This window comes from Brachycentrus maculatus, unplaced genomic scaffold, assembly GCF_059751285.1.
Source record: "Brachycentrus maculatus isolate JH-2025_06_01 unplaced genomic scaffold, ASM5975128v1 h1tg000026l, whole genome shotgun sequence".
Classification (NCBI taxonomy): Eukaryota; Metazoa; Arthropoda; class Insecta; order Trichoptera; family Brachycentridae; genus Brachycentrus; species Brachycentrus maculatus.
Window position 1 is genome coordinate 3,798 of NW_028280780.1, and position 72,089 is coordinate 75,886.

The 72,089-nt window shown below is 30.0% G+C and overlaps 1 protein-coding gene across 1 annotated transcript; it reads left to right on the forward strand.

The window, feature by feature from the left end:
• Positions 1 to 6,859: 6,859 nt before the first annotated feature.
• On the forward strand, positions 6,860 to 30,738 carry LOC148312988 (glutamine synthetase 2, cytoplasmic-like). The gene is made up of 6 exons (XM_088269617.1): positions 6,860 to 7,016; positions 13,434 to 13,629; positions 21,711 to 21,872; positions 25,790 to 26,261; positions 28,536 to 28,675; positions 30,180 to 30,738. The coding sequence occupies exons 2-6, from the start codon at positions 13,443 to 13,445 to the stop codon at positions 30,329 to 30,331; spliced, it is 1,113 nt and encodes a 370-aa protein (XP_088125743.1). The 5' UTR covers positions 6,860 to 7,016; positions 13,434 to 13,442; the 3' UTR covers positions 30,332 to 30,738.
• Positions 30,739 to 72,089: the final 41,351 nt, after the last annotated feature.

A 72,089-nucleotide genomic window follows, 5' to 3' on the forward strand; every position in this document is an offset into this window, starting at 1 on the left:
CCGAACGATTCAAATCTTTCGGATTTCCTTTTACTACAACTATTATTATTTGTTTGTTAAAATTATTAAAATATTTCGATTATTTTCGTAGCAATCCATAATAGAAGTTTTTTATTGATATCCCAATATATGTATGTGAAGAAAGGTATAAAAATCAATTACAGTGACCATACGACCTGTCGAAGTCTGGTTTATGTGATCACTATATACTTGTGCAACATTTACCATATACCCATGATAGAGAGCCAAACTGCTCACCCAATTTTCGTTAGTTATATTTATGCTTTAGTTGAAGAAATCTGCCACATGTTACTTCATAGGCCACATATATGGTTTAAATTTGTCAGTTTTTATAAGCAGAAACCATCATGAAATGTATGTTAATGTATGTACATATTCTTCTTAATTTATACTGAGACAAAAAAACGAAATCATTCAAATTGTAAGTCGATATAATGTCATATTATTAACACATCCATTTATTATTTAAAACAAAATCCAGAATTTGTGTGCATAAATTTGGACACAGTCAAAATATTTTCAAAAGCCGAATTCAAGTAATATTAATTGAACAACACGTGATGATATTTTGAGCATAGTCTTTTTTTCAATATTCATAGAACTTCGAATATTTTAAATGTTTTATTATTATTTAATGTATGTATATATTTACTTATCCATGCACTTTATATGTAAGGACTACTCTTTATTAGCACAATAAAAATTACTATTTGTTGTTAAATAATGTATTCGTTTTATTTTCAACATCAAATCCCTTTTTTTAATTTCTAGTTTATTAATTATTTTGATTCCTTTCTACACTCAGTGGAGCATAGGACAAAAAATTGAATCGATGACGTAACATGATCATTGATTATGCAAGCAAGGAATGGAATATTCACGAAGATACACCGATGACGTTAATAAAAGAGATTTAAATGTTTAAAAAAATATTTGTTTGGGACTACTTGTAAACACAACTTGTTTTGAGAACTACAGATGTTTTCATTAATGGGTAAAAATACAAACTGTTTGTATTTATACCTGTTAATAGTCCGAATTTCAAAAAATTGTTGCTTTGAATATATTTTGTCAATAATTGTTTTTATTAAAAAAAGCTAGTCAGGTTTTCATTAAAAAACTCAGAAGTGTTTTTGTTCGAAGATTTTAATACATATTTTTTAAAACCAAAAATCTTTAACATATATGTTTTTAAAAAGTGAGATTCTGCTAAAACAGGAATTCATAAGTATTTTTAATTCGATCCGATATATGAAAACAAGTAAAACCAGTTTAATTGTAGTCATGACATTATGATAAAAATAATTGTTCAAATATGTGAAAGTTTATGTCAGTGATTTTTTGGGCAAAAAATTCTTTAATAAATAATATTTATGCATATGATTCAAATCAAATAAATTATAATAAAACATAACACTTACTATACATATGTTACAGTTTAAACCCAAATTCATCAAATGCTAATGTACATAAGTCAATTTTTTTTAACAATTGTGTAACAACTAATTTTTTTTAAGTAAAAACTATATTGAAGTTTATTTTTTTTTTAAATGGTTAAGGTTTAAACATTAGCTAACTGAGTCGGTTTGTGATCCTTGGTTAAACTCAACTCCCATTTTTTATAAAATGACGCACAGAACTAAAAAAAAGTAGTATTTCATTGGAAATATATGTAACAATCGTACACATATTTATCTTATTTTAACAAAAATACGTAAAAAGGCAAATATTAAATACATATTTCAAAAAAGTGTTACAATTTAATTCAATATGAAAGGCATTATTACATCGTACAAAAACAACGTACTTTTACAAGAAAATCAGTTCGACACACTCAAATCAACAAATTATAAATGATGCAGATATATATTGAGTAACTCGAGTCACGGCTTATTCTTGACTGGGAGTATAGAAGCAGTTTCTTGTGATATAAAAACATGAACTTGAAATTTAAATAGAGGTGACTTACAAGAGTTTAGTCTCAATAAAATGACAAATACAAGATTCAATAAAAAATTACTTATAAAAAGTTTATTTTGGTACAAAGTAGGTATTGAATTTGATTTCATTAATCACAATATTAATTAATTAAATATATGCAATCATGTATCACAATCTAAAATTAAATTAACACCAGTTTTTATTGAGAATCGAACAAGTACTATTTACATACAATAAATATAAAATTATTGCTTTAAGTGACTAACTTATAGTCATAAAACATTTGTATTAGACCACTTTTGTGTTTATTAATGTAAACACGACTAGTTTAACAATGACAGATGTTCTCGAAACTAGTCTTGTTTACATTAATAAACTCAATGGTGGTATAAAACTTGTGTTTTTTTTAAATATTTGAATCAACACGTTGTTTCTCAAAGTCAATACCAGTCATGCACATCAAGTACTTTATGTGTATGATGTGAATAATAAATTCGGTGAGTAAGAGATAAATATTACTTCAACTTACCTCATACTTCAACAACCACAAAGTTAACGATGCTTTCAATATATAGTCTTCAGACTCCATTCTCCACGTGGGGACCAAAGAACAAGCAGGTAAGTACTAATATCGAAATTACTTCAAAAAATAAAGAAAATGAAGCTTCCCAGCCCACTCGACCATGAACTCACCTCTTAAACAAGTAAAAAATATATATTGTTATGTATTATGAATATAAATGAATTTTAAGTGGATAATATGGTTTTTAAGTTACATCAGCTGATAAAATTGGCGGTTACATTTTTTTCAGTAATTACAGGCTTCTGTACGCTTGTAAAGTCATCAATAACCTTGTTCTCTTTTAATGTGTTAACCCTTTGAGATATGCAGTCTCCTCACTCATTAAACGATTATAAATAAAATAACCATAATCCTTTTTTTAAAATTGTTTTTGAGAAAAAGAAAATAAATATTAAACAAAAATCGTTTTGACCCACATTCGTCTGAGAGATTGCTGCATTTCGACTGCAATCATTGACTGTATTTAGACTGCAATTAGTCTACTATATCCTTCTTTTGCTAACTTCATGTTTCACTTCTAAACATTAGGAAAATATGGTGAGATATTTTTATTGACAACTTTAACAAAATTATGTATTTGAATATTTATGTATTTTTACGGTTTTTCGACACAGTTCGACAATGCCTCAGGCAAAACAGCTAACACAAAAATAATAATATTGTACAATCATTTATTTTTGTCTAGAATCAAAATATTTTGATTTATTGTAATAATTTTATCTATATAAAGACCTCATATGTTTTAAAATTGAGCACATGTATCATATAATAGGTAGCAGAACTTTGAATTTATGCAAAAAATATATATTTATCAGGACTTAAGTATTAAGTCATATTAAGACAAGAAAATTATTAAATGTCATATGTTCTCTATTACATTTTAATTATTTTCATTTTCATCAACATTTTCTACAAATACGGTAAGTTGGGATGAAGCCAGGAAAGAAAAGGTCACTGATCAAATTGAGCAATGGTGGAAAAAAACTATACTGTTGGTAGTTTACTACGTAAAACGCAGTTCCACCAAGAAATGTCAGCACAAAACGTAAATAATATTTTCAATACTTTTTCTTTTATCAATTGTTTGACGATATAATAATTATTCTTTTTTTTTACAAACTAAATTTTTGTGCAACCTGAGGACTAGGAGAGCTGATCCCAACAGTCTACAAAGCCGATAAGTTGGGATGAAGCAGTAAGAAAATCAATTAATTTCGAACTTGATTTTAGATGGGACAACATAAAAAAAACTGTCGTAAAATAGCAAGTTAATATATGGTATGCAAAGATTTTCAAATTTCAAAACCCCAAAGGTTTTGTAACATGGAATATTATATTTTTGATCTTCCGGTATTTTAAATGAACAGTAATAATCCATAGTATGTTTTTTTATTCACATGCATATTATACGTGCAAATTATTCTGAAAATCGATTATATCTACATAGTTACGCCCATTTATAAAACAGTAGAAAAAGTACTAGTTTAGGACCAAGTAAGGTCATCTTTGTTCATAAAAATCCAATAATAAATTGTATTATTTTAAATATATTTAAACACTGATATTTAAATTTTCAAATAATAATACTTTTTCCCACGATTAATTTGTCAGGGTCTTCGTATAGATGTACAAAAAATATTTTTATGCTTTGTAATATGTGATGAAATGAGATCAGTTACATACATACAAATATTTTACAGATGTTCGACAAATGTGTTGTTATATCACAGCTTTAAAAACTTAATGTGGCCATTAAAATTAAAAGTTATTTACTTATTTAGGAACCTGCATTAATATTTACCTCTTCATTATAAATACCCATATATTTATGTCGTAAATAAAATGTTAAATTTACTTGCATTTGCGGAATACAGTATTTTCTTTTTAATGTTGCAAAAATAGTAACAAATAAAATTTGTGTTTTTTTTTCTAACCTCGTTTACATCATATGGTGCAAAAGGCGTCCATCGAATCAATGGGTAACAATGAAAAAAAAATCTGTATTTAAAAGTTTTTGTTTTTTAGTAGATATTTTTTAATGTTTGTAGTTAAAATTACAAATAACATAAAAATATTAGATACGAATATGTCGAATACTATTTTTTTCGAATAATATCTTTGTGTTTATATGCTAACATTACCAACATTTTGTAAAAATGACTGACCACAAGGTAAATGTATTAAACATTGAAAATATCAATAATTTTGTTAAAAGTAAGATAAATAATGGAAAAAGCCATATAAAGTAGTAGTAGAATGTACATTATTTACAAATTATAAATGTATTGAACACGGATATGATGCATGTTTAACTTTAAATTTTCGATTAAACACAATCAAACTCGACGCAATTTTGACTCCATCTTGTCCCTGTTATTGAGAAGCAACCAATATTTTTTGAAAGGTTCAATGGTTGTCGGTAGTGATTTGACCATTTTTGGTGAAAAGAAAGTATAAACTGCTTTCGCAAAACACGTGTGACGACTCATTAGGTACCCATGTTGCCCCATCCGCATGGCCCAGTATAGTTTATTCATACGATCTGTATCCAAATTTTAATTTAAATCATCAACACATATGTTTCATTAAATTCATTGATTTCTTTGAATGAGTAAAAAACCGTACTGAAAAGATTACATAGTATTTGGGTTTATCATATGTTTTCAAAACATTTACCAACAGGATGATCTGTATATTTTTAACACTTCGCATCATTGTATTATTGTAACGCATACAACACACGCGTGGTCCGTTTTTATCTCTCCGAGTACAAGCGCTGGGGAACGTTTTGTACTTTGAATGCCAACCTTAATTTTACTTCGAATATTACTTTAGGTATTGTATATTTATGAACATATATTTGGTATTGTCTGCATTAGTTGTGACGCACCGAGGAACAAGTTTAATCACGCGATACTAGTAAGAAATCCTTTAACCCTAGAATAAAACCGTATATTTACAAATCACACATTTAGTACGAGTTTCTAAATGAGAATAGCTTCCTAAATAAATTAAAGTGTGACTTATTTAGGCTTCCTTATTATTTACAGTATTTTGGGTGTGTCAAAATTCTGGTTTAAAATCTGGGATTCTATACAAAGAAGATATCTTTACATTGAAAATGAAAAATAACTCTTTATTGGAGAAGCCCATATTTTTAACAAAGGATTTGGGCACATCCAAAATGTTTTGAATAAAATAACTGATCAAATAATAAGTTCATATAAATTTCAAATCGTGTTTTAAGGCGTCAGGATCTTGCAAGCATTTTAAAATAAAAGGGTCCCTACTCAATAAAAGATTACTTAAGTCAACCACAAATACTGCCACGAACTCACACGTGAATCGACGTGTGAGTTCCAAATTTCGAGTAGTGTGGTTGTCGATCATGATAAGAATTATGAATGTTACACGTGTTTAATGTAATCACTTAAATCACCAATGTAAAACCTAGACGTTCGTATTTTTCTTCATCTGTATTAGATAACAATATGCATGTGTTATTTATTCAAAAATACAATTTAACCTCTTATAACGAGCATTATTCGTTCCAGCATCTTACTTTTTAAGAGAAAAACTCGTTAAGCGAAACATTTTTACCCATTTAAATCAATGTAAAATACGATAATACGTCCCATGCCATAATAATTTTATTTAACGTTTATTTAAATAAAATTACTTAGAAATTGTTTAGGAATATAACAACTTGGAATACAATATAGATTGGACTAAAAACGCAAATAAAAGATGAATTTACTGCAAAACTGTTTACTGTGAAAAATAAACACACATATCGCCCACACCTTTCAAGAACGTCAGAAAAAAAACTTGATTTTTCAGGAGTACGTTTTTAAAGTTTAAAAATATAAAACAATGTATTAAAAATAAATATCAAGCCACTCATTGAACTTTTTACTGTGCAACAGATTTTATTAGGTAATACCTGAAGGTTATTCCTCCATTTGAAAATATTTAGTATATTAAAAAAATAATTAGACAATACCTTTTCTACAAAATGCAAAAATAACACTTTTATGCCCTGTAGCGGGTAAATATTTAGTTGAAAATATACTTCGTTTTCTGGGATGTAGTACATTTCCTGGAAATTCCAAAAACATGCACAACTGAAAATTGTCGATTTTTGGTTTATGACGTTCTTGAAAGGAGTGAGCGATATGTGTTCAACCTGTCAATTTTTCATCCATACAATAATTGAAGAAATTGGCACATGCCGAAATGTATTGAGGCGCAACGTATTCCCCTATAGTTGTGACACGGTATCGGATAAATACGCCGCCGATACTTGCAACCGTCAGTGTAGTGTTATGAGTACGGCGGAGAGGTGCTTTGTTGTTACATGTATTTGTAAAAATAGATAAGTGAGTAAAGCACCCAAGATTACACTTCTATTTACGATCGGAGGTTGCCGACCCAACGCGACGAATTTCCGCGAAGATTTGATCTAAAACAAGTAAGTACATAAAGGTTATTTAAAAAAAACATCAAAATTAACGACACAAGCAAAAAAAACCAGTTGAGTTTTGATGTATTTACGAAATTTGAAAATATTTTTTTATTGTATGGTAAATGGTATATTAATTTTAGTTTTGTACTGACTTTTCTTTGTGAAACTGCATTTTACATAATAAAATAACAAATCTTTAGTTTTTTTTCACATTAATTCCTTTTATTACGTACATATGATGTACTAGTGTATTTTGATTCAATGTAGGGCCAAACCCTGTAATTTAATTATTAAGTCTGTTACGAAATCATGTTATAAAAGACCCATTTAAAAACGTGCATATCTTGCAAAATAATTTGTTTTCTTAAATTTTAAATATTTTATTTTTAATAACAAATTTACTTGGTACATACCTCTATTTATTAAAATAGTGACACGTGTTTTGATGCGTACACAGTGTTTTAAAACAATGCAAAATGCATCGAAAAATGTCACAACAGATTAAAAAAAAGGTGTTTACCAAGTAAAACGTAAATTGAAAATTGATATATATTACCACAAAGAAGCTGCCGAATCAATTAATAAAATTGTAAATATTTCTTAAAAAAATATATTCGGCACTCACTTTGTTACATTTTCTATAATTTTTTATTTAAATTTCAGTCGGTAAATGCGACTATTTCTTAAAACCCATTATGACACGTGTTTCGATGCATTCTGATCCATTTTCAAACAAGTATATATGAATATATCTCTGATGCATATCTTAAATTATGTTACAGTTATACAATCGAAGTATTTGCACATAAAATCACGTTGGTGATAAATTATTATTTTTTTCTTGTGAAATTATCAGAATCATTTCTTGCAATCAATTTAATGTACCTACCTTTGATATGGATTTAAATGATGAAATGATATTTTTTGGTAACAATGAAACAGGCAAATAAATGGTAAAATAATATTTTTTTAAAGTTTGTGTTTTATTATTTTAAAAATTTGGTATATTTGAAAATAAGATATTTGAGATAGTCGTAGTAAAATAAATCAAAACGACTACTGTTTGTCGTTTTGAGATTGAAAAAATACACAAAAACTTAAAGAAAATACAATTAAAAGTTTAATAAAACTGAACATACTAACGACATACTACATACTATATAACAAATAACAAACACAATTTCAAAAACATAATTATAACTTCGACTGAAAATGACAAATATTCATTAATACTTTTGTTGTTTAGTTTCATTTTTACATAATGGGTCGACGACCTGTTTAAAAACGCCAAAGTTATTGGAAATAACAGTCCAGAGTAATGATAAAGTTATCTGCACTGCATAGTTGACGCGTTATTTTTTCACTGTATATCTAGTATAGGAGTAGTTTTGCGATTTACTTATCTAGTTTATGGCATAATACAGGGGTCACCAATATGCGGCTCGCGGGCCGGAAAAGATTTTCATCTGGCCCCCCGAAAATTCCCTATTTGTCCAAATATTGACATCTCATCAAATATGAAAAAGAATGTGGAAGTCTGTATCACGCGGTTTTTGTTTACATTTATTAAAACTTTGAATTTTAGGGTTTTTGAGTTGGAAATTTTCATGAAATTATTAACTTAGGTAAAATGATAATATTTGTTTTATTATTTAACGGATGAAGCTATAAATTGGCCTTAAAGTAAAGTAAAAAAAACCTTTTCAAAAAATAATTGTGAGATTCTAGACTGAAAATATATGAATGAACGGAGGGGGTATTTGCGATGATCTTTAGAACAGGTAATTCAATTATTTTTTAGGACTACATAACCTAAATTCGTAACCTGTCCGCCTCCGTAGTGTAATGGTCAGCATGCTTGCCTACCGTTCTGGAGGTCCCGGGTTCGATTCCCAGGGGGGTCCAATAAATAAAAGTGATTTTTTCACTCTAATATTTATTCAATATTACACTGGACTGGTACCTGAAGTGGAGGGCTGATCACCTTTCCTTCATGTGTAATCGATCGAGATAACACTGCGTTTATATGAAGCAGTGCCCTATGCACCATTGGGGTGCGGTAAGGGATTTATTACTAACCTAAATTACAGATTTATGAAATTCAATTTTCGCTTAGAATTCTTATAAATTTGTATGTTGAAACATGGTACAAAAATGAATATTATAGGTAATCTGACAAGAATTAATTGAAAATGACGTCGCATTATTAGAATTCGAAAAAATAGACTTCTTACGGTTTATTATTATTATTTATTTTATTATTATGCTTGTGTTTATTATTTTCCCTGTTTTATTTTTTTTTAATTAAATTTTTATAAAGTACAAGTAGTGGTGGCAATACTATAATTATTAAGATAGATAGAGTGAATCACTAATGTGTGCAAATCTAGAATTATTTCTGTATGTAACAACAGTACATACTTGTTTACGTAATGAATTTCTCACAGCTCTACCGCACATCTGTCAACAAAATAATGGCAGTGACGTTTGTAAAAAAAACGTCGGAAGCTTTTGTAAAACGGTGACACATTCTCACCATTCTGAGTATTTAAATTAATGTGCTTCTCAAAGCAAAATACAAGTAAAAATGCTGAAAAAAAAATGCTTCACTGAGTGTATGCTAGCATTTGGCAACACATTATTCTTAGAACGATACATTTGTGACCTACTTACGATGAACATTTCGTATTTCGATACTTTGTTTTGTTTTGGATGTGTTTATGAACTATAATTCAGCGTTTAAAAAAATAATAAATAAAACAAATAAATTAACTTGTTAAAATTATATTTTCTAGCGTTTCTCACGTATGTCATTATAATCCAGGGTTCAGATCTCACAAAGAAATGAAAGAGTTTCTCCTCAATAAAAAGCTTTTTTCATCTCGCCATAGATCTCTCTAGTGAATTCAAGCACTTAGTTTCGAATTTGTACAATATATAAATAAGTTCCAAGAATGTGAGTAGTGTACATAGTGGTAATTGTCAATAATCGGTAGAATTGGTGAATGTTACGCGTGTGTAAAGTGATCACTTAAACCAGCCTATTACATCGTAAGCCCCGTAAATATCCAGAATTCCATATTCCTCTTCATCCTTATTGAGATGTCAAAAAAACACAACTACAAAAATTTAAAAAAATATATTAAAAAAAAAATCATGGCCTGAACATTAGCTGTGTGACCAAAATGGCTTAAGGTCGAATCTCGATGAAATTCTAAAGTTGTTGTTCGATTTCAGGAATCAGATGATCGTAAATCTAGACAATGAAAATAACCATATGGCAGTTATCTATTTACATATTGAAATTTATGTATTTTTATGTGAGCCATTAGCGTATTAGTGATTTTCTTGCTATAAAGATATTTCTCACAAACAATAAAAACTGTTACCCATTTGTTATTTTAATTATCGTACATTTTGGCATAGAAAAAGAATTCAAACTTAATGTTGTTTTATCTTTTGATTTTTTTAAATGTTAAAATACCCATGAAATCGATAAAACGATACGGCTGTTTTTTTTTTAACTTCTTCGGCTACCATCACGCCGTTTATCTGCAGAGTTAAGAAGAGAGCACAGAACGCCACCCTTGTCTATCCTTATATGCTTTTCTAGCTTCATTCACATCCATACATCTAGTCATACATCTGGTGGTCCCAAGTATTTTTTGGCCGTCCTCGTTCTGTTTTTCCGTCCACATTTGCCAAATATACTTGTCATTCTCTTATCATCCATTCCCTTCATGTTTCCATACCACCTAAAATAATGTTTCTTTATATTTTCACCTTTTACTAGTTTAGCCTGATTTTTCTTTTATAATATCTTAAGTTATAATTCTGTCAACAATTTTTCACACATTCGTCTGAAGGAACGCATTTCAACAGCGTTCGTTCTGTTAATTAAAATAACGCCTATGTTAAGTCAAAAGTGTTAAAAAATGTATGTTTAAATCGATGTAAGTTATTATGATAAAAAATAGTATTTAAATAATTATTTAGATTAATTTCTCTAGCTATCAATAATTATATCTTAGTTTTGATGAAAACAATTTCTAATGAATCGATAAATCAAATACGTATTCACAATATTTTCACATCATCTTTTTGATAACAGCCTGAAAGAGTGACCTTATCTCTCTCATAATACAAAATCTACATTAATTTGGAACATTAAAACAAGATAAAACAGTTCTCGTTTATCTATACCGTCATGTGCTTTGTGTCAACAGATCTTTATCGGGGCGATATTTTTAGCAAACAAAACTTCGGGCGACTCTCAGCTGGCAACTAGCAACACTACAGTGAGAGGAATATAGTCCTAATATTGAAGTGAGAAAAATAATACAGTCAGATTATAGTTGTGAGTGGATTATAGTCAGATTATTCAAGTGAAAATTTTACCATAGGCAAGTCAGTCGAGTGAAGAGTTTTTTTCTCAAGTTTTAACTAACTAACTAACTAACCATCACGCCGCACAGAGAGAATAGAACGCCACACAAATTATTCGCCTCTTCCACGTTCATGCATCTCCTCATACACACCCGCCGATTGTTACGACTCCTAACCTGACCACTTTCAAGTATTTGGCATACCCGATCGTGCCATGTTTTTCTCGGTCTTCTTCGGCTCCTTTTTCCACTTACATTCGCCTCATAAATTTGTTTTACCGTTCTTTCCTCACCCATTCGTTCTACGTGCCCAAACCACCACAACACACCTTTATTAATTTTATCGATAGTGCTTACCTCAGCTTTACATTCCTTCCCTATTTCACTATTCGCACATCTATCATACATCGTTTTGTCGCACATTCTTCTGAGAGATCGCATTTCGACTGCATCAGTCTACTTTCATCCTTCTTTTGCCAACTCCATGTTTTTTTACATCAAAATTATATCTGTTATGTACGAGAATTTAAGGTAATAGCGCCAATTAACGACACGCTTTATTAAAATTTGTATTTGAGCAGAAAATTAGATTTGTGTTTAATTTAAACGATTTGAATATGCAATACTTAAAAAATGAAGACCTCATTTTTATGAATTAAAACCGAGAATGAGGGTTCTTTAATCGAAGTTAGTGATTAAATTTTAATATTAATTATTTTAATTATTTTTTCACATATCTGCGTTCAGCAGTTCAACGCAGAAGAATTGACAACACACATGTCAATAAAAATAAAATATTTTAGTTTTTTCCTCCTCAACTGTTTACCTTATCCTGTTTCTATGCTTCTCGTATACTGTCATATAATTATGTCCAACAAAATTATTTATACCGTAATTTATTTTGTCCGTGTTGAATTCGTACAAGAAAAATGTGCCCACTAATTCTTTATAATTGTTTTTGTGTATTTACTTATTGTTTTTGTCTAAGATGGAAGATTTTACTTTTTAGCAAAAAGCCCACTAATGTGCATTTATTTTGCGCAAGGAGTTTTTTAATCAATATTTAAACAACTAAAAAAAATAACCCTTCATACAAGTCAGTTTTTGATTAGTTAAAGATATTGTTTCTTAGCATTCGTAGTTTAAAAACTGTGAATATATTGCACATCATTTAAATATAACAAAACACTCGTATAACACCACTTTAAAGTTGAATAATGTAAGCCCGACTAGTTTCGAAAACATAATTTCAAACTATATTTTCACCTGTTCATGAGAACATCTGTAGTTCTCGAAACTTGTCATGCTTACATTAACAAACTTGAAATTGGTCTTAAACAATTGTTTTATTTTTATATTAAAATAATCATGCTATTCAAAAAAGTTTAAAATAAGATATTGAAACAATGTGTAGGAAGGTCTTATGCCATGGACGCAAATTAAAAAGCTTATTTTTTATGATTGTTGTGTACATCACAGTTGTTCATTCCAAATTTGTATATTTTTTAAAAGAATTTGTGTATTCAAATTGTATTCATGTTTGTATTGTATTCATGTTTGTGTTGTATTAATGTAAAATGTTTTCGAGAACAACAAAGAGATGCAGTTCATTAACTTTTAAATTTTTAAAATATTGACCCCATCACATGCAACTCCTTTAAAATCGTATATAAAGGGTGGAAGGCAAATTTGTGTGTGCTCATATAAGATTAAAAATCAAACGTATACCTTTACGTCGCGCTCGCTTTTTGTCCTTTGAGTTTCAGTACTGAGTATTATTTGATCGGTTTGGTGACGTGTTTTCTTTGTGTTTATACTCCGTACTGTTAAGAAGCAAAACGTCGTGCTTATATATATATTTTTTTCGATAAATAAATAATTGTCTTCATTTGCGCGTGTCCGTCTTCTTCACCACAAGTGTTCCAGTACCATTAGACCTAATAACAGTAATAAAATGTGTGTTTTGTTATTAGATGATAAGATATGTATAAAAACATAATAAAATCGTCAGTTTGTAATGTAAAACTTTCGTTTTCAGGGCCGCAAGATGTCTGGTAAAAGTTTTTTATCAGACTCGCCAAACACTTCCTTTGATAAGACAATAGTGACGAAGTATTCGGATCTACCGAAACCAACCGGAAAGATCCAAGTGACCTACATCTGGATTGATGGGACGGGCGAGAATGTGAGAAGTAAAGATAGAACTCTGGACTTCTTCCCAAAGGACCCGAAAGGTAGGAAATATAATGTAACCTTCAAGTAATGTATTGACGTGTATTGATGGTGTACCATTTCAAAACGATGTTACACGATACATCGAGGTTATTTCTTAACACTAGAAAAAACAAAATCTTTTTTTTTTAAACTTATTTATTTTTTTACAAAAATTGTAATAATATTAGTATATAACCACTCACCGAGATTTTTATGTCTACCGGTTTCGAGACGTACACGTCTCTTCGTCAGGACAATCACAACCATAGCGTTCAAACAATACTACCCTTCACCACCATAGCACCATTTACACACTTAAAACTAAACAAACACGTGCGATTTTTGGTCGACAAATATAAATACGTATAAATATATATATTTATGTATATATATATATATATATATATATATATATATATATATATATATATATATATATATATATATATATATATATATATATATATATACATACACACACACACACGTACCCACACATACATACACACATACACACACGAAGCGAAACGGTTTTATAGCGTGTTATTTCAAATGTCATCTAAATAACATTTTCCAGTTATGTAAAATAAACTCACCATTCTACAACATTTATTTTCTGGCTCAAAGATGTTTTTCCAATACCTTATCAATATTATTTATAAAATACTGAATAGGTTGACACAATTTGTTGAAATTAATTTCAGATTTCCATAGTCATGTGATTTTGTTGAATGTTTTTCTTATCTTTATTAAATTCAAAAATTCCTTTGATTTATTATTTAAAATATTTGACATTTTGAACAAAATAATTCCTTAAATTGTATTTGAATTATTTATGTTGTTTTATTATTCATTCTTACTTCAAAGTCGCAAAACATTTATTAACTTATTATTTATTCCATCAAACACCCTACGGTTTCACACTACAAGCATAAACATATCACCATGTCAACATATCAAAATATATTTTTTAAATAAGAAAAAAAAATAAGGATGTTCAAAAATCGGTACAATGGTGAATATTACACAAGTGATCACTTAAGCCAGCCAAATGATAGCTCATAAACCCCAAAATGCTCAGTCTTCAATCTTCTTCCATATAAAAACTATAGATAATCCGTTTTAGTTAAGAGACTTTAATATACCTCAAAATATTTCATTTGCATATAAATCTAATTATTGTCACATTTAGTAGATTTGTTGTGTCAATAGGAATTTATATTCAAACAATTTATTAAATTTATTGTTATTGACACTTTGTATATTTTGAAGCATATCAGTTGATGGACAAGAATATAAACATTTTTATACCTCACGACTTATAATATACCTGTTTTGAACAAAAAAAAATATAAAACGAAGAAAAAAGGAAAAATATTATAAGATGAAAATATCGGAAAATTTGACTACTGAATTTAACAAGCAGTTCAAATTAAATTATCATAGCTAATATATGCAGCAATAAAAAAAACTAACTATCACACCGCTTCACCGCAGGGGTAGGCAGAGAGAATAGAACGTAACACCAATATGTTTTGCAAAGAAACTTCGCCTCATTTACGTTCATGCATCTCCTCATACATACCAACCGATTATACTGACTGCTGACCAAACCACTTTTAAGTATTTAAAATTAATCCTTAAAAGTGGTCAGGTCAGGTTGGTAATAGAAGCAGAGGAAGACCGAAGAAAACTTGACATGGTCGTGAATTAAAAAAAAACTAATACTCAGGAGTTAAAACAATCGGCTGGTTTGTATGAGGAGACGCATGAATGCGGATGAGGCGAAGAATGTTTGCAAAGACAGATTGGTGTGGCGTTCCATTCTCTCTGCCTACCTCTGCGTGAAAGCGGCGTGATAGTTAGAATTAAATGAGTAAAGAATAGATCGTTAAACAAATTTATGGGTTGAATGTGGTTGGAAATATAAGCAGAGGAAGACCAAAGGTAACTTGGCATAATCCAGTATTTCAAATACTTAAAAGTGGTCAGGTTTTTTTTTAATTTTAAAAGGAATAACCCGCAAAGCGTCTATTTTAGATGATTATCTGCAGGTAAGACAATAAGTATAGGGAAGGTAAATGTGAAAAATACATCACAAACACCCAGACCAATTGAAAATAAATCTTACTTGAATTAATTTTGTAATTGGCGACAATCGAACCCGCGACGCCAGTTTCGCAGTCGAACGTCTACCCAACTACACCACAGCGTCTGTTAGGAGTCTTAATAATCGGCGGGTTTGTATGATTAGTCGCATGAATGTCTAAGAGGCGATGAATGTTTGCAAAGACAGATTGGTGTATTCTCTCAGCCTACCCCTGCAAGTGACGTTATGGTTAGTTACTTATTTTGTAATGATAGTACATCTATTCTCAATATTATTAATATTTAAAGCATTTACTTTGTGGTTAGTCATTTTTACTTATTTATTTTTTTACAAAAATGTTAATAAAATTAGTATATAACCACTCACCGAGATTTTTACGTCTACCGGTTTCGAGACCTACCCGTCTCTTCGTCAGGACAATCACTAACACAGCATGCAAACAATACTTTGTTTGCATGCTGTGTTAGTGATTGTCCTGACACTACTTTGTTTAGTCAATATAATAATTACTAACAATACTTTGTTTGCATGCTGTGTTAGTGATTGTCCTGACGAAAAGACGGGTACGTCTCGAAACCGGTAGACGTAAAAATCTCGGTGAGTGGTTATATACTAATTTTATTAACATTTTTGTAAAAAAAAAATAAGTATAGTACATCTAATATCAATATTTACACTTGGAATCGATAGTGTCAATGACTGGTGACGTGTCCAAATTACTACCATTTACTCTACTTACGAGTAAATTATTTTAACACAAAGAGACTTATGGTCTAGTTTTAGTTCTGTTGTCGAGTCATGGACCTATAATCTCTATTCCAGAGTCCGATTTTATGCCAACTACCGCAAGTTGTATTATATTACTAAGTTGTACATAATGTCATATCCTATCAGCTGCTGTTATTATCGCTTTAAATGAGTAATTTGAAGTGATGCAAAATAATTAATGTCATTAATAGTGTCCCCATTTATTAATGACTAATTAAATTTACGTAAACAATAACAATAAAATAAATAGAGATAGTGTTTTAATTGTATTGTCCCCACTCTTTACTGATAACAGCGAAATGATTCTGAGTATAATATAATATAACATAAAAATCGTGCAAAACTTATTGTATGTCATAAATATGAGCAATTATAATGTTATCGAACAATTGATAAGACATTGGAATAACATGATTTACGTTTTGTACTGACATTTCTTGGTTGGAACTGCATTTTACGTAATAAAATCACAACTTTATATTTACAACATTTTGAGTGTGTTCAAATACTTGTTCACAAATTCTGGATTATCTCCAATTACAGGAGTTATTTTCATCTTATTTTTTGACATCTCATCAAAGATGAAGAAGAATATGGAAGTCTGGGCATTCATCTCACCAATAGATGTCTCTAGTGAAGTTCTAGTGATTCAAGAATAATGTTTCAAAATTGGTTCACATATATTTTGAATTTCCCAAGAATTTGAGTAGTGTGGGGTGATAATGGGTAGAATTGGTGAATGTTACACGTGTGTAAAGTGATCACTTAAACCAGCCTATGACGGTCGTCAGCCCCGTAAATGCCCAGGCTTCCATTATTCTTCTTCATCTTTGATGAGATGTCAAAAAATAACTATACATTTATTGATTTGGCGTTAAATTTGTAGAACTCCATTTTAATTTATGTATTTTAAATCAAACACAGATTTTTTGAGTCTACTAAGTTGTATTTTATTGTTGAAAATTCCTATTGTGACAATCGTTTCGCCTAGTTATGAATTTTTCAAACGAATGTCCTATGGTTTGGAAATCTGGGCATTTACGGGGTTTACAACCATCTCACCAATAGATGTCTTTAGTGAAACTCTAGTGATTCAAGCACTACGTCTCAAAATTTGAACCATATACATATATAGAATTGTCAAGAATTAAAATAGTGTGGTTGTCAATGATGAGTAGAATTGGTAATTGTTACACGTGTGTAAAGTGATCACTTTAACCAGCCTATGATAGTCGTAAACCCTGTAAATGACTTCCATACTCTTCATTTATGTTGAGATGTCAACAAAAAAATAATACTTTGAACTATATAGTTTATTTTTATTCCATTATTTATTTAATGAACGGCTAATGCCTTTAATGGCGATTGCTTGGTTCACAAGCTGTTCTAGTTCTATGCTTCCTATGTGCCCATACCATCTCAATTGCTTTTCCTCTACCTTATTTTTGCGTGTAAGTTTGAGTGTAATAGACATCAAATAGCCAGGCACCGTGGCGTAGCTGGGCAGACTGCGAAACTGGTGTCGCGGGTTCGATTGCCGCCAAGTGCAAAATACATTCTAGAAAGATTTATTTTTAAATGGTCTGGTATTTTGTGATGATTTTTGCACATTAAACTTCCCTATATTTACTATCCCACCTGCAGACAAGCCTGTAACAGAGATTTTGAGGGTTATTTTTTTTGTGGAAAAAAACTTTAAAGCTTAAAAAACTGAAAAACTATTCTATGTAATAAAAAAATAATCGTTTGCCCCAAGATTCGAATCTGGGTGATTCTTAAATCCAATCACTCGCCTTATCCAACAAAGCTAAACAGCTTGTCATTTTAGAATACCAATTTCGATAGTGACTTTTATAACACCCTGTAATTGTGTTTTAAAGTGTGATCCTTTTATTGTGACCATCAATCGGGCTCAATGATAAGTGTAATAAAATAACCAATCATTTTTATTTAAGCACTTATTGGTAATTAATTGTTGATATTTAAGCTCAGGACTGATCACCTAGCCTTCATGCAATCAACGCCTTGTGTGTGTAAAATATTTTTTCATTCAAACCCTTATCCAAGCCCCAATGGTGCATAGGGCACTGCATCATATAAATGCACTGTTATCTCGGTCGTTAACATATGAAGGAAAGGTGATCAGTCCAAGGTTATATTAAATAAATATAAGAGTGAAAAAATCACTTATATTTATTTGACCCCCCCTGGGAATCGAACCCGGGACCTCCAGTACGCTACGGAGGTGGACAATAACTAACAAATAAATATTAATAAATAAAAACCGAATGTTTTTTTTTATTTCTTTATTTATTTCATATTCTTTGTTTATATTCTTTTTATTATAATTTTATATGGGCACAAGTTTAAAAAAAAAAAATATTTTAATTGATTTCCGCATTAATAACGCAGTTCTTTCATATAAAAAAGACTAAGCTCTTGTGCTTAGAGAGGGACTTATACTTATTGTTTATTTTTTATGTTTGTTGGTAATATGATTTATTTTTCTTAAAATTTTATTTTTTATTTCACGTCTTTAAAAAAATAATAATTATATTTTTATACTATTGCGTTGACCTTTCAACCTTTGATTATTTTGTTTATTATACTGCCTGTACCCGACGTTGCTGTGGTTGAATCTGGTTAAAAGGAAAAGAAAGAAAAGCTATATTACACATTTTAAATTTGTTCAGATTCAGAATGCTTGAAAAATTAAACGCATACAAAAGGTGTGCAATAAAACACGCTGTCCGCCATGATCAATGCTAAGTGATGCGTATGCTGCTTTGAATTTCAATAGATGGCGCTGCAATTGCAGTAAAAAACAGTTTTTAAAAACACGTTTTACCTCATATTTCATAGATACGAAAAAAACACCTGACATAAACGCGCAGAAAAACTCATGCGTATTTTAACGTCGTGATTAAATTTTAACCCTTACTGGTCCAATGTCGAATCTCATTCGACATCGATTTTTTCTTCTTAGGTCCCATGTCGGATGTTATTCGACATTTTTTCCTCATTAGTATTATATATTTAAATTTCAAGCTTACATTTTTGTCACTCGTATCTATTACAACAGTTTGTGGAGCAGAGGAGATTTTTTTCCGATTGGAATGTAACTGTCTACTTAGATTATGTTTTTAATTTCTGGGGACCGGAATGGGTTATATAATCGGTGAACAGTTTTAGAAGATTTAATATTTTGAATAAACAAACGTGAAATTTATTATTTAAATAGATTATAGCAATACTGCCACAATAAATTACAAAGATGCTTTACATACAAGTCAAATACTAAGTTGTCTCATAGTTTAAAAATATTGATTTGCGTATCTCTTGGCATAATTTCAACTGTGGTGGCAATTATCCATTCCAATGCATTTGTCAATAATAATTTATTTGAACGTAAAATTTGAAATAATAAATATTCGCACACTATTTAATTTACAATTGGTAGGTAGCATTGCTTCGTCATTTACGAATATCGCTCACTCCTTTCAAGAACGTCATAAATCAAAAAGCTTTATTTTTCAGAACAACGTTTTCAAATATTATTTAAAACAACTCCTGTAATTGGAGACAATCCAGGTTTTGTGAACAAGTATTTGGACACACTCAAAATGTTGTAAACGTTTTTAAAGTTTAAAAATATAATGTTATGTTCTAAAAATAAATATCAAGCCATTTATTAAACATTTTACTGCGCAACAGATCTTTTTAGGTAAAACCTGAAGGCTTTTTCTCCATTTGAAAAATATTCAGTATATTTAAATAAATAATTAAACAAAACCTTTTCTTCAAAATTAAAAAACAACACTTTCTGCCATGTAGCCAGTAAATATTAACTTAAAAATATGCCTTTTTGCTGGGATATAGTATATTTTCGGGGCATTCCGAAAACATACACAAGTGAAAATTGACGATTTTTAATTTATGACGTTCTTGAAAGGAGTGAGCGATATGTATATTACTAAATAACAATATTTTTTTTTAATTTCACGTCAAGAGGTTTAGTCCACAGGGCTTTGAATTTCAAATTGATTTGATATTATTAGGAGTTTTAATATTTGCAATGTGGTTAGTCATTTCTAATTTTTTTATGAAAATTTTATTAATATATAACCACTCACCGATATTTTAGTTTAATAGTTACTAGAAGTACCCGTCTCTTCGTCAGGATAATAACTATACTACGAACAACACTACACTTGCAAATACAAAAAAATATTAATCACACGTGTTTTTGGTCTGCCCAAGTATCAACATGATATATATACATGATACATTTATGTATATCTATGAAAATTAATCGCCTTTTAGACATGTTAATTGAAAAAAATACAAAGAAAAAAAAATTGTATCATTAATTAAGTTTAAACAATAAACATTGAGTGTAAGTCCCCCTCCAAGCACAAGAGCTTAGTTTATTTTTCGGAGAAGCATAGCGTTACTAGTAAAACATATGTTAAAAGAAGAAATATCTGTTAAATTAATTAAATTGTGATATTTTATTGTTTATTTTTTAATCATTTCTTTAAGTCCCTCAATTTCACTATGATATATAAAATAGCAATAAAATGATATTTTTTGCTCTTTTAATTATTGTTTCGGCATTCACTTTGTGGAAAGACATGATGACATTGTTAGTAAGATCACTTGTTTTTACCACTTGAGTTGATAAATTATAGTGAAATAAGGAAGGAATGCAAAGCTGAGATAAACATAATCGATAAAATTAAGAAAGGTGTGTTGAGATGGTTTGGACACGTAGAACGAATGAGTGAGGAAAGAACGGTAAAACAAATTTATGAGGCGAATGTAATTGGAAAAAGGAGCAGAGTAAGACCGAGAAAAACATGGTACGATCAGGTATGCCAAGTACTTGAAAGTGGTCAGGTTAGGAGTCGTAACAATCGGCGGGTATGTATGAGGAGATGCATGAACGTGGAAGAGGCGAAGAATGTTTGCAAGGACAGAGTGTTGTGGCGTTCTATTCTCTCTGCCTACCCCTGCGGGGAAGCGGCGTGATGGTTAGTTAGTTAGTTAGTTTTTTAATGTAAGAAAATTTTATTCTGTAGCCCGTTTCTCAAGAAAAAAGTGTTTTCATATAATATAATGTATATTTCTCCTCTGAATCATTACAACACCTTAGTTTCCAAATAAATTTTCGTGCTATGTCACATCATACAGTATATTTTTGTTTGATTTATTCTTCCGTAGAGATTCCGGAATGGAATTATGATGGAAGCTCTACAGGACAGGCCTCGGGAGAGAACTCCGACATATTCCTGTTTCCACGGGCCATCTATAAGGACCCTTTCAGGAGAGGAAACAACATCCTTGTGATGTGCGACACCTATAAACACAATTATGATCCTACAGGTAAGAAAAAAAAAACAATATTGTATTGGCAATCACTTTATGGTAAGACATGATAAACTTTTAAATAAAACTTGTTTTTTACCACTTGAGTATTACATTTGTTTTGGAAGCTGCAGATGCTTCTGAAACGAGTCGTTTAAATCTAATACTTAAGTGGTAAAAAGCAATTGTTTTATTTATAATTTATATACAAAGTAAATCCCACACAAAAAATAAAAGAAATATGATTTGTATTTTAATACATTTTTATCATCAAATTTGTGCCCCCCATTTTACATATCCTACAATTTTTTTTTATTAATTTGGATTGTAACAAAAACATTACTTCCGTCTAATAAATACAGTTCACAGTTCAATAAAGTCCAAAAAATGTACAAACGAAATGAAAGGTACATAATTTATAATATTTTGAGTATGTTATGTTTGTTGATAATTTCTGGGTTTGTCTCCACTTAATTCTCATATGTATAATGATTTTTATTAATATCTCAACATAGAAGAAGAAAAAGTTAATCTTGGATATCCGGTAGATATCATAAAACATTGCAAAAAGTAACATTTGTAAGAGGTTTATTTGAAAAAGTGCCAATTTTATAGGCAATAACATGAAGTACTGTGTAAGTACCAGGCGCGTTAAATCCATACATGCTCCGTCCTCTCAAAAATTTAATGTATAAAATATATTCCTTTTTCTATTATTCGCCCAATTATTAATATGTGCAATCTTTATATCGAGGGGTTTGTTTTGGTGATTGATTAAGTTTAAGTTTAAAAAAATATTATGTTCTCTTAATACTGAGGTGGATACTGGCGTTAAAATAGAATCTGAGTCTTGTTCAAAAGTGACTTAGTGAAGTGTTGTATTTATAGTATATTATATAAATAGTAATATCTCGTACTCCTTGAGATGTGATTTTAGAAAATAAATCGCAAAAATTACGAAAAGTGCGAAATATCAAATCGACCTCAAAGGATGACAAAATTATGTTTATGGTCACTTGGTTCATTTGTGAATATTCAAACAGTCTTTATACTGCCGTTGCTTTTTGAATGTGTACTATGTTTTATGCCATTTATACAAACTCAATAATATTTAAGTATACAGATTTTTTTAAATCACTTAAAAAAATAATAAACATAAAAGTCATCGCACTGCACTAATAGATATCTATTTTTTTTTTAAATAAGCGATTGAAAAAAAACAATTCATTCAATTCATACAGGGAGATTGAATTGATAATAATTAAGATATTTTACGATAATAATTTCATTCACCTACATATTGCAATATGTGTGATGATAAAAAGACGTTGATTAATTAATACCGATTTTTATGATAAGTAGTTCAAGCACGGACGTGTTCGATAGTGTTGTTTTATTGTTTTATCTAATTAGTTTTCGCAACAAAGATAAATTAACAATGAAAAAATAACAGAAAAAATTATCAGTATTAACTAAACACAAAATATATTTTTTATCTAGGAGTTATTGTAATTTTTTTTAATATTGAAAGCATTAACTTTGAGGATCATATTGATATATCATTTCGAGAAATAAAAATACTTTGTGTTTTGATCCACTCACATTTTTATTAACCAACTAGCTTCGGCAACAACCTGTTGCCCTCTTCAGGGTTTAGTCATAAATTAAACCCTGAAGAGGGCAACAGGTTGTTGCCGAAACTAGTTGGTTAATAAAAATGTGAGTGGATCAAAATACAAAGTATTTTTATTTCTCGAAATAATATTGTGAGTTTTATTTATCTGAAATAAAAATCGTTGATATTGCATTAATTAAATGCAAAAGCGAAGTAACGTAGATGGAGATAATCTTACGACAAAAACTGAAAATACCCACACTATCTTATTCTTCTTCATCAGTGTTGAGATGTAAAAATATTTCTTTTTAAAAATAATTAAATATTTTAAACATTATTTTTTTATTTTCACCTGTCGATAAGAACATTTGTACTCTTAATACTAATAATGTTTACATTACTTAAAAATCTTATAGTTTATGAAACATTAATGGTTTTATAAAAGCAGAATTTTAAAAATAATAAAAAAAAAACTTTTTTTTTATGTAAGTGCAGATTGAAATGTGAATTTAAAAAAAATGGTTAAAAAACTTATAAACATTTTACCTCTTCAAAAAACAAGACCACTTCTGTCTAAAGATCTTCTAAAATTTATTCATACTTACATTACCTGAACAATGCAGTCTTTTGATAAGTTTACTTCATATTAAAATTAATTTTGTCAATTATTTTCAAGCTTGCTTTAATTTTAATGTGTTGTCTTTCTCGCCTCATTTCTCAACCTTTCTTAGCTTTAATAAATTAATTATGATACAATAAATTTCATTTAATATTTTTTTTGCATTTTTCGAGTGCATGCCATACATGTATGGAAATGAAGCATTTTTTGTTGGCAAAATAATAATGAAGTAGGCTAAATGCAGTCGAAATGTAATCAAGCACACAAATGTGCGGTGCAACGATGTATGACATATCGCTCATTCCTTTCAACAACGTCATTAATAAATAAAAAAACATGATTTTTCAGGATAACGTTTTTTTAAGTTTTTTTTAAAATATAATACAATGTATTAAAAATAAATATCAAGCCACTTATTTACTGTGCAATAGATCTTTTTAGGAAAGGTAAAAACATAAAAGATAAAAAGGTTTAGGTTTAAAACCTGAAGGTTCTTTCTCCATTTGAAAAATATTTAGGATATTTAAAAAAAAAATTAAACAATATCTTTCCTTCAAAATGCAAAAACAACACTTTCTGCCTGTAGCGGGTAAATATTAAGTTAAAAATATGCCGCTTTTGCTGGGATACAGTACATTTTCTGGGCATTCCAAAAACGTGCCCAACTTAAAATTGTCGATTTTTGATATATGACGTTGTTGAAAGGAGTGAGCGATATGTTCGAATGGTGAAATAAACAAAAATTATAAAAGGTTGACATAACCATTCCAATAATTTTTTTTAAAAAGTGTGTTGCGATCGTTTGAACATATGGAACGACTGAGAGAGGAAATAACGGTAAATCAAATGTATGAGGCAAGTGTTGTTGTAAAAAGAAGCAGAAGGAAAATGTTTTATAATCGAGTTCTTCAAATACTTGAAAGTGTATAGGTCAGATGTAGGAACTATGGCGTATATGTATGCAGAGATGAATGAATCTAGAAGAGGCGAAAGATGTTTTTAAAGACAGTCACTAGTCTGATGATCTGTTCTCTCTGATCAGTGAAAATAAATTTTATTGATTTCACACTACAATATTTATTTAATATTACCCTGAAGCACAGGAGTGATCTCTTTGCCTTCATAATTAAGATTACACACTGCGTCAGTACGATGCAGTGTCCTATGCACCATTGGTTGCGGATAAGGGTTAGAAGGTTTTTCTTCACATATCGCGTAATTTGTATAAGAGAGATCTTTTATATTAAAATATAACTTTGTTTTAAAATCACTATAAAGGATTTTATAGTGATTAAAAAAAAATGTTACATTTTAATTATAAAATGGAAAATCACACTGTTAGTGCTTCAAATATTAATTATATTTTTTTAAAAAAGAGATACTAATAAAAGAGTTTTTACTCAATAAAAAGCTTCTTTTCATCTCACCAATAGATGTCTCTAGTGAAGTTCTAATGATTCAAGAACAACGTTTCGAAATTGGTTCATATATAAAGAACTTCCAAGAATTTGAATAGTGTGGTTGTCAATAATGGGTAGAATTGGTGAACGTTACACGTGTGTTAAGTGATCACTTAAACCAGCCTATGACGGTCGTCAGCCCCGTAAATGCCCAGACTTCCATATTCTTCTTCATCTTTGATGATATGTCAAAAAATTATATAAAAATAGAGATGTCTATTCCTACGTTTATTTGTTTAAGAAACCAATCACAGGAAAAGGTGCGACGAGGCTTACATGCGTTGCAAGGACGAAGAACCATGGTTCGGGATAGAGCAGGAATACTTCCTCCTCGACTTCAACAACCGGCCGTTCGGCTGGCCGAACGCGGACTGCCTTCCCGTCCCCACGGCCAACTACTGCGGCGTGGGAGCCAACAAGGTGTTCGCCAGGGACCTGGTAGAGGCCCACTACACTTGCTGCCTGTACGCCGGAGTGGCTATTAGTGGCACCAATGCCGAGGTCATGCCGGCTCAATGGGAGTTCCAGATTGGCCCGTGCGTCGGGACCAAGGCAGCAGACGACCTCTGGGTGGGCAGGTTTATCCTACACCGATTGGCTGAGGAGTTTGGCATCGTTGTCAGCATGCACCCAAAACCAGTTCCGAATTGGAATGGATCAGGAGCACATACAAACTTCTCCACCAAAACAATGAGGGAAGACAATGGAATTGTGTAAGTACTAAAACCACATGAATTTGAATATGTTTGTAAAGTGAAATTGCATTATGCATGCAGACAGCTATCTCATGCATAGTTCACCTCGTTGGATTGACGTGTTGTAATGGCAAGTACCTAGATCAGTTTTGCTACAATCTAAGATCTCTCTTCTCCATCTTATGCCTCATTTCTTACGGTTGTGACCCTTGTGGAAGCAATGAATCTTTTCAGTTACATTTGACTGCGCTGTACGTAGTGCTCCAACCACCGAGGTGCCTGCTGCTGACTTAACTTGATCGGTCCATTGTGGTGGGGTCTTCCTCTCCCACTCTTCCCCTCCAGACTACCGATCACAACCAGTCGCTCCTGGCTATCCTCGTTGCCACGCGTAACGTGTTCAAAGAACTGGAGAAACCGCCGTATGCAGACATTAGCCAAAGTCAAGCCATCCAAGTATGGTTCCTGGCGAATGGACTCGTTGGTGCGTCTAGCTTGAAATTCGGAGCATGCACCTCCAACACCACATTTCGAGAGCGTAATTTTTTCTTCTTTCTGATACTTTTATGGTCCATTCTAAGATATAAATTGGAATATATTTAAAAGGATACAGATGACTAAATAAATGAAGTCAAGGTTAAGAATATTATGGCTTTATGGGAAAGTAAATGTAGAAGGTATGAGAGAATAGTTATAATGGCTAGAGCACTCCAGATTGCATACCCGTATGATGTGTTTGTACACTTAAGTATTATATGTACAGCATTCTTAAAGAAGTTATACATATACTGTTAAGCTAAGCCAGAAAATATTTTATTCGGTTTCTGCTTAATTTGTTTGACTTCCATTTCTGTTGTATTTCCTATTGTGCCCATCTATTTTAAAAGTTGGCAATCATTGTAGCAATTATTACTTTGTCTGTAGATGTTCTAAAGAGCAACAAAGTGCAACAGTGAAACCACTTTTATGTTTTTAAGACAGAATAAACTTCTTCTTTCTTGTTGCCTTTACCTATAGCTTAGCTTTATCCTATAACACATTTTACTTCATATTTCAATCACCTCATAAAATGGCCAAAATATTCGAACTCTTTATTTATTTATTTATGTTTTGCTAAGGATATACCACTTTTTCATAAAATCTATTGTTTACTAAGTAAAATTTAAATGGATAGATTTTACCACAAAGTGACTGCAAAATCAATTAATGAAATTATTCTAACTATATTTCTTTACGGTGCCGGTGATATAACTTCTATCTTTTCCCTAGTATATTTTTTTTAATCTTTAAATATATTATATTTGGATCATTCTGTATACCACCACATTTCAAATGCTTCAATCTTCCTTGTAGTAGCTTGGATGAGTGCCCAACTCTTGATGCATTGATGCCCTGAACTTAAATACAAACTTAAATATGCATTCAAAGAAAGGAATTGAATTTTTAAAGTGGAATTTCAAATCATATCGTCACTTTATCATTGGATATGTGGACATATTTATAAATGTGTCAAAGTCAATATGTCAGTATGTTATATTGTCGACATTGCCTAATCACCGAGGTGTTCAGCTGTCTGCCAATTTAAAGTATTTACAGATATGATAATTAATGATATCACTGTCCAACAAATTAATTTCGATTCGAATAATTTGATTGGCAATAATACTAGTTGACGGATGTATGCAGATAATAAAATTGGATAAAATATTATTCACATATAAACACAATCGCGATCCACGAAATGATCACGAATTTGTACTAACATTCTCAATTTCTTTTCGATACATTATTGAAAAATACTGCATAAATATATGTTATCTATGTAATTGAATCTTGAACTGCTTCGTTATTAGTGTATTATCAGATAAATTATCCATTGAAAGAAAACAATAATATGTCAATCGAGCTGTAATATGTCACGCGCTGCTGTTAATCAATCTGGTTAAATGGAATTGGAAAAAATAAAATTGAAATATGTTTAATTTCACAACGCAGCTATCAAGAAGCACGCTGTCTGCCAAGAGCAACGATTTGTACGACCTATATTCTCATTGACAGATGGCACTGCCATTACGGTAAAAAAATGTATTAAAAAAAAGCTGTTGAAATGTTGTTTCAAAATTTCCACGCAAGAGGTGAATAACTTGAGGTGAATAACTTGGAAAATTTAAGATTTTTAACAAAGTGAAATATACATCAACAAAATAATATATAACAAAAAAATGTTTTTAAAATATTGTTATTTTTTTATGTCAAGATCGTAGTATGGTAATTCATGTATTTTTTTTGTAGTGAGATAGAAAAAGCCATTGACAAGCTGTCGAAATGTCATATGAAGCACATCAAGGTGTACGATCCCCATGGAGGGAAGGACAATGCAGAACGCCTAACGGGAAAGTTTGAGACTTCCGACATCCATGATTTCAGCTCTGGTAACTTTAAACATAGCCTTCTAACTTTTAACAAAAAAAACTAAAAAAATACCCCATTTGGGCTTAAAAATTAAGAAAACTATTAACGGAAAATAAAAAAATGGAAAAAAATCATTGCTTCTTATATCGAACGCTAGATTTTTCATACGGATGATATAAAGTAATATTTAAATATGTAAAATAATTGTCTTAACTTGACATAAAGCATCTTTGGCCATTGTTTTTTTATAAAAGAAGGTGGAAATTTAAGCATCTCAGTGCTTGAAACTTATCATTTACCTGGCTTTAGTTATCACTTTTTAGTATTTGTGTATTGTTGACCATTCTGGCTATTATAAAACATCCATATTCTATTATTTTTTTTAAAGATGTGCATATAAGAAATGTGTAAAAAGTGTTATATTATTTATAATTACAATTTAATTAAATTACAAAGTAAATTAAAGTCTCGAGCCAATTTGACATTCCTGAATGTCTGCCAGATAAATATTACACATCGTATATAAAAGACCGTGAAAGTATAAAAATGACAAAAATAATGAATTATCATCAACACTGACAAAATATTCTGTATCTCCTGATTGTATGCGACAATTTATTCAGGAATTCTAGAAATCGAATGATAATAATCAACAGTTTACTTTGCTACATATTTTTGTTTTGACGTTTATCATAATGTTTTAAATTATTTTTCATTTGAATAAATAAACCTTGTTTTACGTCAAAATTATGACGCAAATTGGATAGATATTACCACAATGTGATTGCCAAATTGGTGAATGAAAAAAAAACAAAAACAATAAATGTATAAATATATATATATATATATATATATATATATATATATATATATATATATATATATATATATATATATATATATATATATATATATATATATATATATATATATATATATATATATATATATATATATATATATATATATATATATATATATATATATATATATATATATATATATATATATATATATATATATATATATATATATATATATATATATATATATATATATATATATATATATATATATATATATATATATATATATATATATATATATATATATATATATATATATATATATATATATATATATATATATATATATATATATATATATATATATATATATATATATATATATATATATATATATATATATATATATATATATATATTATATATATATATATATATATATATATATATTTATAATCATCTCCAAGCAGTGATAAAAAATGCGCTAAGAGTATCGCATTTTTATGCATTTTTATATATACGTATGCATACATGTGTGTATACGTATATATGGGTTTATTTATTATTTAGAATAAAATAAACTAAATAATAAATTATGGTATTTATTTATTAAGAATAAAATAAACAAATAAATAAATACCATATCTTTTGTATGTACATACAAAGATAAAGCTTGTTTTTTTCTAGAAATCAAAAATATATTTTATTCGCTTTTCAGGGGTCGCCAACCGAGGGTGCAGCATAAGAATCCCAAGAAATGTTGCTGAGCAAAAGAAAGGGTATCTAGAGGATAGGAGGCCATCATCCAACTGTGATCCCTACGCTGTAGTAGATATTATTTTGAGGACTTGTTGTCTTAACGAAAAATGAAAATAATTCACAGACAGCCGCGAGATCCTCACAAATATATTTTTTGGTTCATTTTATATTAATTTTATGTAATTTGTATATTTAAGAAAATTTTAATTTTAATTTACGTGTAAATAAAATCAAAGAAGATGTTCACTTTTAAAAAATACTATTTTAACAGAAAATCCCTAAAATGATTGCTCAAACCGTTACCAACATTTTTTTTTAAATTTAAGATTTAGTTTCAGTAGAAGATTATGATTTATATTTCATTTTATGTCACTGATAGCAAACAAAAAAAAACGTTTATACACGTAAAATATAATATTCTTAATAAAACAGTGAATGAAAAAATGGAGATCTATTTGAATATTTTCCACACAAAAGCAAAAAAAGTACAAAAATAAATTGTCATTATAAAAATAAAATGTAAGAAAATTTTTTCTCCTATTAATTTTCAGAATATAAAAAACTATCATTATTTTTTATCATATTATTTAATTAATTCATAACAATGTTTCATTCCATTTTATGTACTTTTTTTAGAATTAACGACATATTATATGAGTTCAATGAAAATATTATAAGCCTGAATTTTTGTTTGGTTTAAATATATTTAAAAAAAATTTTAGTCACCCTGAATTTGTTTATTTTTTTAAATATTATATTATAAACTTGCATAAAATCATAATACCGGAAACATTATATGTGAAATTAACATTTGTATTAAGTAATATTTTTTCTTTTTCATAAAATATATCTGTTTATTTATTATCATCAATAAAAATCATGTATAAAAAACGACTTTTTAATTAAAATTCAAATGTCAAATTAAAACCCTCTTCTAGCGTCGCTGGATGTTTGAACGCTTTTTGGACAATCTCATCATGCTGATGTAGTTCTAACGACCATTTCAAACTATCCTAACACAGTTATATTTTTCGAGATACAATTTTAATATTTTCCATACTTTTCACAGGTTCATAAAAAACCTTTGCGTGTGTTGTTTGACAGCCTAGAGCTTCTGTACCGAATATTGAAATGTGGTGGAAGGTTTTAATTGCATACAGTTATGTGAACTTTAAGAGCTAGTAGAGTTATCGAAACACACTGTTAAAATATGAAACTAATACCAACTAACCGAAAATTGGACGATAATTGTGAAGGGTTCAAATAGTGAATGTATTACATATAACGATATCCTTGTACTTTTTATTATTGACACACATCCGCATCCAATGTTGTAAAAAAATGGACAAAATGTAAAAAGCGAAGAAACAACAGTAAAAAGTAAGGTACAGTTGAAAATAGAAACAGAGGAATACGGTAGATAACTAAGCATGATCAAGTATTTCAAATATTTGATACAGGTCAGATTAAAAGTCGGAATATACGGCGGAGATACATAAATGTGGAAAAGGTGAATGCTGTTCGCAAAGACAGATTAGTCTGGCATCCTTTTCTCAAGAAGTTTCTCTGAAGCAACGTGACGGTTCATCAGTTTTATATGAATCAAATTTAGTTTTTTTTTTTATATATCTCATCAAAGATGAAGAAGGATATGAAAGTCTGGGCATTTACGGAGCTGACGATCATCATAGACTGGTTTAAGTGATCACTTTACTTACGTGTAACATTCATCAGTTCTACCGATTATTGACAACCACATACACTACTTAAATTCTTGGAAGTTCTATTTATATAAAAGAACCAATTTTGAAACAATGTTCTTCAATCACTTGAATTTTACTTAAGACATATATTAATGAGATGAAAAGAAGCTTTTTATTGAGCAGAAACTCTTTTCTTAGTATGTGAAGCCCGAATCCTGGATTATATGAGATATCAAAAATAATATGCTAAATAACTCCTTAAATTGGAGATAATTCAGATTTGTAAACAAGTATTTAGACACACTCAAAATGTTGTAAGTGTAAGGTCAAGAATATTCTAAAAATTAAAAATACTTTTCTTTTTGATTCTCCGATACCTACGATACTGTGTACGTACATGTGAGGGATTTTGAGAACGTCTGTTTTGTTGAATACGGTTTTTATTTTCCGTATTTAAATATCTGCAAGTTCAATTATATTCTTAAAATAATATGGGAACAAAAACATTTTTAAATTTAATAAAAATTACGTTTAGCCTTCTTATTTTTTATACGATTACAGAGGTAATTTATTGGGTTCTATAAATCTCATAAAAATATTAAACCGCGCTCACCTTTATTTGGGCAAAATGTCAGAAAAGAATATAAGCGGATTAAGGAATAAAATGTTTTCCGTGGCATTGCGACCACCATGAAATACAATTGTTTTTATTTATTGTTATTTAATGATAATATCCTTTTTATAATTATAACGGTTTTCTTTAAATCCTTTCCAAAATGTGTTATAAATGAAAATTGTAATGAATAATAATAATTATCCTTATGAGTAATGATAATGATAATTTAGTTTTATATAAATAGGAAACCGTAGCAATTTCACTGATGATGGAATAGTTATTCCGAAACCGGTAGCCATGAAGTAGTGTTTTTAAGTGGTATTACGCAACGTAAATGATGTTTTTAATATATGTAAACGTAGCATGATATATTCGGCTGTCCAAATTAAAAACACAGAAAGGGACATTTTTTTGTAGTAGGTTTTTTTTTGCATTTATGGACTAAGTAGACTCTACTTAGTCCAAAAATACAAAAAAAAACCTACTACAAAAAATGTCCCTTACTGTGTTTTAAATTTGGACAGCCGTATTGTATGTTCAAATTGTGATATATGGAATAGATGCAAGGCTGAGATAATCTTTATCGATAAAATTCAGAATGATGTGTTGAGATGGTTTGGGCATGTGAATCAAATTAATTAATAATATATTGTAAAACAGTTTTATGAGGTAAATATGGTTGATAATAGAAGCAGAAAATACCGAGAAAAATTTGGCATGATTAAGTTTTTCAAATACTTGAAAGTGATTAGGTCAGAAGCCGGAATAATCGTGTATGAATGAGATGTATAAAGATGTATAAATGTGTAACAGGCGGAGATTGTGAGTAAAGACAGATTGGTGTGGCGTTCTATTATCTCTACCTACTCCTGCGGGGAAGTGACGTGATGGTTAGTTAGTTTGTAATGTATTCATAGTATAACAATTATTAACGTCTACGTTTAAAAAAAAATTAAGAGGATAGAAATAAATGAATGTCAAAAATGAATTACGTTCTGTACACGGGTTCAAGTCGTGAATTCAATGTGGAATTAATAAATTCTACTCGGTGTAACAAGGTGATCAGATAAGGGTCTGGAGATAAATTCCCCGCAAGTTTGTGACAGGTTTCTTTGGAGTGAAGGAACGGGACCGATAAAACTTTCCTTCATTTAGGTCTGAGCAAAGTTTGAGAGACCTCCGCGGTTCGTGATACGGCTCGCCCCCACCCTCGCTTATTGCGACAAATGGATTTCATATTAAATTACATTTTCCTCTGGTTGCTCGGAAGATGTTATAAGGGTACCAATCCCGCAAAATCGTCCGACAAATTCCAATATTTACGGAAATAAGTTGTCACATTGTATTATTATAAATGAACTCTTGTGGAAATGGCAGCGTTAGAGCGTTTGTGCACTTCACGGAATTTTACCATCCGTTTTAAAAAAAATTAAGTTACTACGACAGTTTAGCGTAATCGAATTTACGCTCACCGTGATTACACACTGATCAAGCGCCTTGATCCGAAGAAAGACTGCCAAAAGTACAAGCCAATTCTAGCCAATCATCCGTTTTATCATGCTAACCGGACTGCCGGACAGTAAAATTCCTGTAGTGCACAAGCGCCCTTACGCTTTAAGACTCCAGTTAAGAGAAAAAAAGCTTCATTTAATTTTTCGTTTTCTTCTTCTTCATGTAGGCCTTGTGGCCTGCTTTTAAGAGGGATTAGCCTCCTGCGATGTCGATCAATCTCTTTGGTGGTAGTCTATCTTGGGGGTTTGCCGTACAGTGTAATATGGTGGAGTCTGGATGGTTCCATTATCCTCACATGCAGATACCATTATCTCTTTCGTTGCCTTCCCCACCTAACGACGTCTTCCATCTCGCATATTTTCCTTTTCCTGGTGTTTCTTATTCTGTCTCGCTGACTCCTAATATGTGTAAAAAACTTAAAAATATTCGCTTATTTATCATTTGAAGCGCTGCTTTTATTTATTTTAACAATTAAAACGACATGCATGTTGAATTTTATTTCATGGTTTGTTTTGTATATTAAAAGCATTTTTAACTTTATGGTATGGTTATATATCATTCGTCGTTCACTTTGTGTAATACCGCTTAAAAATTTAAAATGTGGTATCACCACACAAAGTGAACGATGACTGATAAGGAGAGTATTTAAAGGTGTCTCAATTTAATATGAAACATGTTTCGTTTTTTTTTGTTTTCTTATGAAAGAAGATGGAAGTTTAAGCATCCCAGGGCTAATGGGCTGGCTTTTGGCTGGCTTAGGCGATTACTTTAAACAATATGTGTAAAGTTCACCATTCTGCCCATTATTAAACATTCATATTAATTATTGAACCTGTCGATACATTTCTGCAGTATGGCTGATTGTTGCACCATCAATTGATGAGTTTGTAAAGTATTTATTAGTTTTTATGGGATGCTGGGATTCTCAGACCTTTTGATGGACGGATGTTCTTTCATAAAAAGGAAAGAACGATACATGTTTCATATCAATTTGAGACACCTTTAAATCTAAATCTCATCCGTTGGGCGAATAATCCAGTGTCCGATATAAAAAAAAATGATATCAATACTGTTAATAATTATTAATCAACTGGTTAAAATATCTAAAATGGTATCTTAAAAAAAATATATTTCAAGCTCTGACTAAAATATACGTGAAATAATTTGAAATGAATCTCATATATCGCTCACTCCTTTCAAGAACGTCATAAATCAAAAATCAAACATTTTCAGTTGTGCATGTTTTCGAAATACTCAGAAAATGTACTATATCCCAGCAAAAGCGGCATATTTTTAACTTAATATTTACCCGCTACAGGGCAGAAAGTGTTGTTTTCGCAGTTTGAAGAAAAGGTATTGTGTAACTTTTTTTTAATATGGTAAAAAAAATTTAAATGGAGAAAACCCCTTCAGGTTTTACTTAAAAAGATCTGTTGCACAGTAAAAACTTCAATAAGTGGCTTTATATTCATTTTTAAAACATTTTATTATATTTTTAAACTTTAAAAACGTTCTCCTGAAAAATCTAGTTTTTTGATTTATGACGTTCTTGAAAGGAGTGAGCGATATGTTTAGGAGAAATCATTGTAAAAAGTACGAAATATTCAAGTTATATTTTTTTATAATAAATTAGATTTTGCTCAAGTCAGGATCGCCTTGTTTTAACTATTTATAATTTTTAATGCAAAAAATGGGTGATTTATTCTGTGTGTTAAGTGTGAAAAATTATTTCATGAAGATGTGCCAACCATCATGTCATGACCTTGCCAAAAGTAAAACGATGTTATAAAACAAAAAAGTACTATATGCCATTTAGGTACAAAGTAATTAATGTTACGTTTTTACATATACAATCTAAAGGCTCTTTTAAAAAATAAGTTTAAAAAACAAATACAAAAATATCTGTGGTAAGTATTTTTTTTTAATATCAAAAATACGAACGTTAAATTTACATATGTAAAAATAATAATCAATAAATCAATAATGGTGGTTAAGATGGTTTGGGCATGTTGGTCGAATGGGTGAAAGAAGAATTGTAAAACAACTTTATGAGACGAATGAGGTTGGTAATAGAAACAGAAAAAGACCGAAGAAAACAGATAAAAAAAAGGATTATCGAGTATTTCAAATACCTGAAAGTGGTCAGTTCAGGAATTGAAATCAATGTCGGGTAAGAATGCCAAAAAAAGATTCACAGTTTTTTATTCTAACTTTCTTAGTTTTCAAATTTGTAAATGACACTTTTAACCTTTGTGTTTTCTAACGGCGATGCTTTAATATGCGCATTAATTTCGAACATGCATCGTTTTCGTGAATGAATTCCGATTTTAGATGGTTGTCGTCCGGTTATTTGTGGTAACCAATATATACGCTCCAACTTTAATGTCAGATCTGCAAAAAACGACTTAAAAATTAATGTTATTTCATGATTACCAATATTTATTAAGGAAATTTGCATTGAAAATAATGTTTATATATAAACATCCAATAAATTAATAATAAAATACTATTTTTAATTCAAGTTTGACTAGGTAAATACCGCATACGGTGTTTAAAAATGATGCGGAATGCATCGAGACAAGTGTCACAATAGATTTGAAGAAAAAGAAAAACTAAATTAAAAATGGATAGACATAACCACAAGGTGGCTGCTGAATCAATTAATGAAGCGATATACAAGTTTAATGTACCTGAATGTCGGTTTAAAAGAAAAAAAAAGAAAATGCAAGTTCGGTAAGAATCGTTTTGTTGCTGTTTTTTTAAACCTCAATTCATAATATAAAAAAAAATAATGATAAATTGCGATTTCATCAGTTTGTCTAACGAATAATATTAACCACCCTACATATACGAACTACGTGATACGCGCGGTTTTTACCGTATGATCTACGCGCACGAGAAAAGATATAAGTTCCAAAAATATTCAGTGCAAACCGGATACACTGACAAATTTTTGTCAGGTTTCACACTTGACAATATTTTGTGATAAAAAACATTGTGATTTTTTTGCCTATTTATAAAAAAAATGCCTGAAAAGAACCCGAGAGTGGGGTGTTTAAAGTCTAGGTAATTAACGGGCTAACGATATGTCGTAGACTGGTTTAAGTGATCACTTAACATACGTATTATATTCACCATTCTAACCATGATTGAAAACAATTCTGAACTTAAATTTTTGAAATCCATATTATAAAATTAACATCGGTAGCATCAATAGTTTAGTCGAGTCAGCTCTTTTATTCATCAGAGACTCTTACAAAAGGTGATAAGCCCTGAAAATACCTAAACTCCCATATTTTTTCCATCTGAGATGTTAATATAAAATGACTCTTATTAGAAAAACCCAGATTCGTTAATAAAGGATGTTCTGTTTTACTTACTTTAATCGTGTGAATTTCGCTCAAAGTTGACAGCGCATGATGAACATACGGTATTTATACAACGATATGTCATCGCAACATAAACCACAAATATCGTAATTAGCGTATTTGCCAAAATAATTGAGACACAGTGGGTTTATAACAACGTTGACGACTCTATTTGCTACATTAACTCTGATCCTTTGTGCCGTGAAATCGTCATACATGCTGTAATAAGTACTCAACATTACCCGTACCTATAATATAATATATACTGTGCTGTATATTGTAATTATACCACTAAACTTAAGAGGGGAGTTGAGTCCCTACTAAAAAAAGATTACATAACTCAACTCTAGATGCTGCCAAGAAGTCACACGTGAAATAATGTATCAAGGAAAGGATATTGTAGCCGTCCGGCCACGCCATTTGGTGTTGTCAGGTTGACAACACTGAATTATACTGCTACTGTCAGGTTGACAACACTGAGCGGATTCAACAAAAGCAGCCAACCGGAGCGCGGGGGCGAGAATCGCTTGCCATCGCTTGATTGTTAAAGAACGTATATTTTAGCTTCATATTTCATTCAAAGTTCAATAATCAATTAGATAAATTATAATAAGTTAATATCAAATCATTATCAAATCGTGTAAGAATTTTATATCAATAAACAAACTGTAAGTACGCATTTCTTTTAAATATCCTGCTCTGGCATCCCGCACAATACCACGCACACACTTGCTCACCATAATATATACAATAAAATAAAAACAACAACTAGATAGTGTTTTTTCACTTTTATTTTATTTGACAAGTAACCTGATTTCATCGTTAACGACATCATCCAACTGGTGAAAGACTGTTGACTAGTCTGACGAAGTTGGTAATGATTAAACTCACTAAATGAAGTATATATGGAAAAAAACTATTTAGTTATAGTTTTAAAAATTGCAGTGCCACCAATAAATGTCGGTAAAAAACATTTGATTTTTTTTTGAATATTTACAAGTTACTTTTGAAATTTGACGGGTGTGGTATATATATATATATATATATATATATATATATATATATATATATATATATATATATATATATATATATATATATATATATATATATATATATATATATATATATATATATATATATATATATATATATATATATATATATATATATATATATATATATATATATATATATATATATATATATATATATATATATATATATATATATATATATATATATATATATATATATATATATATATATATATATATATAAATAAATAAATTAGTAGAATAAATTTAATTTAAAGGAATAACTTTTATTAGTGCTTTGGGAAACAATGAGTAAAAGTAAGCAATATTTTTCTTTTCATTTTTCGCAAAAGCGTGTAAGAAATATTATTTTTACGTTATAATTATACTTAAATTATAATCAACTCGATAAAGAACGGTTTATTTTTAATCTCAGAAACAAAAACAACGATTTAATTTTGATGTTGTTTATTTTTCTCACTGGTTTATCTCCTATGCCAAGATAGAAAAAGAAGAATTTTAACCTTTCAGCTTTTTTTAAACAAGAAAATTAACTTTTTTTATTCGGTTTTAATTTTAAAAAGGTTAAATTTTTATTCAACAAAACAAAAACTCTCGTGCCGATGAAATTTCCACAAAAGCAATTGCTTTCGAGGTTTCATTAAAAACACACCTCTTTGTCTTCTTTTTCTAGTGTTTTCGCCCTATCGAGGGTCAAAGCCTTCTCAAACAATTATATCGCCATCTCTCTCACAGAAAAAAATGACATTTTAGCCTCCGTTTCACAGACCATTTTAAGGGTCTTGTTGAAACTTTTAAAAAGGCAAAGCTTTTCCTAACACCTAGCCTAGAAATCTACGTTCGTTTTTAACTTTTTATACTGTACGTAGAAAGTTTGTTCTTTGAATCAAAGAGATCTCATCGATTCTTTACTGATTCGGCAAATTATGTTATATGAAAAATTACTGTTCGTTGCTACCGTTGGAGAGCTGACCTCTTAAAATAATTACTTATTAAACTATCATCACACGGCTTGCTCGCATTATAATTTGACTGTACATAACACGTGTGTAATGTGTGAGGAACAGCTTGTACTTGTATATACAAACATGTACATGAAAGTCAACTTGCAAAACACATGGCCATAGACAATAATTTTGTTTATTTTAAGATAAAATTCGGATTCGTGAAATAAAATATTAAAAAGGTGCATTTATAATAATATAACCAGTGGCGTGCATAGAGAATTATTTAGAGTAGGCAATAGAGGTAGGTAGGAAGGTAAGCTAAGTACTACTTACTAGGGAAGGCAGTAGAGCTAGTTATTAAGGTAAGCTGGTACTACTTAGTAAGGTAGGGTAGGCACTGGTTGCGTTTTTATCTGTCACGCGGGTAAGTACTGCTAGGTACTAAGGATAGGTACTACTTTTCTGCGTACATGGAAGGCACATCCCTGAATATAATTAGCATTACTAACTAACCATCACGCCTCTTCACCGCAGGAGTAGGTAGAGAGAATTGAACGCCACACTTCTCTATCTTTGCAAACATTTTTCGCCTCTTACACATTCACGTATCTGCTCAACATACCCGCTACTAATGATCTAACCGCTTAAAATTATTTAATATTTCTGAACATACGAAGTTTTCCTCGGTCCTCCTTTGCTCCTTTTTCTAACTACATTCGCCTCATAAATTTGTATTAACGTTCTTTCCTTACAATTTAACAAATTTTTCACAGGGAAATTATAAAAATATTGAAAAATAAACGGGTACAGCAAATAGGCCTTTAAAAAAAACATTGTGTAAGAAGCATGATTGTTTATTTTAGAATGGATATTCCGAAACCTGTAGTCGTGAAATAGTATTATACACAGTGAACGATAAGGGCTAAGGAGAGTATTATATTTTACAATATAATACACTGTACAAAGTTAATAATGTTTTTACTACACAAAATATAAAAATAAAATAATAAATGATACTGTAAAAAAAAATAGGGTAAAAATATGTTTTGTGGTAAGAAAAATATGTTTAAAACGTAAAAATACAAATTGATTAAGAAACGTAAGGTTTTTTAAAAGCTATAAACAATCCCGTTATAAAACAATCTGCAGACTCGATTTAACGACCACGAACGTCTAATATATAATATCTTTATAAAATTAATTAACTCTGTGTTCACCACTTTTTTTTATTAAAACAATTGAACCTACCGGTTTCGACAATACCGTGTCATCATCAGGGTTTTTAGCATTTAGAAATAACATTTAGGATTTTTATGGTGGGTGTGGAAGTTTTTGGCGGGAGTATTTTAATGTTTTTTATTTAAAATAAACCCTGATGATGACAAGGTGTTGTCGAAACCAGTAGATTAAATAGTATTAACAAAAAAAAGGGGTGAAAACAATGTTAATTAATTTTTTAAAGATATTATAAAATGTGCCACAAAGTATCTGCGGAAAACATTCAAGAAAAGTCTAATATATAAGTTTCCGTCTTGTGAATTGTAGATATCACAAGAAGCTCGAAGCTTACACAATGAAGACTTTAATTAAACCGTATCTCAGATACTCAGATTGTCCATAAACTCACCAATCACTTTTATTGTCCGTCCATAACCATTGCAAGGCAAATAAACTCCTTTTTTATAGTCGGCCAACCGTTTAAAATGGCAATTTGCTAAGGCCTGGGTTCCTTTAAGACGGCAGTCCGAATGTCGGGTCAAATCTCGATACAAATGTCCAATTTGACATCCATTTTATTTTACATTTTCTAAATGAAAAGCAATTTTAACTTTGTGGCATGGTAATGAACACTCGTCTTATCATTCATCGTTCACTTTGTGTAATAACAGTTTAATAAATTACCGGCTTCCGGTTTTGGAATAATCATTCCAACATCTTTTTTTTTATAAACAGAGAAATATTTGTGTTCTTATCATTTACACAATTATTTCAATTTCGTACTATTTCTGTGAGCCTAAGCGGCTCATTATTAGAAATAGGTATCAAATAGTAGTAGAGTGGGTTCGAACCGAGAAACTCTGACTAAGAGTCCACGACACTAACCACGGGACCACAACCCGACACTCATCAGGTCATTAAAAATAAAATTTTAATGACCTGATGATGGAATGATTATTCCGAAAACTATTGTCACGAATTAGTGTTTATTAAAGTGGTATTACAAAAATTAAACGATGAAAGATAAGGATAGTGTTCTATTTTATTTCTACAAGAATCGATTATCAAAATAATAAAAAAATTATACAAAAGATGTCAAAAAATAATATGAAAATAACTCCTGTAATTGGAGATAATCCAGATTTTGTGAACAAGTATTTAGACACACTCAAAATGCTGTATTTTGATCATATAATTATCATATTTATTTGTTTTTTTGTGTTTTTATTATAAAATAAAATATTCAATATGAATACTATTTATTATATTGGACACTGCATTGTTCAGTGAGCAATCCAGTGTCCAAGTTCACCCTGCGGATGAGATATATAAAGGTGGTTCAACTTGATATGTAACATACATCGTTCCGCCTTTTTTTATCAAATTTAAATTTACAAAATTTTGGGATTACCTTTCCAAATCTTTGTTCACAAATGTAGGTGTTTCTACTTAGAAGTTATTTTTGAAGTGGAGAGACCCATATTTGTGAACGAGGATTTGTACACATCCAAAATGTTTTGAATAAAAGTAACTTGTCAAATTCTAAGCATGCATAAAAATTTATGGTCATATTTTCAGGCATCTCCCGGTATGTAAAATATATACACGAGAACGATCTTACATACGTATAATTTATATTTGAAGCATTAACTTTGTGATTTTTCATTTTATAATCAAAATGTAACTTCGTTTTAAAATCACAATAAATATTTTATTTTAACTTAATTATAATAGTACCAAGAATTAATCAGTCTTGATAAAGAAGCGGTTACCTTCAAAAACGGTAGACATTATTATTCAGTTATAATAAAATATTTATAGTGATTTTAAAAGAAAGTTGCATCTTAATGATATGATCTTATATACATTTAAAAATAATAGGGTCTCTTACATTCTAAGTTATCGAAACTAGTAGTGTTTACATAAATAAACTCAAAGAGTGGTTTTATACGTATGCAAGTGTTTATTTATGTTTAATTAAAAAAAATGTTTTCATCATGTTTTGGTCGTTTCATCTATGAGAATATATATTTTTCTATTTTTTCCGTATTATTTACAATATTTGCAGGCTACCCTCTTAAGGGCTCGGTTGTTCTAAGACGAATTCACTTATTTTTCATGTACATTTGTTTTGCTTCTTGTCACATTCTTGTCCAGAAGTTACGCGACATGTTCGAAGCCGGAGGAGAGGGGATAATAAAAGGAATCTGAGATAACAGGAAAAAAATGAGGGCAGGCTTATCAGATAAAACGTCTAAACATAATAAGATGACATCCTTCTCCCCCTTCACTCGTATTTGTCTCTTTCATTTCACCCCCCTAGACATTTTGTTTTGAGTAATCTTTGATACAGTAAAAACTGTCGCATCGGTTAAAATTGTATCAAAATAAAAGACGTGGTTTGTATCTAAGTGAAGTGAAATTTGTATCTTTGATCTTGATAGCATATTTATAAAAATAAGTTATTTTTTGTTTTAATAAAAACCACCATGAGTGTATTTAATTATTTAATATAATAATAACACAAACAAATGTAAGACATAATTTTGCACAATTTTACTGTATATCGTACTGTATATACCGGCCACACATTGCTGTGGCTCAAGATGGTTAAATATAAAAGAAAGAAAAAATAAAAAATACACATTTGTTAACCAATATATTATTTTTTAATCTGTAAAACAACAATGCCACTGAAACATTTTAAATGATCAAGTGGCAGAAGCTTTCAAGAAGTATTTAAATAGTTCGTGTATTGCTGTTGCGTTCAACAGATGGCGCTACCATTGCATTGAAAATCTATTTATTTACCAGTGATTTTCTACATATTTTTTTTTATATAGATAAAACCACGCGCATATTCGATTGCAACGTGGTGTCAAAAATTTCAAAGTAATCGGTGAAAAACTCAAAGTGAATTAAGATTGAAATGAAACGAACATTTACAACTTTATTCAAATCAATAAACAGTTCTTCTCAAAAGCATCATTGAGAGGGAAAAAACAAATAAATAAACAAAAATATTTGAAATATGCATTCAAAAAGCCATACTAGTTTATTATTTAGAAAAAATAACAGATTTGAATGAAAATTAAAAAAAATTATCTCTTACCATATTTTTATTGAAAAATATATATTTATTGTAAAACTTGATTTTGTTTTATTTTTGATGCCTCACACCAGTTTGATTACAGTAATCCAGTATATGCTCATATAAAATAAAAACGGATAAAAATAATTGTTGTTTTATTCTTACATTATGTCAGTAAAACCTTACATGATTTCTTTTTTAAATGAACACAGTAAAGTGTATACTAAAATTGTATTCAAATAGTTTCGTGGATTTCCACGAAACTATTAGCTGTGTAGGTGGAGATATCTTTTTCCATTTTCTTTTAAACTGCCAGTTGTTAGGACTTCACTTTGTAATGTCTGGAAAAGGTTTTTAATTTGCCAAGACAGAACGATCGAAAGGTAATTGAGGACGAAGTGAGAAGCCTTGTTTCCCTCCAGAGAACTGACTATTACCAACGAGAGAAAGAAAAATGAACGTACTAACTGGTCATATTTCAAGGAACAATGTCCTTTCCGTTTCTTACGGAGCGAAAAGGCGAAAATCTGCCTGGTTTAGAAATTTGCTTGAATATTTATCAGGCGCTAATGTAAGAAGGGAAGATCACGAATTAGCTGACTTTATTGTTGGTAATTTATTTCGAATAAGTAGAACTTGAAAAAATAATTGAAAACCATATTGAATATGTTAATATTTATTTATTGGATGATTAGCACTATTTTATTATTTATTGATTCGGCATTAATTTTGTGGAATGAAATGTTGATTTTTTCAAAAATTAAAAACTTCTTTCGATTCATTTCATACGACTAGTTTGAAACACTACAGATGTTTTCTTTACAGGTTTATCTTTCACCTATAGATAAAAACATTTGTAGTTTTCGAAACTAGTCGTGTGTCATGAAATAAAACTCATTAAGTGGTATTGTACAATTGTTTATTTTTTTAATAACTTTAAGGGCGTTTTACTATTTACAAACATTTGAAATGACAAAACAAAATACCTACTTATTTTGTAAAGCAATAATTAAAAGGTGTTAATTCTGAGAATACATGTGCATATATTTATATATTTATATATACATATGTATGTATATATATATATATATATATATTTTTATATATATATATATATATATATATATATATATATATATATATATATATATATATATATATATATATATATATATATATATATATATATATATATATATATATATATATATATATATATACAATATATATATATATATATATATATATATATATATATATATATATATATACATCCAAATTATAATTTGTTTTTATCCGTGATTGCTACTTTCCAGTTCAACTCGGAATAGGCATTTTCTACATGATTCACGATCTAAAGAATCCAGAATGTTCAGGATTTGTGCGATATGAGTGTCATGTTATACCACGGTCGAACGAAAGCCTTAATTATGTCGGGGTGTGTTTCCATTATCAAACACAAACTAAGCATCCCTTCGGAATATTAAGGGTTGATACTTGACATTGTAATGTATAAATTAAGCTCAGGGAAGCTTTATTCATGCGAGTAAGATAATACAGGGAGATCAGAATAAAAAATTATTTCAATATTCTAATTTTTTTTTAACTTTTGGAAAAAAAACAAAATGGCCCGTAATTGACGGAAAAATATCTTTAATTTTTAAACAAAGTGTATAATCAATTGATTGGCATTTTATTAACATCGATGAATAAGTCTGTTGAGATAGATATGTAGAATCCTGTGTATTTACAGGGCTCACGACCTGTTTGTATGATTATTGTGATCACTTTATGCGTTGTACAATATTCACCATTTAACCCATGTTATTCCCATTCGATGTGATAAATTAGAAACATTTATGCAAAACTCCGAAATTTTTGTAATCACATGGGAAGGATTGTAAATATTACAAATTGTATAAATCGATAACTTGAACACACGTTGAAAATCTTGTTAATACTTGGATTTCTGTATATTTTTCTTTATAAACTGAACAAATCACCTGAGTTGTGATATCAATAATAATCTTTAAATATTTTTTCGACATCAAAATGTTGAAAGTGGAAAATATGGCAATGTTTTCGTTTGTTTGCACATTAACGTTGTTTGATAAAAAAAAACAAATGATTAGTTTTTCTCACTTTTGTTTTATTTGACCAGTGACCGAGTTTCGTCATTGCCAACGTCAAAAAAGGGCTGGGAAGCTAGATAAAATGTTAAAATTATACCCAACAAGGCAGGCGTTGAAATTTAAATTTAAGGTGTGTATTAAAATAATAAATGCAAAATATATAAGTCATGATGACGGTTAAAAGTATGATTATATATAATTTCATTACAGAAATGAATATCTGTGTGAAAAATTACATTATACATGGATTCATTGTGACGAAACCCAATCCAGAAACTGGTCAAATTTAATAAATGTGGAAAAAACTATGTAGTAGTATTATGTAATTCTTTTATTAAAATCAAACACTTGAATATACCAATTTAATGAGTTTTATTTAAATATACGACTAGTTTCGAAAACTTACAAATGTTTTCATCTTGTAGTACAAATTAAAACTTACTAGTTTTAATTTATAACAGAAGGTTTTCATCTTCTGGTATATCATCTGTAGGTTTTTGAAACTAGTCGTATAAATATATAAAACTCATTAAAGTGGTACACTGAAGTGTTTAATTCTAATAAAATAATCAACATGTCATTCCTCAAAGTTAATGCTGAATCAATAAATAGTATTGTATAAAATGCAGTTCCAGTAATAAATTTCTGTACAAAACATTTCCTTAATTATAATTTAGAAAGTATTTCTTTAATATTTTTAAGAACAGTATTTATAAATAGTGTGTACATCGTTATTCCCTTGAGGAAATACGATGCCTTCATCAAAATACTTAACCCTTCAGTTATTATTTATTTGAGTACAATCTGCTTAAGAGGAATCTACCTCTACCGGTGACAAGTTATCGTTGCTAACTCTCGAGAAACGTTTTAAGTATAACTAGTTTTGTTTACTCTAAATAGATCATTTATACCACTCAACATATTTTGCTTTAACACATTGTATCATTCCTTTTCACATTCTAATAGTGTTAAAATAATATTCTCTCTCTCTCTCTCTCTCTCTCTCTCTCTCTCTATCTATCTCTTACACCAACAGTAAGTACTGGGAACAAAGTGAATGGTACTCTTTATGTATATACACAATGGTTTCCAGGTACAAACTCTTAAGTATGGAAGTGAAGCATGATGTTGACAAAATAAAAATTAGAGTAGACTGAACTCAGTCGTAATGCGATTTCTCAGACAAATTCAAACGATTTATCTGGTTCTTCGAATGGTAAAATTAAGAAAGAATGCAAGGCTGAGAAAGTATTAGTAGAGAAAATTAAGAAAAACGTATTTAGATGGTTTGGGTATGCGGAACTAATGAGTGAGGAAAAAACGGTGAAACAAATTTATGGGGGGAATGTTGGTGGAAATAAGAGCAAAGGAGGACCGAGAAAAACTTGGAATGATTAAGTATCAACTTGAAAATTTATAAGGAGTCGTAAGTTTATACTGTTATTAACGTTAGAAAATTAGATTGAAAGTAGATTTATATATATTTGTACATCATAAAATAACATACAATTGCATTAAAATGTGAACCCGAGCAGCACCAATAAATCATTTATATTTTGTTAATATTTTTTCGAGTCCTGTAAATATTATTTCGTAAATTCGCGACAAAAGTGAAAGAGATCCCAGATTGAACCCCCCCAATTCCCCGGATCCAATAAGCGGAATCCCTTTTCCCGTTCGGGCCGCAAATAAATGTCCCCGCGTTTTTTGTCACGTGCTGGCCGGACGGACCAATGAGAGTAATTGATTTTTTCATTGCCTCCTGGTGACAAGTAACGACCTGTCGGCGGAGGGGAACAAAGCTCGCTGTCGCCATTTAGCGCCGCCAGGGTGACCAGATTTTATATTAAATATTTCTCACTCTTTATTGCGTTCATTACACATGTTATCGGCGTTCGTATTGCCCAGCACCGGGGTGTTTCCAGTCGCGATTATCTTCTGGTCACGTTTTCGCAAAATTCGCACCATTTCAGTTTCAAAATCACACAATTTTTGTTGAATTTACGTTTTGTACTGATGTTTCTTGATGGAACTACATTTTATACACCATAATAAAATCATTTTTATTGATTTGGAATTGACTTTGAAATAACATGATGATGTGTTGATATAAAAACTAGCTAACTCACTAACCATCACGCCGCTTCCTCTGTCTTTGCAAACATTCTTCGCCTCTTCCACGTTCATGCATCTCCTCATACATACCCGCCGATTGTTACGACTCCTAACCTGACCACTTCCAAGTATTTGGTATACCTGATCGTGCCATGTTTTTTTCGGTCTTCCTCTGCTTTTATTTTCACTTACATTCGCCTCATAAATTTGTTTTACCGTTCTTTCTTCACTCATTCGTTCTACATGTCCAAACCATCCCAAAATACCTTTCTTAATTTTATCGATAATGTTTATCTCAACTTTGCATTCCTTCCTTATTTATTATTGATATAAATAAATATAAAAAATAAAACAGTTTTAAAATATCTATACCATAGCACTCATAGTGCTATATAATAGCACTATGAGTGCTATGGTAGTGTGTCCATGGTGACGTGTGTGTATGGTGGTGTGTGAGAAACGGGTATGTCTCGAAACTCTCCATAAATATCGGTGATTAGTGACACATATAATAACATTATTTATATTTTATGGTATTTTTTATACCCTTATGATAGTTTTGATAATAGTGATAAAATCAATCATCCATTAATGATAAATTTTCTATAGTTTTTAAATTCCTGAAAAAAGTGTTGGAATGAAATACATGAAAATGTTAAGAGGTTAAAATCGATCTAAGTCTAATTATTTCGATACATTTTTTTTTAAGTATCAATTAGAAAATCAACCAACAGACGCTGCTTGTCAAAGTATGTATGTTGCACAATTTGTACCAATAACTGCCTATTATCTTCACAGTAGGTACGGCGAATCAGTAATTTTCATGATCTAAGCTTTAAATTAAACTAATCTTGTGGTATAAATACAAGTGTTTTCTTTAATTATTTTAACATGTAAATAACAAAGTAAATGCCAAAACAAAAAATAAAATAAGAGTTTAAATTTAGACCTGAGAATGGAAGCTTAGCTTCTAAAACTAGTAGTCATAAATAAACTCAAGTATTATAAAAACAAGAATTTTAACAAGTCAAACCACAAAGTAAATGCCGAAACAATAAATAAAATAATGATTTTTACCGCTTCATTGTTTTTTTAATTAGATTTTTTTTCTTATACTTTTTTATATTTGAATTCTTAAAAAATAATATTAATTTGCAAGAGAAAACAAAAGAAAAATGCTATCGGCATAATACGAGTATATGCTACCACTTTATATATTCAAACATATTTTTGGAGCACAAAAACATACATTTCCAAGAAAAATCTTAATGTATAAATATCTACCGTATTTCATTTTATTTTGTAAACCCCTTATCTGTTTCAGTACATCCACCCACGTCAAAATGAAAACTCATTCGGTCGGATCATACAAAAGCTCCATCATTTCACATTACCGAGCTTTTATCGTTAACATTCAAAAAGTTTACGTTTGTCTTGTCTGTCTGTGCAGACCCTAGAACAGAAAGCTTCGGTTTCACCATGCCTCATTCCGCAAAGCCTTAACTATCTAGCGCTCAAGTGGATTTCACATCTTACGAATGAAAGGCTGTGCGTTTTAGACTTTATACAAAATGCAAAAGGATTCCTAACATAAAAATGTCATTGAAATTTAAAGTTGGAAATTTTAAATGCCAAAAAGACAAAGATTGCATAAAGTAAAAAAAAGGGAACGTATTGTTTTTTTTTTACTTACACGAACAGATATAAAATATCAATATGAAAAAACTGTTTTATAAATTTATTAAATTGAAGTAGCGACCTATTTGATTGCGATTCTATGTCGATATACCAAAAAATGTGACAAATAACAGTTTTTTTAAACAGCGTAAGCAACGCATTGGCAGCGCTATCTGTTGAACTTAATAGAAAAATAAACAAAAAACACGCCTCGTTCATGTTGGAGAGCGTACTTCTTGATAGTTACTGTCACTAAGCAATTTCATTGTTTTTTTAAGGAATAACCCGCAAAGCGTCTATTTTTTATTGCTTGCGAAGGTAAATGTGAAACATACATCACAAACACCGAGACCAATTGAAAAAAAAATTTCTTGAATTCATTTTGCAATTGGTGGGAATCGAATCCACGACGCCCAGTTTCGCTGACGAACGTCTACCCAACTACGCCACGGCGCTTGTCATTTTGATAACATCATTGTTTTAAAGATTTAAAAAATAATATTTTGGTTTTTTCACAATCATTGTAAAATAATTCATTTAGGAAATGTGAGTTTCTTTTTTTAAAGTGTAAAATTAAAAAAAAAACTAAAACATAAAACTTAACGGTTAAGTTTTGTATGTTATTTCAAAGACTTTAATTTGGGTTGAAAATTTAATTTTAAAATGTTGGGAAAAAACTTAAAGTTATATTATTTTAGGCAAAAATATTTTCTTCAAAGAGTTATTTAAAGTACAACATAAACAACAATATACCTTTTTAATTTAATTATGTATAATCCACTTACATTGAATTATTTTCGCGATTTAAAAGAAAATATAGACGGAAATTCCTTTGTTTGAACAAACAAATAGAGGTCACCAGAATTGTGTGGAGAAACGCAATTAATTCGAGAGTTTTCTGACCGGAGAGCAAAAAGCCATCGTTATAGATTTTTTAGGGGCAGAATAGTTTTTTCTTATCCCCGAACCGTGGAAAGTTTTGTAATCGGGCATAAATCCTGGCTCTATGGAGAAATAATACGTTATAATATGAAAAGTAATTTGTAACGGGTATTTGTACTTAGTTATTACTCGCAATTATTACAAAATTTACACAGTTATAAAACTTTATGATTACATTAGTTGGGTAATTGAATTTATTCGAAAGGGATTATAATAATAAATTTGTACATTCTAAAATCTCAACTTGGATTATGAAAAATATGGAAGTCTAAGTATTTACAGGGTTAATGATGACATGTCATAGGCTGGTTAAGTAATTACTTTACATGCGTGTAATATTCATAATTATAATAATGATTGACCACCAAACAACTCTTTTTTTTTCAATTGCCAAACTCCAATATATATCATTAATATAATTTTTTGGTCTTCTTGTAGATGCCTTTCGAGGAAGATCCATGGCGGATTCCTGCCTGAATCACAATATGAATTTCAAATTATCTGGTTTTATGTAAACTCATTATTTTTACATTAGTATTTTACATCAGTATCTATGTCTTCAATTCAATTAAGATTTTCAAATGTAAAAAATAATGCGTATAATGGTGGATTTCGATAAAAGATTTTAATATTTTTTAATAAATACATATGACGCGTGTGAATGAGTTCAAAGTGAAATACACTACTGCTATATGAAAAAGGGATGGAAGATAAAAAATAAACAGAATAAGACAAAAAATTGGAAATTTAGTGCTCGTACACACTTGTGCAAACTAATGTGTGCAAGTGTTCGAGAGATTTTATTTACAAAAAATTATAAATAGTTTAATACACAGTTTTCTACGTTGTTTTCAGCGTAGTTTTTAGTTGAATTCAAAAACTAGTTGAAAGTAAATTAAACTAGAGTTTTCATTAAAACGATTCATTTTCAAATTATGTTTCATAGACGAGTTTTATAAATGAAAAGCGCTCATTAAAAATGAACACGTCAGGTAACACCACTTACTTTTATTCGTAACGGCGTTTGAGGAAACTAACATTATTCACTGTGAAACTACCACAAGTAGTTGTTTCATGCACTTTAAAAACAAATAATAAAATTTAAATAAAACTTCATTATGAATCTAGTCCTCAACATCACTTCATTTTTAATTGTAAATTTTTATACAAATAGAATCCACATTTTTAAATTCAGATAGGCAGGGTTTGTGGTGAAATTGATTCCTACCAATCGCAAAATGAATTAAAAAAAGATTTATTTTAAATTGGTCTGGGTGTTTGTGATGTATTTTTCACATTTACCTTCCCTATCCTTACTATCCTACCTACAGGCAAGCATCTGAAATAAACGCTTTTGGGGTTATTCCTTTAAAAAAACACGTCGTTGTTTAAAATTCAAAAACCTTTTATCCAAAATATCTGGTTTAAGTGATCACTTTACACGTGTAACATTCAATTCTACCCATTCTATCCATGATCTACAACCATTTTACTCAAATTTTGGAAGTTCCATGTAAGTATATATAAGTTCTATGTTGAGATGTCAAAAAAATAATATGTTATAAATCTCCTATAATTGGAGATAATTTAGATTTCTCGACAAGTATTTGGACACACTCAACGTACTATTAGATTAACTTTATATAAATCACGTAAAATTTCACAAATCTGAATAGCGTGGTGTTTGATTTCACCATTTCGTATTTAGCATTACAATATTTATATTCCTCGCACGAAACGTATGAATTGATAATATTTTCTGAACTGGATTCGCAAGCTATCGGCCGGTCGTCGAGCGTGGATGCTTTATTTTTAGAGGCTTCGACAGGTCGGCGAGGGAAAATTGAATTTACGGTTCTCATATTTTGTTGGAGGACTTGAAGACAATAAACTCCTAAACCCACCCTTCGCACATCCCCCGAGACGGAAGATAACTTCGTTTCGCCATTCGAAGCGACTTATATTCTACAATATATAAATATGGAATTGAATAAATCTCTTTTTTACCCTGGGTAGTTATGTTAATTCTAACAAATATTTTATATGAGTGACAAATAATCGACGTTGTTTTAGTAAACAGACTTTTCTGCAATAACTTCTATTGTAGGAAGTGAAATCATAAAAATAGAAAGACCCAGGTTATGCAAATAGATTGAACAATTATTTAACTTAACAAAATGGAGCTGGCAAAAGTAGGATAAGAGTAGACTGAATGCAGTCGAGATGCGTTATCTGAGACAAATGAGATGCAAAACGTTATAAGATTGATGTTCCAATGTTGATAATTATAATAATTATAAGGAAATAATGCAAGGCTGAGATAAGCAAAATCAAATATCGATAACATAAAATGAGGTGTGTCGAGATGTTTTGGGCACGTGAATCGAATGAGTAAAGAAAGGATATTAAAACGAATTTATGAGGCGAATGTGGTATGTAATAGCAGAGAGAGACCGAGGAAAACTTTGAATGATCAAGTATTTCAAATTCTTTAAAGTGGATAGGTCAGGAGTCGGAATATTCGGTTGGTATGTATGGGGAGATGCATGAACGTGAAACAGGCAAAAAATGTTTGCAAAGATAGATGGTGTAGTATTATTTCTTGGGCTTACAGCCTGTAACAGGCTGGTTCAAATGATCACTCAATACATGTTTAACCTTCACCATTCTATCCATGATGGACGACTACTTTACTAACAATTTTGAAAAACATCCGTGTTTATTTTATTGGTTATAATTGAGTAGTCCACTTGCAAACCACATAATGTTAAAAAATAAGTTTTTTAGCCAAAAGCGCCAATCGGTAGAAAATTATAAATATTAACTTCCGTATTTAACATAATCTGCAAAAATTCGTTAGGTTAGGAATAAAATGGAATCGAAAATCTAAATATGCCAATCGACAGTTCACTTTCTAAAACCTCTTAAAATAACGCTCAAATCGGTAAATGATATAATATTTCACCGATTGCATCCATTGTCTAAAAAACTTCTTTTTTAACTTCACTTTATACACGTGTTACATTCACCATTCCACCCACGACTGACAACTACACTACTTCACTACTGGTTTGCAAGTGAACTACTCAATTCATATGTCGCTTCATGTGCGAGCTTGTAGAAGTAGCCATAGTTGATTTGGGATAGCTTTCAATCTATTGAGTCTTTTTTGTACTGTTTTTATTGAATTTTAATTTTCAAATTAAAAATAACCCCTGTAATAATGATTAAAGAAAACACTTGTTTTTCACCACTTGAGTTTTATTATAGACTACATGTTTCAGAAGTTAAACTTCCATCATTCAGGTCTGTATAATAACTAAAATATATAATATTTTAGTTTTTATACAGACCTGAATGATGGAAGTTTAACTTCTGAAATATGTAGTCTATAATAAAATTCAAGTGGTGAAAAACAAGTGTTTTCCTTAATCATTGTAATATGTCTTACCACAAAGTTGATGCCGAAACAATAAATAAAAACCCCTGTAATAGTGGAGAAACCCAGATTCATCAACAAGAATTTGTGCACACCAAAAATGTTGCCAATATTTATTGTTTGTTTCTCTAACGACTTATTTATTCTATAACTAGAGTCCCGGCCGTTAGCTCTCCTGATAGTCATTAAACGTCTTTAAAAGATGTATTGGATTAAAGTAAAAACACGGTGAAGGAGGCGCATGGTAAAGCTGTAAAAATAAAAGAATTAGCAACACCAAACTAGAGAATGCACTTACGTATCTTGGCAAAGGAAAAGGTAGTGCTACCTCGCGTATGTGCAGCCTTAACAACTGCAGCAAATGGAATATAAAAAAAAGGTTTAAGAGATTTATATGCTCAATTGAAGCACTGGACTCGATTTTATATAAGTGACGTTATCTAAGTATAAAACAAAAATTAAATACATTATCAATAAGCGTTTCAACGTAATGCGTACCTACTAGATTGTTTTTATTTTCATTTAAATATCACTTGGTAAATACTACTTTTTCTTCAAATCTATAGGATGTGTTTTTAGAGGTTAATAAATTTAAAATTCCTGCATTAAACTGAGGGTGGCAAAGGCCGAGTGGCATGTTGCGCTATCTTGTTAAAACCACAGCTCTGTCACATCAATACCATTCAACTGAGGTACGAAGAAGTCAGTTATAATAGTTTTGTAGCGTTCTCTATTGACCGTAACATTCTGACTAGCATCGTTTTAAAAAAAATATATATGGCTCAATGATTCTACCTGCCCATAAAGCAAACCATATGGTGTCTTTCAATAAATGTAAGGGCGTCTCGTCAAAGGCTTCTGGGTTTTCTCTACTTCAAATTCTGCAATTTTGATTATTAATATAGCCATTTGACCAAATATGTGCCTCAGCGGTGATTTTTTTTTATACAGCTTTTTCAAATGACATTTTAATACTTACTAAACTAAAGTGATGTTCACCCTTCGATCGAAAATCAGATGTTCTTATCTTTATATTATCTAGATGAATAATAACTTTGTACATTCGCAAACTGTATGACCAATTTCATTTCTGAATTTAATATACATTATATAAAAAGTATAAAAAACAGTCAAATCATATTTTGTAAACGTTTCAGATTGCTTTGTAAGTGATCAAAGAGATGCCTTATATCCAAGGAAGTCGCGTTTAGTTGAAGTACTGAAAAATATTTTCTACGTTGTTTCATATAAGTATCTTCTCCTATTCTTCGATATTTCCTTGTCATCTATCTGCCATCTTATATTACAAAGGATCTTAATCGTGCTACTTGTATCTTGCAAGAAGGCTTAAACATAATCCTTGGTTACTTAGATCTTTGATACGTCTAAACAACAATAACGGAATTATTTTTAACCTTTGTACAAATCGTGATATCACTTCAAAATAATCAGTTCACATATTATTTTAATGAAGTATAATTAAATTTTATTGTAATTTTACCATTCAATGCTAGAAAAAATCCTAATATCTACTGGAAGGTTACTGTTTAACAGTTTTATTTTTGGCAAATGAAGGAAATTTAAATAAATTACAGATTATACAAAATAAAGCGATGAGAAAAGTACTTAAGAAAAAAACATATATAGAAAAAATGAGAGAAGAACTCAATTGGTTACCTATAAAAAAGTGACTTAAATATAATATGCTTATCTTTAAATATAATTTTTTAACGATAAATAACCCAAAAATTTTAAGGATAAAATAGTTTTAAACAAAAATGTTCACGAACACATTACTAGAAATAAGGATAGAATAAGCAATTTTTGAAAAAAACCGAGTCACAAAACTGTTTAATGTATAAGGGTTTGAAAATGTATGATAAGAAGGCCTGAATGCATGAAGAACGAAAAGTGTCTGAAATAATTAAAAAATAATATGTGATGTAAATTAAGTGTAAATCATAGTTTGTATTAATTGTAATGTAAACAAACTAAAGGAATAAAAAAGTAATATATTTTTTTAAATAAAATTATAATAATAATAATGATAAATTCTAATATGGCTACTTTGGGGGTGCAAAACTTTGTCAGACATATTTTGGTTACAGCGATAAAGTATTAAAATAATTACAAAAATAACAGAAATATTAAATATGGGAATATCATAAATAATAATAAGAGGTGATGTGGGAAACAGTGGGTTTCCGTGCTTCCATATGTCCAACTCCCATTTGTCTTCCACAAGCAATTTTATGGTGAGGTTGAAGCTCTTCATCAGCCTCTTTTGAAAGCCTGCTACTCTTTATCTAATAAACCTATCCCATTATAGTATGTATGTTAAAGTAAACAAACCACTTGCGCTACAGTGCCGGGGTAGCTTCATGAGGGCCCTGTATTTATTATTTTTGCATGTATTTTTTTATATATCTTTAGCTTTTTTGTCACCATCTTGTTATCATTCAACACAATTCACTATCAAGTTGCTGCGGATAAAGGACTTAAAATATTCTATAACTGTAGAATAGAGTCAAAAACGGCATGCCACTATATTGGACCGCATGAAGGAATTTGACGTTTGGTTTTCCAATTTTATCTTCATGGTAAATATTTTGGAGAATTAGTTAGCTGTGGCCAATTTATCAAAAAAGCTCAAATTGTAGATAAACTAGGTGAACCCGGCCACGCGTTGCTGCAGCTCACTATGGTTAAATGAAAAAAAAACGAAAAAAGGATTTACCCACTCGTGTGCAAAGTCGAATACAATGTTATGTCAAAGCAATAAGTGAGTGACTTAAGAAGATTTAAGATTTTTAATGAACGAATATTTACATTTTTATACATTTTTAATGACCACTTTTAAAATACTTCTTTTATTCAGACACTTTAAATTTAACTGAGAGAATTCAAATAAAATATTTAAAAATATCATGGTTCTCGATCCCTTCTCTGCTGTGCATATAACATAAAATTTTATCTACACCATGGTGTCGATAACAACGAAACCCGATCACTGGTCAAATACAATAAAATCAAAATTGAAAAAGCTTTAACATATAGTCGTTTTCAATTATATGAAATGAAATTCCAACAACTATTTTCAGTACAAAACTAAAAACATAATACAAAACTTTAAATACAATTGTATAATTAAAATGTAACATTGTTTTAAAATCACTATAAACATTTTATTATAACATAATTTCAATGTCTACCGGTTTCAAAGCTAACCGCTTCTTTATCAAGACTGATTATTATTCAAGTCTTGATAAAGAAGCGGTTAGCATCGAAACTGGTAGACATTTTAATTAAATTACAGTAAAATATTTTTAGTGATTTTGAAACAAACTTAGATTTTAATTATAAAATGGATAATCACAAAATTAGTTCTTCAAGTTTAAATTTTATTTTGATAATTCTTTTTAAAATAATTTACATTTACAATTATTCTTTTACAATAATTCCGCATGAAGTATCAACGATTTGATATAACAACGATACTCCACGAGATTCTTAGAAAATCTTTCCAGTATTAACATGTTTAGTTTTATTCTTCATATTTTTAATATTTAAAACATTTACTATGTGCTTAGTCGTTTTTACTGTTTTTACAAAACTTTGGTAAATAACCACTAACCAAGATTTTTGTCTACCGGTTTGGAGACGTACACGTCTCTTAGTGAGGACAATCACTATAACAGCATGCAAACAACACTACTGTCTGTTCACAGTTATTTTACCTCTAGCTTTTTTTACTCAGTAGTATAAATAATTTTTAAAAATATTCTCAGACATTTTACCTCTAGTTTCTTTTATTTCAAACTATTTATGCTGCCAAATAATTAATAAAAAAACTAGAGGAAAATAACTGTGAACAGACTGTAAACGTCACTCCCATAGCACTATTCACACACTTAAAACTACATAAAATGTTGACCAATATGCACAAGGTTACATATTGGTCAACATTTCAATATACAATAGGCACATAAAGAAAAAAAAACTGTTTTGTATAATTAATCATTGTACTAGTAATTTTTTTACATGTTATAAAAATAATAATAATTATAATCTTGGATGATTTATATAGTGCCATTTTCGTAAAATACCAGCTCAAGTGTGCTTATACAACAGCGTTATTTTTGGCGTTATTTTCTTAAAATAAAAATCTGCTTCATGTATTCAAACAGCAAATGAGTCATTAGGCAAAAGAAGAAAAATAAATCAAAAGTTAAGTGATTATTTCTTATCTGAAATAGTTTTACACGAGTAGTTAAAACTTTCTCCCTTAAAATATATATTAAAATTCAAACTGAGAATGATTTTAATGCAAATAATTCACATAGACCTTAGGGTAGAAGAGAGGGATAAGTGCGGGGGCTAAAAAGTTAAGGGATGAAGGCAAGGAAAGGGGAGGAATTATAGGATGGGGTGGGTGGTCTACATAACGATTAAATGGCTACGGAGGACCATAAAATAAAATGGTCTAAGCCCAAAGCTAAGACAGTAAAGCGGGTGGTTATGTGAAAGGGTTGTCTTGTTGACAGCCTTTGCGGCTGGCAGATAGCCATTGAAAAGCGATAAGAAATATTGTTGGAAAAAGTACTTTTTTTATTGAAATTTCAGATTTTCTTTTGTTCTGAAAATGTGACATTTTGACTTAGTTTTTTTCTAAATAATCTCAGTTCAAATAAAAGTAAATATTTTAACTTTGAACTCGCGAATCATTTTTAATGAATGAATTTTAATGAAAATAAGTGATTTCAAACCCTTCCACATAAGTTTATTCCATACCTTGAAGTGAAAAGTGCAAACCTTCAGATTCATATGATATTACATAACATACAATGAGAAACGTAAAATTTTATTAAAATTAAACACTTGAATAAACCACTTTATCGAGTTTTATTTTTATTTACGACTAGTTTCGAAAACGACACTTGTTTTCATCTTCTGGTATAAAAACTAAAACGAAAAACTAGTCCTTAATAAAAATAAAATTCGAGAAAGTGGTATATTTAAGTGTTTAATTTTAATAAAATAATTATGTCATTCCACAAAGTTAATGCCGAATCAATAAATAATAAAACGTACATTTTTTTTGAAGAACTATTCTAAATTACAAAAAAATGTTGTACGCCCTGGGATGCTCAGACTTGCATTTTCTTTCAAAATAAATTATTCCCCTACACCTATAATATTGAAATATCATCCAAAAGGTGAATTATCCAGTATGTGTCGAATGAATATATATCATTTGTTAGAAATTGATTCAACATTTATCATCACATTACATGCTGTTTTATACCTTTCGATTTTTTATCATTAACTCGTCTTACAAACGTAGTAGAGATAATTATGTTTGTAATTGCTTGTTTTAATATTCCTTGCTTTTACTTCTATTAAAATGCTTTCAAATTTATACAAATACGATTTAGACGTCAACATTTTTTTAAATCAAGCAGTCGGAGACAAGGCGACAAAGAGGTCTTAATGATTTCTTCCACTAGACATACTTCGAGGACTATATCTATCCTGATGTGGACCTAATGGTTTGATTCATTGAATTACGGATGCGCTACCAGAGGCTTCACAGTCTATGGCGTAGTACGATGAAGGAATCACTGCAGAAGAGCCAGTTGAAATATTTGACGGTACCCATTACCTAACTAAATAACTAACCATCACGCCGCTTCCAAGCAGTGGTAGGCAGAGAGAATAGAACGCCACACCACTCTGTCTTTGCAAACATTCTTCGCCTCTTCCACGTTCATGCATCTCCTTATACATACCCGCCGATTATTTCGACTCCTAGCCTGACCACTTTCAAGTATTTGGCATACTTAATGGTGTCATGTAGTCTCGGTCTTTCTCTGCTCTTTTTTCCAATTACATTCACCTCATAAATTTGTTTTACCGTTCTTTCCTCACTCATTCGTTCTCATGTCCAAACCATCTCAACACACATTTTTCTTAATTTTATCGATAATGCTTATCTCAGCTTGGCATTCCTTCCTTATTTCACTATTCGAACATCTATTATACACCGTTTTGTCGCACATTCTTCTGAGAGATCGTATTTCGACTGCATTTTATCTACTTTCATCCTTCTTTTGCCAACTCCATGTTTCACTTCCATACATTAGAGTTGGAACCAGGACTCCGTTGTGCACTTACCCATCATCGTATGCAACTTTAATCTTATTCCACTTTTTGTACATTTTCCACACCTGCAAGTTTTCAAGTACCGACCACTTTTATCATTTGGTCTAAACTCAACTCTGCTCCTGGATATTAGTGCAGTTTCATCTCAGGAAGACGGATCATCAAAGTTAGGTCGGCGGAGCGTACCCAATGCTGCATTATAAATGTCTGCTGTCCGACTATTTGTGTTTTATCACTAAACTTCTCGCATTACCCTACATAATAAAACATTTTATATCCATTATCCTCCATCTATTATGGCATTAGGTTCCTACTCTATATGGGTCAATTCAAATATAAACAATGTACAAAACAACTGGGATTGATAACTAGAACTTAATCTCATTAATATGATTACATCATTGAATGAAATTTATTATTAATTTCATTAAAATAGTGGTATTTACTAAGTAAAACATAAATTAAAAATAGAGGGAGGGGGTTTCAGGGGGCGAGACTTGGTTTAATGGGAACATAGAATATAATAATGCTAAATTTAGTAATTAACAACATTTTGAGTGCGTCCAAATACTTTTTCATAAAATCTGGATTATCTCCAATTACAGGAATGACTTTCTTTTTTTTGACATCTTATCAAAGATGATGAAGAATATGGAAATCTGGGAATTTACGGGGCTGACAACCGTCATAGGCTGGTTTAAGTGATCACTATTTTACAACATTCACCAATTATTTTCAAAGCTTCTTTTCATCTCGGCAATATATGTCTCTGGTGAAGTTCGAGTGATTCGAATAATGTTTCGAAAATTGGTTCATATACATAGAATTTCCAAGAATTTGAGTAGTGTGGTTGTCAATAATGGGTAGAATTGTTGAATGTTACACGTATGTAAAGTGATCACTTAAACCAGCCTCTGACGGTCGTCAGCCCCGTAAATGCCCAGACTTCCATATTCTTCTTCATCTTTGATGAGATGTCAAAAAATGATTTATTAATGTTTTATCTGTACCTATTTCAATTTTTATGTATTTCTAAATTGTCTAAATTGTTTATGACTTGCCTTTTGTGTATAAGTCGGGTGAAATCAAATATAAACAATGCAATTAATAGTCTAATACAAGTGTTTAATTTTTAATTATCAACATGTCATTCCACAAAATTAATACCAAATCAATGAATAATATATTTACTCTATCATACACATACATACATACTCTATCATACACATACATAAATTTATACAAATTAATGAAAAAACCTTGCGTGATGTTTTTTTAGTGAAAAAATCACATTCGAGTGTATGTTTTTTTACCTGTAAGAACGAGATTAATGTTAATAAAGAAATCAAATGAGAAATACGTAAAATAAAATTGATCCTAATCTGGTCTAGATAACGTGTCAGAAATAAGAGTAAAGGCAGCCAAATTCTGTTGTTAAACCGAAAATGGGGCTATTTGGTTTTAAACTGCATTATTCATGACGACATGAAACAGTAAGCTAGTTGCGTGCAGTAACAAGGATTTCGCCCAATAAAATACAAGGGAATGGTTTTTAAATCTATGCTTTATCATATAATTGTGATTTCGCCAACAAAGAATAAAAGAAAGAAGAGGATTTTAAACTCGTAAAAATTACTTCTTCTAGCCGTTATCCGCACCAAATAGTGCATAGGGCACTGCATCATATAAAAACAGTGTTAGCTTGATCGTTAACACAAGAAGGAAAGGTGATCAGCCCTCCGATTCAGGTACCAGTTCAGGGTAGTAATAAATATATATTAGAGTGAAAAAAAAACACTTTTATTTAGATGACCCACCCCAAGAATCGAACCTGGGACCTCCAGTACGGCAGTCGAGCGTGCTGACCATAACACTATGGAGGCTGACGTTTATTATTTACCTTAGATACTTATTATGTAGGTACAAGGTTTATAGATCATTAAATGGGTTTTTATTTCTTCTGACGAAAACATGTTTTATTTTAATCTTTGTTAGGAACAGGAACAATAAACAAGTGTATGTCAATCAAAAACCTCGCAGAATTAGCTCATAGCTAGGAGAAATCTGGTATTGTGGGTTTGATTCCCGCTAAACGAAATATTAATTCGCGTAATACTTATTTTCTCTCCATCAGGGACTTACTTATGTTTTACTTTATTTGACCTTCAAATAGAGGCTTTGCGAGCTATTCCTTTTCCTAAAGTTATATTGTTTAATTTAAAACATAGCTTTATGTACAACATTTTGAGTGTGTCCAAATACTTGTTCACAAATCTGGATTATCTCCAAAATGGAAATGATATTTTCTGGCGTTTCTCATGTGTGTGATTATAATCCAGAATTCGGAACTCACATACTAATAAAAGAGTTTCTGCTCAATAAAAAGCTTCTTTTCATCTCACCAATAGATCTCTATAGAAGTTCTAGTGATTCAAGAACAACGTTTCAAAATTGGTTCATATTTATAGAACTTTCAAGAATTTTAGTAGTGTGGTTGTCAATAATGAGTAGTTTATTATTAGATTAAAACCAATATTTTTAGCTTTTCCACTTTTTTATTTGACCAGCGACCGGGTTTCGTCGTTACAGACATCATCAGACTGATGATGTCTGTAACGACGAAACCCGGTCGCTGGTCAAATAAAAAAGTGGAAAAGCTAAAAATATTGGTTTTAATCTAATAATAAATTAAAAATGCAATTCCATCACGAAGTGTCAGTGGATAATATAAATCTATTAATAATGAGTAGAATTGGTGAATGTTACACGTGTGTAAAATGATCACTTAAACCGGCCTATGATGGTCATCATCCCCGTAAATGCCCAGACTTCCATATTCTTCTTCATCTTTAATGAGATATGAAAAAATAATATGAATGTTTAATGTTATTTTTCTTCAAAAATATGTTTTTTAAAACACGAGTGAAAATCCTGCCACGGCGCGTTTTAATATGCTACAATAATAATTAAATGAGATTTATTTGAGCTTTTGTTCTGTCGAAACAGAAATGTGTAAGCACTTTAGATACCGTCGGTTTAATACATTGTTCTTTGGCGTCTGTAATTGTGGTGATATATTTTGATATTTTCTGTTATTGTTGTTTCGCGGAACCGAGTAAACCCCCTTGAACTTTATACTTAGAGTAAAATATATGAGAATCATTAAATGTAAAAAATGAGAATATTCCGTTTCGGTATAAACTTAAATTAAAATGAAAAATGTTTTTTTGGATTTTATTATGCCACGAAACATCTCTCAACTAATAAAAAAATTACCCAGTACTTATATAGTAGTACATCCGTAATTTTTAATTTGTATAGTGTGGTTGTCAATCATGGGTAGAATGGATGATTTTTGTAGTGCATAAAATGATCACTTATGTATCACCCAATTTTGGGTGCTTTGCCAATAAATTTACAAAAAAAAAAAAAAAAGATCACTTTTTCCATCCAATGGCAGATTGAAATCCCTGTAAATTCCCATACTTACATATTGTTCTTTTTAATGTTTGAGATATTATTAAAAAAAATATTGTTACAAATTACTCTTAAGTGGATCAAATCCTGTATTTGTGAACAAAAATTTGGACACACTCAAAAAATTGCGATCAATCGGAAGCATTAATATTAATTTATATCTTGACACATGGTCAAGAGATGATTTCAAAATGGCGATCCACAAAAAGGAAAATCCTAAAGCAATGTTAAATTTACCATCATTTTGCTTATTATTTTTTTAAAAGAGAAATATTTGTATTGTTATTATTCACACAAATATTTCAATTTCATTTCATTTCTGTGAGCCTAGGCGGCTCATTATTAGAATTAGGTATCAAATTGTGGTAGAGTGGGCTCGAACCGAGAAACTCTTTCTCACGTCCGCGACACGAACCACGGGACCACAACCCGACACGTGATTCGTGATCTAATGAACGATTTCTTAAGGCCTTACTCGCAACAGCATAAATAATTAAGCATTCGGCTGCGCTGAGAGCCAGTAGTTATTTCACATCCGATTTTTTTAAAAGAATATACAAATTTGTATTTTTTAGAATCAATATTGAAAAATTATTATAATTATTTATTTTAATTCCTTACATGAATTATTTTATTTATTTACGTTAACTTCGTGTACAATGGAAAAATGCACAATAACGGGCTTATTACTAAGAAGCAATAATTTCCAACCAACTAAAAACAGACGTTGGTCAAAACGTTTGATACCTCATATAGCTGTTTCCAATCAGAGGGTTGATAGTACTTCAACATAAATGATAAAAAACTCTTTTCTTTTTAAAACCATATATTTATTTCAAAGAAAAATTTAAGATGGTTTTTCAGAAAAAAATTCAATTGCGTCAAATGTTACATGGGTTTAAAGAAAATTATGTTACGATTCAACGTATTGGGTCTTATCAAACTTACTACTGAATTTAGGGGTCTGAAGAAGCAATCATTTTTATTTACTGCCTTAACCCTTTCAATACGATGTTTTTGTTTTAATAATTTATGTTATTTTAATGCACAAAATATTTATTGCTAATTTTGTTTGACGAAGAAAAAACATTTTATTAAATTTATTGATTATTTTATCTATAATACAAAAAAATAAATGGGACATATTGTCCCAATAGTATTGGTGAGTGGGTCGCATGTACCCCAACAGTATTTTATGATAGTAAAGTAGACATATAAGTCCAATTTTTATTTTCGGAAATAAAAAACTCATACAAACTATTGCTGGATACTAAACAAGTAAAATAAAATTTTAAATAGCTTACTTGGCAATTCCGAGCACAGCTTGCAATAAGCGTAACACGTGTCTACTGTTTGCTAGCAAAATCTGGACTGACAAAATTTTATAGAAAAGAAAAAAAAGCAGACAGCAAACAGCAACAAAGCAGACAGGTTTGGACTTGTTTTCGAGTCTATGACCGAACAGTACTAAAATCCCAGTTCCCAAAGCATTTGTAAGCATTTAATTTTTTTAGTAATATTATTTTTTTACATCTCATCAAAGAAAAAAAATGGATGTCTGGGCATTTACGGGGCTGACAACCGTCATAAGCTGATTTAAGTGATCACTTTGCACACGAGTAACATTCACCAATTCTACCTATTATTGACAACCACACTACTCAAATTCCTGGAAGTCCTATATACATATATATATATATCTATATATATATATATATATATATATATATATATATATATATATATATATATATATATATATATATATATATATATATATATATATATATATATATATATATATATATATATATATATATATATATATATATATATATATATATATATATATATATATATATATATATATATATATATATAAATATAAATATATATATATATATATATATATATATATATATATATATATACATATATATATATATATATATATATATATATATATATATATATATATATATATAAATATATATATATATATATATATATATATATATATATATATACATATATATATATATATATATAAATATATATATATATATATATATATATATATATATATATATATATATATATATATATATATATATATATATATATATATATATATATATATATATATATATATATATATACATATTTATATATATATATATATATATATATATATATATATATATATATATATATATATATATATATATATATATATATATATATATATAAATATATATATATATATATATATATATATATAAATATATATATATATATATATATATATATATATATATATATATATATATATATATATATATATATATATATATATATATATATATATATATATGTATATGAACCAATTTTGTAACACTGTTCTATAATCACTAGAACTTCACTTGAGACATGTAATGGTGAGATGAAAACAAGCAGAAACTCTTTTTTAGTATGTGAGGTCCGAATCCCAGATTATAAGCACATCCATGAGAAACGCCAGATTATATCATTTTAATTTTTATTATTTTGGCTTACAATTTGACCAATTAATTTATTGACAGCATTTTGAGTTGGTCCAAATTGGAGTTAATCGAGATTTACGAACAAGTATTTGGATACACTCAAAATGTTGTATATCTGAGTTATTATTAGAAATTCTCTGGGGCAATATGTCCTTGCAGTATTGAAAGGGTTAAGGCTAAAAACGTTTGATATTTTGAGAATTTCAATTCGTACAATGTGCATTTACATATCTAATGGAAGCAAACATTTCTATGGCTCTACAGAATTTCAATACCTTCATATATTCTAGGTTAGTATGCCGCATGCATATAGAGATTGGTCGTATATGTGTGTGCATCGACATTCGTCAGTATTAAGTTCGCGTTTGTACGGCTGGATGACCATAATTTTCAATTTGACAAAAACGGTGTCGCGTTTTCCATTTCTACCGATCGTCCCAAATATGTTTTATCCAGTATAAAAAATTAAAAAATATCGATTTAGATAGAAAGCATGAGAAATTTAAAGATAAGAATTAAAGAACATCCAAGCGTTCTTGTTAGTAATTATTTCTCGGAATTTGCTAATCACATAATACATACAAATCACTTATTCTACTCTCATTAACTAAAATTATTACACCTAGTGCCACACAAAGGCCAAATTAAGAAAATTTAGAAATCCAAAAAAAATCAACATCAATATATTTATTTAATAAATAATATATTGTATCAAAATTTTTCACCTTTGCTTTGCATTTTTCCATTATTTTCAAACTCCACCCCCTTGACTAACCCCCCTCCCCCTAAACCTAAATTGGGAATAATCGTACGTTGATTTTATTTTTCTTCAAATGATTTACCATACACCTGTGTTTGTCAACTGTGTATGTCTGCTGTGCTAGTTGGAGCTGTGGAGGCGTCTGCACACTGACTTTCATCAGGTTCGCCTGAAACTAACCTAACCTAACCTAGCCTAACGCATTTTATATATCTTTATATTAATGAAGTTAGTACTCTGAGCACCTCCAGCACTGTAGCTAAACACGCTAACTATTACACCACGGAGGCTGACAATAAATTATGCTTATACAACACCTTAATTTACATCCCCGCTTAATAAAAAATAAGTTATCGGGAATGGACTATTAAGGTCGCGATTTCTTATTACTGTTCGTGTGGAGACGCAAAGAGATTGCAAGTGTACACAAGTATATTGCAATTTATATGTGTTGTGCTTAAAGCTTTCCTTTGTGTGATGTAGCCACAGTGCAATGTACGAGTGTGAAGTTCCCAAAGTGTGGATCGTATGTGAGTGAGTCTAAATACATACTGGCCGTGTTGTGCGCCTGTAGTGCCCTTCTAGGTATGGAAGTTGGATCGTTCTGTTGACTCTAACTGATTATCTTGCTAACTCGCGAATTTCGCCTGCACTGTTATGTAATATAATAATTGTAACAAGTTATAAAATGTCAGTTATAAAAATAAGTTAAAATACAGACCAAGATAAAGGAAATTGCCGTGCAATTTGTTCTAGTTTTTTTGTCGACAAAGAGTAAAACTATTGAAAAAAAATCAATCAAGAGAATGTGTTGAATTTCGAATATATATATATATATATATATATATATATATATATATATATATATATATATATATATATATATATATATATATATATATATATATATATATATATATATATATATATATATATATATATATATATATATATATATATATATATATATATATATATATATATATATATATATATATATATATATATATATATATATATATATATATATATATATATATATATATATATATATATATATATATATATATATATATACATATATATAAAATAATACAAATAAATAAAGCAAATTCAAACGAGTTTATTTCAAAGAAAGAAATATAATCTCTTCTAAAAGAAAAACTTTTACTGTCATTATTGTACATACGAGTACAAATTGTTCATGACAGCTTTTGTTTTCATAGTTAATCAGAGTAATAATGCTTCCATTTTCTTTTCTCAAATAATTGCATCTTTATTAATAGAAGAACTACTCAAAGAATGTGTTGTATTTTTTGTGTTGAATATTTCAACAGCAAAAAGAGGTTTATATATCGTTTCATTGACTTTGTAACAAGAAGATTGAATGGAAAAATGCAAAAACAAAATGCTTTTTAACTAAACTCATTCAAAAACTTACGAAGTGAGGTTCACAAACGAAACTCCCGGATTTTCATCGGCAAACTTTACGATATAGGAATTGTTGGAAATATAAGAGCACCTCAAATCGTTGAATAAAACATTTATTGATTTAAAAGATGTTCGGAAACAGGACTTTTTTTTAAATAACCGAGAGAAAAACACCCAGCTGATCAAAAATATCATACTTGGTATTAGACATCTCAATATTGATAAAATATATTGTGGGAATAATGGTGTTTACAGGATTAATAATAATCCCTTACCGCACCCCAATGGTGCATAGGGCACTGCTTCATATAAACGCAGTGTTATCTCGATCGATTACACATGAAGGAAAGGTGATCAGCCCTCCAGGGTTATATTGAATAAATATCAGAACAGCTATTCAGGTACCAGTCCAGTGTAATATTGAATAAATATTAGAGTGAAAAAATCACTTATATTTATTAAACCCCCCTGGGAATCAAACCCGGGACCTCCAGAAAGGTAGACGAGCATGCTGACCATTACACTACGGAGGCGGACAGGATTAACGACCTGTAATACCTTTCACTACATAGAACATGTATCCTTTTATTTACACGTTATTTACATGTGAGTGCTCGGCACTATTTATGGTTTAGTTAGATATTTTATTGATTTAGAAGAGTCTTTCATGAAAATAAATTAAAGATTCTTTCGGAATTGTTTTACATACTAGAAGAGACGCCTGAAAATATTTTTATAAGCATCAATTTTTTTAACATTTTACAAGAAATCATAATGAATAATAATTTCGAATAAAATAAAATATTAAGCGTCATTTCCTTAAAATACTTTCTCAAGGGCCCAAAGAACAAAATTAAATTCAATTGTAATGGTAAGTTTAAAACATTATTCCAATATTTTGATTGTGTCCAATCTTTGTTGACATGTATGTCCAGTCCGACAATATATCAATAAATCATAAGTGGACATACTTGATCAGTATGTCTACTTATGATTTATTGATATTTATAACATAGATGAATAAGAATATGGAAGTCTGCGTATTGACAAAGATCACAACATTCTTAAGATACTCTGTTATAGAAAAAATCCCAATTATTTACATAAATAATACCAAGGCTGTCGTAGATTGCAATACAATTCAATTATCACTATCGCATCAGCGCAATTCTATGCATTTATTTATATCGTATCTTTCGCGTGAGTTTCAAGTAAAGAGCCATTACGACTTCAAAATGGAAGCGGCTGCTTCAATTTTAACACGGTTTCGGTGTGCTTTTTGTAAACGCGGAACGGTGCAGCGCAACAAAAAGCTTCGTAATTGCGTAATTTGCAAATTCAGGGCCCCATCACGGTCAAAGGCAGTGCAAAAATGGACGGCCATTCGTTCGGTTTTTGCCTCACTGAAAACAACGTAAACGTAACATGAAATGGAAATGGTTTAGCTAGTACGTTAACATTTCTTTGAATTAAGCATACGAGTATGTTTGAGGAAAACTATATGAAATTAAACATTTTAATGACATTCAAGGAAAAATACCTTTATTTTTATTTTTCATTGAAATTTGAATGGCTACTAAAACGTTTAAGATATCTTGTCTTCTTCTTTGTGGGTTATTTTAAGAAATGGAGATTTGTCGCTAAAATAGTGGTGAGAACAACATCTCGCAACTGTGTGAGTACCCACGAACTCTCGCAAGCGACGATTAACAATAGAAAAGTCTTTCTTTCAAAGCAGTCACTCACCTAGAGCTCCTAGTAACTTATTTATATACTAAACCAAAGTCGAAGAACAAGCAATCTTCCTCTATTCATCTTCTACAATCTGAACCCATAACAGTTACAATCTTTGTGATTACTGATTTTCTTCTTTCATGGTCAGTCTCCATTTGTCTTCATTATCTGCTCATCTCATCAACCTGAGTACCCGCAACAACTCATATCGGAGATAATTTGGTCCATATAGATTAAGCGGGTCGTCCTCTGTGGTTTGTGCCTTTGCACATGCCTTCCGCAATCGTAAGAAGCAGGCCTGGGTATCTTATATTATGACCTATCCATTTGGATCGCTTTTGCGTTACTGCATTCATTTTGTGGTAAGGCATAATTAAATTATAAATAAAACACTAGTTTTTTATCACTTGAGTATTTTATTTATTTTTTAACGACTAGTTTCAGAAACTACAGATGCTTCATCTTTGGGTTTTCATATTCAAACCCGTAAGTGAAAGAATCTGTAGCTTTCAAAAATTGGCCATTAAAAATAAAATATAATACTCGAATGGTAAAAAACAAGTGTTTTATTTAGAATTATACTATGTTAATATATTTAGCAAGCATTTCGACTCCCTAGCCCTGCTTAAAACATCGTTGTTCCCTACATATTCCAACCAATAATTCCTTAAAATGCGCCTGTTACATCACATTTAAACGCCTCCTGCTGTTCCCATTTAGTTTGTCCGATAGTCCACATTTGTATCCTTTAAATCAAGTATCTATACAATATTTCGTTCTTCTTATCGAATCTTAAGTTAACCCTATGTGAACGTTTCTAAATGCAGAGAAATTCCAATGATAAAGCTCATGCCAATCTCTAGTAGTGTAATACTCATCCCCTTCTAAGTATTTCCCACCCTATAAGGAGAAATTCACTCACTTGATTATACACTACCCTATAATTTCCAGAAACATCTAAGCTTCCAACTGGGTAGTTCTTGCACCCGTTTATATGGAATTTCAAATTAATCCTCGTAAAAATACGTTATGTTTAGATTTTACTTATTAGTTATTATTTATTCTTTCAATTACTGGATTGTTCACCCTACGGATAATATATCGATATTATAGGTGTTTCACCTTGAGATGAAACATGTATCGCTTATATGATAGAATATGTAAGTCTTAGGATCCCAGGAGCTTCGACCTGGCATTTCGCTAACTTGAGCGATTACTTTACACACTTGTGTAACGTTCACCGTTCTGCCTCTTATTGAACATCCATAATATTAGAACTGATATATTGGGTTGATGCAAAAGTAATGACCGTTTTTTATGATCCCAGGTAAAAATTTTTTTTTTCAAAAATCATGAATAGCATTTTCTTTTTTTATGATTCCATTGTATAAAGGATGCTTTCCCTCTACTTTCTATTCAGTTTTGGCCTGGCCAGAGTACAGGAATAACCCCTTGTATTTTTTCAAACTGTCGTTCGATAAAGTGCATTTACGTCATTGTTTACTTTATGAATTCCGTAAAGACAGTACAGCGAGTGTGGCAACCAAAAACATTTGTGAAGTGTATGGAGCAGATGTCATCAAAGTTTGACAGGTACGAAAATTCCGATCTGGAGATTTTTCACTCATTGATAAACCACGTACCGGGCGGCCATTGAAGTCTGATGACGACGAATTAAAAGTCATAATTGACACCAATCCACGTCTAACCATCAGGGAGATTGTGTCAATGATGGGAGTTAACCAAACAATCGCATTAAGACATTTGAAGCGTATGGAAATGGTTTCGCGGTACGACGTTTGGATACCTCATCAATTGTCGGCTGCCAATTTATTGGATCGTGTTTCAACGCGCGTTGCTTTGAGTGCGAGACAAAAACATGAACCTTTTTTGCATTGTTTGGTGACGGAAGATGAGAAATGGGTCGTGTACAACAACGTGACA

Bases quoted from the DNA above. Each gene is read 5' to 3' on its own strand.
- LOC148312988 (XM_088269617.1), top strand. From the start codon at position 13,443: ATGTCTGGTAAAAGTTTTTTATCAGACTCGCCAAACACTTCCTTTGAT. The intron at 13,630-21,710 runs GTAGGAAATATA...ATTCTTCCGTAG, and splicing joins CTTCCCAAAGGACCCGAAAG to AGATTCCGGAATGGAATTAT. The intron at 26,262-28,535 runs GTAAGTACTAAA...TTTTTTTTGTAG, and splicing joins AGGGAAGACAATGGAATTGT to TGAGATAGAAAAAGCCATTG.